The following is a 72,089-nucleotide window of genomic DNA, read 5'->3' on the forward strand; positions in this document are numbered from 1 at the left end:
AAAGTGAAACTCCAGATTTCCAACTTCTCCTGAAAAATCAGAAGCTATGGCTACTCAGGTCCTGCAGTCTGTTGTCAGCTGGCTCTACGAATGGCTGTTCCTGGTAGCCGTCTGGTCTTCAGTCTTCCACAGCCTCTCCCATCCCACTGAACCCATGCAACTTGCCTGCCTTGTGGCTGTGAGCATCAGCAGATGTGAGCCTTGGTTCACACAAGGGCCTACTCTGGGCACTGTCATCTGATGGGAGATGTGGGCTATGTTCCTGAAATCCACCTCATAAAGAAATTCTGTGAGGAGCCGGCTAATTTCTGGGAACTGCTCTCCTAGAATTTCAGCAAAGCATGTCAGACACACTCATGGCCTTCCTAATCCAAAGAAAGATATTCCTTAGCTATAAATTGTGTGTACTTCTGATTACCACCCAGGTAATGTCTAGGCAAGGCAAGGATCATTTGTGTATAATTGCATTTGAGACTGTACTTATGTGCCAAGGCATTTGGCTGACTGACATGTGGTTGGCTCTAGTGTGGTCCCCAGTGAATTTAGGAACATGATTTAATGACTCATTTTCAAACTCACTGGCAATGAATGAGAATTGGTGGGGGTCGGAGGGGGGGAGCCAAAGCCAGTCAAGACCATCAAGACTTTTAGGCCAAAGCCATGGGATACCCTTTTCCATGGGAAGGTGAGGGAGAGAGCAAGAAGCAGTGGGAAACCTCAAGGAGAAAAGCAGAGAAGCAGTCAGGGGAGGGAACTTTGGGGGAGTCTTTTTGCAGCAATATTTCTTTATAGCAAAAGCTGCACACTGGTTATCCCCGAACTAAACTTGGCCTACACATGTGCTTTAGCTGGCCTGTACAGTGTTTGTTTTACATTTGAGCTATCAAGATTATTGTGTAGGGGTACTTTGGTGGCTCAGTCAGTTAAGCATCCAACTCTTGGATTTGACTCAGGTCATGATCTCATGTTTTGTGAGTTAGAGCCCCATGTTGGGCTCTGCGTTGACAGCATGGAAGCTGCTTGGGATTCTATCTCTGTCTCTTCCTCTCTCCCTCCCCCCCCTCAAAATAAATAAACTTGAAAAAATAAAACCACTATTCATTGAAAAAATATATTGTGTAATTTTTAAAATACAGACTTTTAGGTATTTTTGTGGAAAAAAATAGTCCCAGGCAAGATGTTGCAGGTAGGCATTCCAGCAGGACAAAAGGCCACTGTACTAAGTGAAGGCTAAGCCCTTGTAGAAAGTATGCTCTCTGACTCACTCAGCCCCCATGCACACAGTGACCCTGCTCATGCCTGGCTCCCTTCAGTCATCCTCGTGTCCTACCTACTCCAGGCAAGCATGTAGGTTGAGACTCTGCTTTCTAACAGTGAAATTTGAAAAAAAAACAAAACAAAAACCAGACGTCACCCTGAATCTAATCCTGGCTGAGCCACCTAGTCTGCTGTAATGGTGGCCAAGTCACCTCAACAAACCTGAGCCTCTGTTTGGTCATCTACGCAATGGGGAGGTCCTACAGAAAAACCCAGGTCCTTCCCAGCTCCAACAGTTATGATCTGCATACCTGTAAACAACCAGGAAGGGGGGAATTATTTAAAACCCAAACTGATTGAGGTTGAATTTGCCTTTGAAGGTGAGGGAAGGGTGTACCAGAGGGTAGTGAAGGTTGGTGATCCTGTACCCCTCCTTGCAGAGACTGGGGTGGGGGGGATGGGAGCAAGAAAGGGTTTTGCCCACTGGGTTTGTAAAGGGGATGCCTGGAATCCAGCTCAGGGGTGCAGGCCAGAGAGAGCCAAGTTTTTCTCAAAAAGAAGCTGGGAGAAACTGAGTTTGCAGAAATGGTTGAGGTCTAGAACAGCATGTGCCCAATACTCACTTCTCAGCTGTTTAGTGTGTTCGGAGTACCTTCCCTTCAGCTCCTACATTCAGGAAAGGCTTTATGTGAGTGGGGCGTTTTGTGGGAAATCAAGAAAGGAGCTGAGATCCTCTGGCTCCCTGGGTTCTCATAGTGCAATGTAGTAGGGGCTGTCACAGGTCGAGGGCAGTGGCAATCCATAATCGGAACGGTTTCAGGGGAGCAGGTACAATGGGCAAGGTGGCAAGGAAAATAGGAGCCCCACCTCTCCCCACCTTCTCCTCTGCCCAGGAGGGCTTGGGGAGGACACAGGGCTCCCTTTACAGTGGTGTGGAGTGGGACTGGAGCCTACTCATTTGAATCTCAAGGATAGGGTTCCTTCCCTGCAATCTGGGATACCACGTATGTGCATGGCATTCTGCATGTGTCCTTCCATGGACTCACATTTCTGACAAAGGGCTGACAAGGCACACCTCAAAGTCACTTCTCTTCTCACGTGCAGAAATGGAAAGGAGTCAGACTCACTGCTTCCTTTGCTTGGGGGTATCTTGAAGGAAAGACTCCCAGAGGCCAGAGCTGTGGGCTCCCTGGAAACCATCCTTCCCAGGTGTGCCTCTGAGCTGACATGAGGCTGGAAACGTCCGCAGGTCCTGCCTGGGAGCCTGCACAGAGCTGCCGAGGGGCACACTGCAGGGCATTTGTCCAACGGCCATCATGCGGGAGTCCTATCCGCATCTTTCTCTGCCTTTTCAGAACCCACAGAAGCCCTGTCTGTCAGTCCTTTGTAAGCATTTCTTTTTGGAAAGACTGTTCGAAGGGAAGAGACCCGTTATGGAGTGCGTGCGCCCTATTTTCACACTATCTCCTGCCACTCTCAAGGCCTAGTTCCCAGGGGCAAGAATTGTGTCATTTCCAGATAAAATGTGAATGTGCCCCAGGGGACATGAGGATGGGGTGTGTCAGGCTCTGCTGCTGCTGAGGCATTTGCTCCCACAGGACTTATCAGTGCCTCTCACTGGGGTTGAAGGCCTCACATGGCATGGCCTTGTTCCTCTCCCACTTAGGGCTATATCCAGGATCTGTGGGCTAGGCCATGTCATAGAGCATTTTAGGACAACTGTCTATTTCTAGGCCACCTAAAGGAAGCCAGAGGAGTCATAATCAGACTCATTCATTCAAACAACATACCACTTGAGCAACCTTTACCTGCTAGCTTCCAGGGAAAAACAGTTAACATGAGGGAGGCAGTTCTTTCCCATATTGAGCTTATACTCCTGCAGGCCTTAAATGACTAATTAGGCAATTTACCATTTATAGCAGTCATTATTAGTGGTATAAGGAGGTACCAGAATATGAGAGAGCATATAAAAGGATGACCTAATTTTGGGGTTGTCAGTGAAGGCAACTCTTCGGAACTACAGTATTTCATTGAATCGAAAGTGTCACCAGTTGTAACACACACCATTATTCTGTGTACACTAAGAAAGAAAAAGATGTTTCCAATTAAATATGACAGAAGACTTTCTTATAACTTATAATATTTATTTTATTTTTAATTTGACATAAAACTTTGTTACCTATCATTTTGTGCATAGCTAAGAGAGGAAATGTAAGCAAAATAGGTCCTTAATGAATTCTTAAAATGTCTTTATACTGAGTCCATTTCTTCCTAATCACCTTCAACTCAGAGTTGATGTCTCCTGGTTTCCACACATTCTCATCCTCTATGCCATTAAGAGCACTGGTGATGCGATATTTCTTCTTTTAAAGTTTTTTAAATGTTTATTTATTTGAGAGAGAGAGACAGAGAGAGACACACACACACAGAGAGAGAGAGAGAGAGAGAACATGAGTGGGGGAGGGGCAGAGAGAGAGGGAGACACAGAATCTGAAGCAGCCTCCAGGCTCTGAGCTGTCAGCACAGAGCTGGAAACGGGGCTCCAACTCACAAATGGTGAGATCATGACTTGAGCCAAAGTTGGATGCTTAACTTACTGAGCCACCCAGGCACCCCCTGTGATGTGATATTTCTTAAAAGAATCTATAAAAGAACTAACAGCTATTGTTTCTGTGCTTTTAAGTCAAATTTGCAACAATGTAGAGCTGACATATTTTGAGTCCTGCTTGGGAAATGTTGCTAAGCATGTCCAATCCACCATTTCTTCCCTCCCATGACATAGCCACTTGATTCCACGCATAGCCAATGCACCCCAATTTTGGAGACATTAAAATGTGAAGGAATATGTGCTTTCAAACCAATGAAACATGGTAGTTTCTAGGATGAGATCTTATGGATGAGCAAGAACTAGCTATGCAAAAAAGGGATGGACAAGAGAGTATTCTGAAGGGAGGGAGACCACATGTAAAGGCTTGGAGATGAGAAAAGTGTGGTGCATGTGACTGACCCACAGAGTAGGGAGGAGATGACAAGGAATAAAGTTAAGTGATAGGTAGGGCTTGTCCTTACCTGTGCAAGTCCTTGCAAGCCATGCCAGGGACATGGAATTTCATCCTAAGAGCAATAGGAAGCCTTTGAAATGTTTGGGGCAAGAAGTGGGCACAGAAGGGTGAAAGACAGATGCATTAGAGAGAATCTGTACAAGATATTTCCATCTGAAGTCTGGAGACTGTATGTGAAATGTCAAGCATAAGCCCTAGCAGTAGCCCCATGAGAGAGCATGGTGGCTTTGTAATTGGAATTTGTGGCTGGATCCTGATTGACTGGATAGGAGGTGGTGAAGGGGAGGGAGGGAGAAATCCAAGATGACTCCCAGATACCTCTTGTGAGTCAACAAACACTGCATCCGGGCCAAGTCTGGGGATGGAAATAACTGATTTTGGCCAAGTTGTATCTGCAGAAGCTCCAAGACAGCCAATGAGAGACAGTCCATAGACAGTAAGATATATGGGTCTAGAGCTCATAGGCTGGGCATTTAGGCAGGAGAGGTGAGTTTGAAAATCATCAGAACATGCCTGGCAGCTGCAGTGATGTGCATGGATGTGATTAGGGAGAGGGTGCAAAGTGAGACTTGGAAATGGCCAAGAGCTGAGTCTTGAGGAACTTCAAACTTTGGACTTGGGTGGTGGAGGGTAAGCTGTCAAAGGAGGCCAAGGAGGAAGAAGAGAAACCAGGACAGTGTATCGCAGTGGCCAAGAGATGAGCACTGTCTGGGATATTGCCTCTAGTGGTTCTTTAGAACTTGGGCATCTGCATACCTTCCTGCAGAGTATGGCTTCTTCCATATTGCCTCTGTCTTCAACATTTGCCTCCTTTATAAAGTATTTTACTTTGAACAAGCTCGACTTAATTTGCCTTCACATAAAATATACACCTATTCATCATAACCTCTCCTGGCGGCCCTCAAGTGCACCCAACTTGCCCAACTTAAGCCCAACTCTCCAGCAAGCTCATCAGAGTCCTGTTGATGAAGTTGTTGAGTGCTTCTGAGAAGAGAGAAAGGAGAGAGAGGGCAAAGGGAAGAAGCAAAGGAGAAGAAGAAAGCCAATGTTTATTGAGCACCAACTCCATACTGTCATTATGCTTGTCTAATACCAGCAAAATGGTGCAAATGAGTATCACTATCAGCAACTTAAAGACTCAGAGAGGTTAAATAATTTGAGTTAAGTCACATGGGTAATATACTGTGTATATAGAGCCAAATCTCCAACTTACATCTATCTTCTTGAAAAATATTTTTTTGAGGGGCAGTCTTTTGTAGGAAGCTGATGTGTGTTTGTGAAATGCAAGCACATCAACTCTGAGGCAAAACCACCATAGTAAAGGGGAAGATTCCAGTGTGAAAAAGAAGTGGTAATAGTTGACAACAGAAGTCTAAACATAACCCTGATGAATGACCTCCATGAATAATTTTGTTCTTTTTTCTTTTTTTAGTGATATTGGTGGGTTAGAGTTTAGTAGAAATATCTGTACTGTGATGGATATATTGGTGGCAATTACCAGTGAGAAGTCTCCTTCATGGGGTCTATTTTAATGGGAACACCATTTGGGGGAGTTAGTGGTGACAAACCTATTTATTTCTCTGCTTCACTTGTTAGCTCCTTTTAGCACAGTAGGAAACTACAATCTAATGTGGCCCAGATTCCCTTCAGAATAGCCAGGGTCTTTGTAATTCTCATTAAGTTGTCTCTGGGTAGAGTCTGAGGAAGGAAGAAGGCATGTATGAGAGCACCAATGAGCTGTAACCATCTCTTTTACCTGGAGGAGGCGCTGCTCTGTGCTAAATACTCAAGAAATTAACAAACAGGGGCGCCTGGGTGGCTCAGTCTGTTGACTGTCCGACTCCAGCTCAGGTGATGATCCCCCAGTTTGTGGGTTCAAGCCCCGCAGCAGGCTCTGTGGTGACAGCTCAGAGCCTGGAGCCTGCTTCAGATTCTATGTCGCTCTCTCTCTCTGCCCATCCCCCCTCATTCTCTCTCTTTCTCTCTCTCTCTCAAAAATAAATAAACATTTAAAAAAAATTTAAAGAAATTAACAAATAACTAATGTTCCTAAAATTAACCTAAGGGGGAGTGGGGGAAACCCAGGTAGACAAGAAGAGCTGCAGTGCAGACATGGTGGCCTGTGGAGCCTCCCCTAACCATCCAGCAGGTCCTGAAATGTAGTGAACCCCGGCTTGTCTGCTACCAGGATGGACTGCAGCGGCCTCCTGCCCTTCCAGCTCTGGTGCCCCTGGCCCTTTGGCACCTACTCCCAGAACCAGCCACTCCCACCTGCCGCAGCCCTCAAGCCATCAGCCTGCCCAGAGCCGGCCAGCAGGGCTGAGCCAGACCACAGGCCTGCCCACTCAGAGAACACCCCACCCACCTTGGCCACTGATGCCCCTGCCTCCCAGCCTGCCCCCCTCCTCTCTGCAGCAGCTGCTGGCGATGATGGGCGAGTCCTGCTGGACACGTGGTACATTATCAAGCCTGGGAATACAAAGGAGAAGGTGGCCTTTCTTGTGGCCCACCAGTGTGGTGGGGACAGCCCGGCCAGCTCCATGAAGGTCAAGGGGCACTGGGGAAGTGACAGCTCCAAGGCCAAGCGGAGGAGGCGCTGTCTTCAGCCTACTAAGGCTCCACCGGACCCAGGGGGCCTAGAGGGCCCCCTGCCACTGAAGGGGCCCAGACTCAGCTGGTGAGGATGTAGACCTGCTCTCTGTGGCCGAGATGGTGGCCCTGGTGGAACAGCGGGCCGCCCTGGCCCTACAGAACTATCCAAGCCCCGGCACCCCAGCGCCTATGGTCTCCGTGTCGGTTGAGCAGGGTGGGCCTGCCAAAGGTCTGGGGTCCAAACGGAGGTCTGGTGGCGGGGACTGCAGCCGCATAGCTGAGGCAGTGGCCCACTTTGAGGCCCAGCGGGACAGCCCTCCAGCCAAAGGCCTCCGCAAAGAGGAGCAGCCTGGGCCCGGCCCAGGGGAGGTGCGCATCGCCTTTCCTATCTCCAACGGCCGAGAGCCTCAGGCTCCCGATGACAGCTTGCCCAACGGGAACAGCGGCTGGCCGGTTGTGCCTACCCTGGCAGCCCAGGCCCCGGGGCCGAGCCAAGGACGAGATCACCAGTGACCTGTACCAGCTCATCAGCCCCTCTCGGGATGTCCTGCCCAGCAATGTGGAGTTCCTTCTGGCTCGGGCGGATGAAGCCAGTGAGGGGGAGACCACGGTCCCTGCCAGGCCTGAGGACACTCCCCCGGCGCCCCCTCCAGCCCCTGCCCAGGACTGCGGCGCGTCAGGCTTCCACGTGGACGTGGTAGTGACGGGTGTGGTGGACGAGTGCATCTTCTTTGGCAAGGATGGCACCAAGAATGTGAAAGAGGAGACGGTGTGCCTGACGGTCAGCCCCGAGGAGCCGCCCCCACCCGACTCTTCTTCCTCCAGCTCTTCTTCCTCCTGTCCCGGCGTCGGGACGGGCCCCCCGAGCTGCCCCCAGCCGACTCCCCCGCCACCGCTGGACGACGCTGAGGGGACAGCGGACACCTCCCTGTGCCGCCTGTATCGGCACGTGTCACACGACTTACTGGAGATCCGCTTCAAGATCCAGCGGTTGCTGGAGCTGCCGCAGTACATGCTGCTGCTGCCCGAGCAGGTGCTGGTGAAGGTCTTCAGCTTCCTGCCCACGCGGGCCCTGGTGGCCCTCAAGTGCACCTGCCACCACCTCAAGGGCATCATTGAGGCGTTCGGTGTGCGGGCCACAGACTCGCGCTGGAGCCGCGACCCCCTGTATCGCGATGACTCTTGGAAGCAGTGCCGCAAGAGATACGAGAAGGGTGACCTGTCGCTGTGCAGCTAGCACCCGAAGCCCTACCACCACGACCTGCCTTACGGACGTTCCTACTGGATGTGCTGCCGCTGAGCGGACCGCGAGACGCCTGGCTGCCGCCTGGGTCTGCAGGATAACAACTGGGTGCTGCCCTGCAACGGGCCGGGAGGAAGGGAGGTGAAGCCGGGGAAGGTGTTGGGGGGGGAGCCCACTGTGTCCACCCTTCCCCCCCCCCCACCGCCCCTGGGAGCCCAGGGCCAAGACTGGGTCACCCTCCAGGCGGTATTGATCCCCTTCCAGAACTGAGATGGGGTTCAGGGGGATGATTGAGAAGGCACTCTGATAGATCAACCCCTATTGGTTTTCTAGTCTTCAGACACAGGGCCTGTGGACCCCTCAAGTAGGGTGGTTTTTATCAGCATTTCAATTTCTTCTCCATTCATCCCCAACACCCTCCTTGCCACTCTACACCCCAGGGACCCACCAGCAGGGAGCAGATGGGAGCTAATTTTGGTACTACTTAAAGGTTCCCCCATTCTGGCCCCCTTCTGCTGCACCCCCCCCTGCCCCCCCTCCCACACACACAACCCATGCCAGCCAGTTCTTTGTCTCTGGAGCTGTGTTCTCCCAAGAGGATGTAGCATGCAAAGTCAGTATCTCTCCTGAATTGCCACACCAGGGCTTACCTCCTCTTTAGGAATTGGGGGCCATCAGATCACAGATCAGATGTGGCACTTTTCACGGCAACCTGCCATTTCTAGACCTTTTCCCCATTAAAACAATAAAAAAAGAAAAATTCTTATTTTCTCCTTAACCTAAAGCTACCAGTCTCTTCACTTCCCCTAAAGAAGAGAAAATAAAGCTGAAATATAAAAATTCCCTATCTCCCATTATTTAAACTATTTCCATTGCTTCTCTATGCCCCACCTCACCCCCCAAAAAAAGCTGTGAAGCCCTTTGCCTAGCTCTTGACAGTGTGGGGGCCGGTGGGCAGGGACTGTGGGTTTGAATTTCTGGATTGTTTTTCCTTCCATTCTGGGTATTTGTTCAGGCATTGGGGTCTCTCCAGCCCCAGCCACATGAGTTTCTTTAGAATCTTTTGGACACCTGAGACCTTGATTTTTCAGGCAGTTTGCTCTGGGGTATTTTCGTTCAGGGTTTTCTTTGTTTTGTTTTGTTTTTGGTTTTGGGTTTTGGTTTTGGTTTTTTATCCTTGTGGTTCTGGAAGCTTCTGGTGTGTGTCATCTGACCAGTTTTGAATTGGTCCTTTCTATAAAATCAATATTTATAAGGCAAAAAAAAAATTTAACCTAAGGGGACCAACCCTGGTCTCTCTAGCCCAGAAAACATGGCAAAGTGTGAGAGCAGATACTGGTTGTGATCCATGAGGCTGTTTCCACAGCAGGGCAGGTAGCTGCTTTGGCCACATGTGCAGGGCAGAGGGAAGTAGCAAGGTGGTGGTTGCTTCACCCTGTTTCTTGGACATACAGATAATCATTACTGGCAGTTTCATCTTGATTCTCAAAGATAGCATCTGTGACAAGGAAACTTAGTTCTGTACAATCATGGTGGGCAAGGTTGCTGTCAGTATCAGAAATGCACATTTGTTTGTGGTACCTCAGCACCACATAATTAAGGAGGCTGAAACTATAGAGATTCTTGTGTCCATGTTCAATAGAGGCTCTTTTGGATGGGAAACTTCTTAGGTGAGCGTGAGGGTATGGAATAAAACAGAAGCAGGAATCTCCTGAAAAGTATCCTATGTCTGCCTGGGGAAGACACACTTCAGGTGATTCCTCTCCTTTCCCTTCCTCACCCCTGTCTCTCCAACAAATCCAGATGTGAACACCAAGAAAGTAGATGAATAGGAGAAGCTGGTGACCCACTAGAACGACAGCCAGTGTCAACTGGACTTCCTTTTTGCCAAATAACTTGAAAATCTGATGAGAGTACTAAAGTACAGCACTAAATGGTTACTAAGCTGGTTTTTTCTTCCTGGGTTCACAATTATACCACATTTCCCAGACACTTTAAAGTTGGAGGGAGCCATGTGACATACTCTTGCCAATGGAAACTGAGCAGAAGGGATGTGCCCTGGCAGGCAGTGAAGAGGTGATGTGCCTTCTCAATCTTTCTCTGCATTGGCCTTTGTTGACTGGTGAGTGGATATGAAGGTTTCCTCAAGGCCACATATTAAAGATGGCTGTGCCTCAGCACAGAAGAAAATTGGCTCCCTGAATGGCTATGTGGAGCAGAGCTCACTGACCACATCAAACTATGACAAAAACAAGCAATAAACTTTTATTATACCAAATCACTGAGATTTTGAGGATCGTCTGTTACAGCAGTCACCATTAACTGATACAGCTGCACAGCCCAGGATTATGGATCTTTGCAGTAAGCCTCCTTCTTCCTTACCTCCTGAAGTCTTTAACGGCTTTGCAAAAACCAGGGTTGTGTTTTTGTCCTTTGCTTTTTAGTTCTTAATGCATTTGTTCAGGGACAAAGCATTTTGTGAAACCATTATTAATGGAAACTCAATAAAAAGACCTCAAACCAATGTAGCAACTTGGTAATTAATCATTCAAAATGAAGCATTGGAGTTCAAGGCCTGATGTGCTATTCAAATAAAATTATGAAGATTTGTTCCAAAAATCCAGCTAACATTTTAGGGGGGGAAAGCATGCCTTGTTTTCTGTTCTGAGCCTGTTTTTAGCTCTTGATCTGTCCAACACTCTGTACCAGCTCTTCGGAATGTGTGCCTCATGTGTCCTTTTCTGATGAAATGTCATGAGCTGGCCTTTGACATTCAGCATTTCCCAAACTTGGCACCAAGAAGTTTTGCCTTTGTTCACTGCAACACAATTGTTGTCTTTTCCCCAAAGTGGGATTTCTGATTCTCTTCTCTGAATCCTGAAAATGGATTTTCCTCACTGCTCTTACCTTGATTTTGAGTTGTGGTCCTGAAGGTAGTATCATGGGAACCATCAAAGCAGTTAGAAATCAGAAAAGATGAAAGTACAGAGACCTCTATCTGGTGAGTTCCTGCCACAGTGGCTTGACTCAGCTTTCCTCCAGTCTTGAAAACTTCTTCTTCATTCTTCTCCCTGTCTCTCTAAATCCTGCTAATGCTTCAAGGTCTGGCTCAGTGTAAGGTTTATAAGACTTCCCACATGGACCCTCACTAGGTTAAACTTTTCAAGAGCACAAAGAACACATTTGATTTTGTTCATAATTTCCCCAGCATATACTGCTCTGACTGCCATTTGCCACATGTTTTTAAAATATATGCTGAATGCATTGATGACTTGGAATAAATGGATGAATTTTAGGTCCTCTGCCCATCTCAAGTAACTGAATTACCAGGAAGAATGGAAAGGAAGAGACACTCATTCTTCTCCAAACACACATTATCTACATGACATCATTTAGCAAGTAAGTGCATTTAATGCTCATTTTGACAGTACACAGAACCAGCAGCATTTGCTTTATGCACTTTGACTACATTTCTAACTTATCTGGGGGGGGGCGGGAAATAATAATCACAAATGACAGTGTCCATGACAACCTCCAACCCAAACCATAAAATAGATCATTGTGTTCTTGCATTAAAAAACATTGAGATATGATAAACTTTTCATTTTATTTCTCATGTTTTATTTTTTTAATAGAAATATCCATTGACCTACATGGCATCCTTTGAAGAATATACAATGCTGGGTGTGATAAAATATTGCTCCTCTCCCCCAAAAATGTCTATGTCTTAATCTTCAGAACCTGTGAATTTGTTATGTTCCATGATAAGGAAGAATGCAGGTTGCTGATGGAATTAAGGATGTTAATCAGCTGACTGTAAAATATAGATTATCCTGTATTATTCAGGTGGCCCAATGTAATCACAAGGGTCTTTTAAATGTAGAAGAGGGAAGCATAAAAGTTATTGTCCTAGTGATGCAGGGTGGGAAAAAATTGACTGCCATTACTGGCTTTGAAGACAGAGGGGACTGTGGAATGTGAGCAGCTTCTATAAGTCAGTAAAAGCAAGAAAATAGATTCCCTCCTAGAGTTTCCAGAAGGAATGGATTTTAGTGCACTGGGACCCATTTTGGAACTCTGATCTCCAGAACTATGAGACAGTACAGGCATACCTTCGAGATATTGGTTCAGTTCCACACCACTGCAAAAAAGCAAATATTGCAATAAAGCAAGTAAAATGAATTTTTTGGCTTCCCAGTGTATATAAAAGTTATGTTTACCCTATACTGTAGTACATTAAGTGTGCAATAGCATTGTCTAAAAAGAAATATACATACCTGAATTTAAAAATACTTCATTGCTAACAAATTGCTAACCATCATTTGAGCTTTCAGCGAGTCCTAACTGCTGATCACAGATCACCATAACAAATATAATAATATGAAAAAGTTTGTAATTTTGTGCGAATTACCAAAATGTGACAAAGAGATAGAAATTGAGCAAATGCTATTGGAAAAAAATGGCACTGATAGGCCTACTTGGTGGAGGGTTGCCACAAACCTTCAGTTTGTAAAAAAATAAAATGCTGTATCTGTGAAGCACTGGAAAACAAAGCACAATAAAATAAGCCACTGAGTTTGTGGTACTTTGTTATAGCAGCAATAGGAGACTAATATACTGAGGTTCTAAACAAAACAGAGGAGAAGGGATACAGATGCATTTTACAACTTAGCAAAAAAAGATACAACAGAAGCATTTATTTTTCTCATTTTGTCCATTTGAGCTTATTTTTTCTCTCCAAACATTCACCACTGGCAGAGACTAAGACATATGCTCTTTCAGTATTCAACACAGGGCAATACAACACCAATAGAAGGTGGCCAGAAACAACTATTGGTTAAAAATATACAGTGGATGGCAAACACATTCTGTTATTCAGTAAAGTAGAACTAATTTGGTGTTTTTCCAGGAACTTTTTGGTGATAAAGGGAAAGCTCACAACTCGAAATAAAATTATAACATACGGATGCTCTCCTATTGTCGGGAGGTTTGAAGACACTAGATCTTGGAAGAAACAGGCAGATCTCCATGGCAGGAAGGACAGGGCTTGGGTGGAAAATGCCCTTGACAGAGCATCCCATTAATTTCCAGCTCTTCAACCACCTGGTCTTTAGCAGAGATGATAACAGGTAACTGTGTCTGACAGATGTGAGTTTCTGCTCATCCTCTCTCCCATTTGCAAGGGACATGTCTAGGAACAGAGAAATATCAGAAGGCGGGCAGGGAAGGGAGAGGGAAAAGAGGTGATGAGCCTGGACTATTTTAAACTTTAGTAATTGGTGCCAGAATGGTTAAGAGTAGGCATGCATTTTATATAATACCCACACCTAAAAGAGATTATTTTCCAAAGGGAGAAAGAATTATTAGCAAACCCAGGGTTTCATGAAAACATGAAAAAGTTTCACTGGTCTTTCCAAGCATTAGTTCATAAACCCAGGCCGTTTTTCTGAAATGAAAGCTATAGACAAGTCAAACACACTTCTGGGCATTTATCTGTTAATAACGTGAATGTTAGCTACCACCTGGGTTTGCTGGAAGGATTAACTGAATTCATATTTTTTAACTGTTTAAACAGTGCCAGGCACATGGTAAGAAATGTGGAGGTGTTGCTGACCATTATTGTTAAATCAAAGTAAACCACCTTATTTAGAATAATGAATCAAAAATAGAATGTGACCCTTTCAATCTATGCAATCACATACCAGAATTTAAGTCGTGATTTGGTGGTGGATTCACCACCAGATTTGTGTAGTTTCCCAGTCCAAGAGAAATAAAAGGAGCTAAGTAAGCTAAGTTCCTTATACAGGTAAGACCACACCACGGGGAGAGGGAGCATGTGACCATTGAGCCAGAGAATCTCACTGAGCTCCAGCACTAGTGATGTCAAAACAGGAAGCCGCATGGCTTCAGTGTGACTCTCCATGCATCTGTATGTACATTCTGCACAGCCTACAAGGAGTCCAGCTCCAGTCCTGATAAATATCTGTTGATTGAGTGAATGAGCTGGACAGGCCACACACACACACACACACACACACACACCGAGCCTCCATAGCCCATTCTATAAAATAAAAAGAATGCATTTCGATAATTTTTAAAGACCACCCCATTGCCTTCTTAATAAAATTTTTAAAAGAATCAATAATCTTAAAAAAGAAAGATATTGAAAAATAATAAGGGAATCTGTGCTTATAAAACAAAAGCAAATTTAAACAAGTATACCAGTACCTGTTCCTTTCTCAATTGCCTTTTCCTTTAGCTCTCAGACTTTGGGGGAGATCACATGACAATAGTGATGTATTAAAAAAAAAAAAACGATTATAACTGCAGTTATAACTGGCTGGCTCAGTCGGTAGAGCATGTGACTCTTGATCTCTGAGTCGTGAATGAATTCAAGCCCCACATACTTACTTGATCAATCAATAAATCAATTAATTAAAATTTTAAAAAATGTTATAACTATTTTAGGTTGGGTTCTCTGGAAACAGATATGAGGTAGAGATTGGCATGTAGGGAGTATTTTGTGGAATGGTCTCAGGGTCAACTTGAGGGTTGACCTTAGTGTCAATCCCAAGGGGATAAAGAAAGCAGGGTGACAGTGGCACCTAGGTGTCTCAGTTGGTTGAGCATCTGACTTCAGCTCAGGCCATGATCTCAAGGTTTGTGATTTTGAGCCCTACATCGAGCTCTGTGCTGATAGTTCAGAGCCTGGAGACTGTTTCAGATTCTGTGTCTCCACTCTCTGCCTCTCCTCTGCTTGTGCTCGCTCACTCTCTCTCTCTCTCAAAAATATATAAATATTTTTTAAAAATTAAAAAAAAAGAAAGCAGGGTTAGAGAGAGAGGGATGGGGGTTGAATGCCTTGCAGTCACAACAGAGGCTTCAGTCAGTCCCATGATGTGTTCTGACATAGTCCTTCAGAGCTGTCCCAGCTCGAAGCAAGCAGGCTATGCCCTCACATTTCCCTGCCTTCCTGCCCCTTTGGCCAATCATTGACCAGTCTTTGGAGCTGACTGCCCATGAGGAGAAAGGGAAGCAGCCATGGGGGAGGTGGCTACCTTTGGTTGAGGGTACTTCCTGGGAGGGACACAGCACCCACACCACAGGAACTGGGAGAATGAGAGCCTCAGTCTTTGTGTTAGTTATCTGTTGCACAGAAACAAATCACCACTTAGAGTTTTAAAATAGCACATATTTATTATCTCATCATTTCCATGGAGTAGGAGTCTGGACATGGCTTAACTGGGTCCTCTGGTCAGGGTCTTACAGGCTGTAGTCAACGTGTTGATTGGGTTGTGTTTTCATCTGAAGCTCCACTGAGGAAGACTCCATTTCCAAGATTATTCAAATTATTGGCAGAACTCATTTCCTTGCGGCTGTATGAATGCAGGCCTGGCTTTTTGCTGGCTATTGCCTGCCGGCCACCTTCACACCCTAGAAGTTATCCATATTCTTTGCCACATGGGCTTTTCTAACATAGCCAATTACTTCATGAAGCCTTCAGGAAGAGTCTTTCACTTGCAGACACTGTCAGTGTCTATTTCAAGTGCATTCGACTGATTAACTCAGGCTCACTCTTTTGATTGACTCAGAATCAACTGACTTGGGACCTTAATTATATCTCACAATCCCTTTACTACTGCTATATTCTATGGACTAGAAGCACACTACAGGTCCCATCCAGGAGAGCTGGGGAGGGGAGGAGAGATTACATAAGGCATGAGTATCAGGGGGTAGGAATCGTGGAGGCCATCTTGGGATCTGTCTGCCATCGTCCTGAAGGGGAAATCTGAGTTGTATGCTATAGATCCACTATAATAAACATAAAATCTGGTAAACAAGATTCTTCAAGTGCCAAGTGATTTTTAGGCTGACCCATTTTGGAGGCAGCTTTAAATTTGGGGGGATTTAACAGCCAACAGAGATAGTGTCAAGGTCTTCACGGTGGCAGGGGACAATACCACCTAAAACCTAAATATGTAGCTCTCAATGGGCAAGTTTCAAAGGGGTGGGTGTTAGCACAGCCCTTTGCACATAGTGAGATTTCATAAATGCCTGTTGAATGAAATTCAGTGGGATAGAGAGCAGCGTTTTATGCTGCAAGGGAGTTTGAGTCTCCTCGGTCTGAATCTTCTGCTGAATGTCTAACCATTCATAAGTGGCCAGACTGTCAGGGAAAATAATGGCTAAGTTTGACTGCCTGTAAAAGTCCATATAAAAGTGCTTCTTTTGTCAAGTAAAAATACCAAGGGGAAAAAAAAAGTCTTTCCTAAACTATATAAGTTCACCTTTATTTAAAATAATTTTTTGTATGTAGGTTGTATTTATAAACTTTTATTTATTTTTTATTAAAAAAAATTTTTTTTTCACGTTTGTTTATTTTTGAGACAGAGAGAGACAGAGCGTGAACAGGGGAGGGTCAGAGAGAGGGAGACACAGAATCTGAAACAGGCTCCAGGCTCTGAGCTGTCAGCACAGAGCCCGATGCAGGGCTCGAACTCACGAACTGTGAGATTGTGACCTGAGCCGAAGTCGGCCACTTAACCAACTGAGCCACCCAGGCGCCCCTAAACTTTTATTTTTAAAATAGAAGCAGAGTAGAGGAAATAATAAAAAATGATCTGAAGATCCAAGACAGGTCCTGCAGGAACCCAAACTACCAACAAGAGTTATGGGCCCTAGCATTTTGGTGTGGGGACAATTCCAGCCACTGAAACTATGTGGCTGATTGACAGATGAAAATGGAGAAAACTGTTTCAAGTAGGAAGGGAACTAACTGCCTAATTCTTTACATATGTGATTGTCAGTTAATACTTTAAGGTCAGTGCAACACCCACTCATCTTCATTTTATAGAAAAGGAAGCAGTCTTTGCCCTCACGTGGCGTAGAGTCTACTTTGGGGGCCAGACAAGGAGAGGTCATGTGACACTGGGGGTGTGTGCTCTGGGAGAGAACATGGAGGGGCTGCCAGGCAGGGGGGAACACTTCACCCTGTGAAAAGGAGGCTTCCCAGCAGGAGGAGATTCTGAGTGGACACTGTGTCTTTCCTTCATGGGTCATTGGGAGAAAAGAATGCCATGTAGGATGGGAAGGGCAGCCAAAGAGGAAGCCTGAGCCTTCTACTTTGCAGTTTGCCTGGAGTCACCTACGTCACTGTGTCTTATGTGGAAGGGGATGGCTTTGGGCTAGTTTAACTCACATATAGATAGATGGGAAGAGGCCAGATAGACAGACTTAGCTTATACAGCTCATAAGAAGTCCTACTTAAGGGGCACCTGGATGACTCAGTCAATTAAGTGTCCAACTCTTGGTTTTGGCTCAGATCATGATCTCATGGTGGTGATCTTATGGTTGTGAGATAAAGCTCTGCGGTGGGTTCCGTGCTGGGCATGGAACCTGCTTGAGATTTTCTCTCCCTCTCTCTTTGTCCCTCCCCCCTCAAAGCCCTGCTTAGGAATATAGTACCTTCCTTCCTTTTGTTGAAGGTAATTTACCCTCAAAATGGTTTCTAACAATGTAGATTTCTTCTTTGATGAGTTTTGGAAAATCAAGCCCAAGCCACCCAAAGATAAGGCTTAATAGGTCCTCTTTCCCTAGCATATTATTCCTCACAATTAACTGTCTTCATTCTCTCATCTGGAAACATGGACCCTCTTAGAGTTAAGAAACCACACAATTAGAATTGGGGTGATCATATAATTTATCACCTAAAGTGGACACTTCAGAGAGTGAAAGGGAGCATGAATAATAATTATTCGTCCAGGGATGACAAAACTTGGGCCATCCAGGCAGACCATCAGGCTACCATCAGCCCAATTTTTTTAAGTTTATTTATTTATTTAATTGGAGAGAGACAGAGACAGTGCAAGTGGGGGAAGGGCAGAGAGAGAGGGAGGCAGAGAATCCCAAGCAGGCTCCACATGGTCAGCTCGGAGCCCAATGTAGGGCTCAACTCATGAAACCCTGAGATCATGACCAGAGCCAAAATCAAGAGTTTGATGCTCAACCCACCAAGCCAGCCAGGCAAACTCAGCCCAATTCAACGCTAATTAGCTACAGAATGGAAACACAACTTTCCCAGGACTCCCAGAAGCTCCCGTATCTGGGTGATAAGGAGGAAGGCAGCCATGTTCTTCCTGCCTGAGTTACACAGAATGTGCCAGACTTTGTCTAAGAAGAATATTGTTACCTAACAGGACTTTAGGAGCCCTGTGTTTAAGAAAAGTCTGTTCTCTGAAAATGAGAAGAGCAGATAATAAACAGTAGGCTCTTTAAATGCCCAGATTTTTAAAAATTCAGCAATATCTATTTTTAGAAAGCTCATTTTTACTCACTCTAAATATTCTCCTGCTCCACCCACGAGCAAAAGTGATTTTGTAGCAATTGACTCTGAGGCTGCTGACGTCATTAGGTAGGGAATTAGACTGGAGAACTCCCAGGTTTGCAGTGAAACTAGTGAACACTGACATGTAATGGAGGAGAGCCACCCATCTGGAGGAGATACAACCTAGTCTATGATTATAAAATGTGTATTGAGGAGGCCTGGGAAGCACTTATACCTAACTGAAGGACCAAGGGATAGCTTTAGTGTTGCAATGGAACTGATGAAGAGGAAGGCTGTAGCCTAATCAATTCAGTTAATGTATCTGAAGACAGTGTTAGCCAAACAAGATGGTCTGTACCACCTAAAAGAGAACTGAACAACCATGCATGTGACAGTGCTCCTCCATCAAGGCCAAATCTTTCAGATTGGAAAAGGTGGTTTTCTTTGTTAAGAGTCAAGGAAAGCCCCTCTGATTTTGGCAAGGCTTGAGTGAAACCCCATACCCCCCACCAAATCCTCCTCAACAACCCACTTTCCATTGTTCTGATTCTCAATTTATCCAAACAACTTTGAGTGACACCACATATACACAGAAATTCTCTGAGTCTCTAAATCTACTGATAGTTCAGCAACAGGGTCTAGTTGATGGAATTCCTCACCAAGAGTCATAACCAGAATCTGAAATTCTCCTAAAATATTAAGAGGATGAAAGATGATAGTTTTATTTAAGTTTTAAAAATTTTTTTAAACGTTTATTTATTTCAGAGAGAGAGAGAGAGAGAGAGAGACAGCGTGGGAACAGGGGAGGGGAAGAGAGAGAGGGAGACACAGAATCCGAAGCAGGCTCCAGGCTCTGAGAAGTCAGCACAGCTTTCTCACTGGAGAGAATTTTCATATCTTTTGTTTACTAGTAAGCCTCTTCTAGATTCACTTCATTTCTCAATGCCTGTTGGAAAATGTGATTCTCAGAGCTAAACATGATGTTCAGGTGTGGTCTGACCATTAAAGAAAACAAGACAACCACTCTTCTCTTGATTGGTCCAATTAAGTACCTCAAGTCTGTATGAGTCAGGACTGTCAGCAAGTCAGCTAAGCAAGAACTCTGTTGTGTGTGTGTGTTATTGTAATTCAATTTTTAAGTTTTAAGATAATTATAGATTTCCATATAGTTGTAAGAAATAATACAGAGAGCTGTGCAACCTTTACCTAGTTTCCTCTAGGAGCAACACCTTACAATACTGTAATGTAATATTATAACCAGGGTATTGATTGACACACATATGCAGTCAAGATATAGAACATTTCCATCACTATAAGGAACCCTCATTTGCCCTTTTATAGTCACATCTATTTCTTCCTTCCCCTACTCTCTCTTAATCCCTGGTAACCACTAATCTGTTTTCCATTTCTACAATTTTGTTATTTTAAGAATAAGTGGAGGGGCACCTGGGTGGCTCAGTCAGTTAAGCCTCCAACTTTGGCTCAGGTCATGATCTCACAGTTGGTGAGTTCAAGTCCCATGTCGGGCTCTGTACTGACAGCCTGGAGCCTGCTTCAGACTCCCTGTCTCCCTCTCTTTCTGCTTCTCCCCCACTCATGCACTCTCTTTCTCTCTCAAAAAAATAAATTAAAAAATTTTTTTTAATTAAAAAAAAGAGTAAGTGGAATTGTAGGGTAGGTAACCTTTGGGATTAGAATTTTTACTCACCATAATTCTCTGGAGATTCATCCAGGTTGCTGTGTGCATCAACAGTTGTTTCTTTCCATTGCTGAGTGGTATTCCATGACATACGACATTCCATGGATGTACCAAAGTTGGTTTAGCCATTCATTTATTGAAGGACACCTGGGGTGCTTCCAGTTTTTGGCTATTAGTAAGAAAACTGCTGTAAACACTAGAGGTTCCTGTGTGAACGTAAGTCTACATTTTTCTAGGATAAATGCCCAAGAGCGCAATTGCTGAGTTTTATGACAGTTGTATGTTTAATATTCAAAGAAACTTCTGAACTGTTTTCCAGAATGATTTATACCTATTTTTGATCCAGATCTGTAGTTAAGCTGGTGTACCCCAATTCAAAGCCGTAAAGCGTTTTGTGTTTTGGTGTGCTTGTGCATTTTTGTTCTTGGACCTGAATGCAATGTGCATTTATTTTCCTTAAATGTTATTTTGGTAATTTCATGCCAATATTCCAAGTCTTAAGATATTTCATATCTGCTTTCTCTCATCCAACATATTAACTGTTCTTCTTGACTCCATTTTTTCTGTACCTTTTGTAACCATGTTTATTAAAGCTTTCTTCACCCAGAGCTTGAAGGGGGAAAAATGGAATAGGACGAAACCCTAAAGCATGACACTGGAGACAAACTCTCCAGGTGAATCTTATCAGCTGATCTACACTTTCTTCCCTGTCTATAAGGATAATACCAGGAAAATTTCCAAAGGATTTGCAAAAGTCTGATTCCTCTGTATATAGCATTTCCATTCCTATCAATCCAAACACTTCATTTATAAAAGAGAGAAACATTTAAGTTCCTAAGTCACACTATTTCACTGTGAATACACTTTAATTCTTACTGAGAGACATTTTCTTTTCTCAGTTAACAGAGACGGAAGACATTAATAAAATTACTTTCAACATGGTGGCTTTGCTCTTTTTTTTTCTTTTTGAGAGAGAGAGAGAGCACAAGCAGGGGAGGGGCAGAGAGAAAGAGAGAGAGAGAGAGAGAGAGAGAGACTCTTAAATAGGCTCCACACCCAGTGAGGAGCCCAATGCAGGGCTTGATCTCATAATAGCGAGATCATGACCTGAGCCAAAATCAAGAGTCGCATATTTAACTGACTGAGGGTGGCTTGATTTTTCAATTTAGGCTGCAATGCCCGTTTAGGGCATCAAGATTTTGGAAACAGGATGCTGACAATGATGAAGATGATGGTGGTGGTGATGGTGATGATCACAGCTAACACAGGTAGCATGCTTACTAGATGCCAAACATTTCTGAGAACTATGAGGTTCTGTGTCATTTTTATACCTGTATCTGGTTTGTGAATAATTGTATCATTCATAGGGATTGGAAAAATGAGTGTTCTTTTTAGATGCACAGCATGGCTGCCAGACACTTTAATCATAAGCTTTACTTGGGATTGTGTCTGAATTCTTGGTAGAAAGGAAAATTGGTAATATAAAATCAAAGCCAAAGAAAGCTTGTGCTTTATTATCTGATTATCGTAGGCATAACAAGGCTTGAGAAGCCTAATTACCTTAATTTTAGTCACTGTGTACTATATCCTGAGAGCATTTTATATCTCTGCACTTTTCACATTTGAAACGTGATAATTCAAATAATTAAAACTAAAATCCAGAGTTCAATAAACACAGTATTTTAATTTTATTTCTTTATGTATTTATATATTCTTATTATTGCTTATTTATTTTATTTAGCTCTCTTCTGATTCTCAAGAAAACCATTGAGTTAGTGATACCTGATAGGATAAAGGAATATGCAATTTAAAGAAATAATTATACAATAACACGGATATAATTTGATTTATACTTGTAAGTGGTACAGGGAGAAACAGAGCTATATCATACTTTGAAGAGTGATAGTAATAATTATTCAGATTTAATCATTTTATTAATACAAAATTAAAAAAAAAAGATTTTTAAAACGTTGAAAATCAGTTTGGCTTAAGAATCTTTTGGTGGCAATTTAAGCAGCCATGGAAGGTGGAAATCTGTACTATATTAGAAGAGAGAAACAATAAAATGCAAGACATCCCACTCACATGGGAGCATACAACCTTAGTTATAAGCAAGAATCATTCTGCCTCACACTATAATGACATTCCAGAATCAGATTGAGGAGTCAGTCCCAAAATGGGATTAAAAAAAAATCAGATCTTGAAGGAAGTCTTGGTTGACATGTTCATTTACTTTGTTAAATCCAAAGCGTCTTAAGTGGCAGCTATACAGACTAATCCAATTGTTACACAGGAGGCACTGCACTATTTCTTAATATGTAACTTCAAAGAACTTGAAACCATTAAATTGGTTTGAACATGATACAGAAAGTACTGGGAGGGAAGGTGATATTAGTGGTCAAGAGCATAAATGCTGTTAAGATGAAAAGGCTCTGCTAGTTGATTTATTATCACACCAAAGAGCAGATAATAGTCACGTGACCTCATATGAGTTTCATTTAGCATCTCTTAGACTCCTTTCCTGTAAAAAATGGCAATTAAAATTGCCTTGGAGTATATATGGAAAAAATCCCTATTCCTGTATCTTGTATAGTATGCAGGGGCAAATTATAGTTTCTTTTGGTCACTTACTGCATTATAATAATGACTATTGCTTATTACTTATTGAGCTATGTGCCAAGGCTAACGAACATTTTTATATCCTATCAAATCCTTACAATTCTATTGGAAAATGCCAATTTTTATCATTTTTTGCTGATGGGAAAACTGAGGCACAGAAGTTAAGGGAATTAGCCAAGATTCCCAGGTAAAAGGGGGGCCAAGCCCATACATAAAGTCTATCAGTGAGATGGCAGAAATCAAGGATGTGATCACCACACTACACACACACACACACACACACACACACACACACACACACACTATGTATTTATTTATAGTATAAATTAGCTTTCAATGGACTAGAAATAAGAAACTAGGCTAAGTTGACTGGGGCACCCACCAACTTCCCTGATTTCAGGCTAAATGGTCTTTGAGTTTCTCTAAACCCATTTTCTTTTTCTTTTTCTCAGTAAACAAATATTTATTAATACCTTATTACTTTTTATGAACCTACAAATGGTGTTTTAGGAAAAATAACATTTTTAAAATGTGATGCAGTCTCCATTCTACACGACAGTCATTATGCACACAGTGCACTACCCTCTGCCTGGTAGCAGTCTGAGCACTGAGGTACCTCAGACAGACAAACACCTCAGCCCTCATGGAGCTTCCATTTTATTCTAACAGCTTTGTTGAGATATTATTTGCATACAATAATATTATCCTATTTAAAGTGTATGACTCAATGACTTTTAGTGTATTTAGAGTTGTGCAAACATCCCAGAGTTGAAGTTTAGAACATCTTCATCACTCCAAAAACAAAATGTTGACTTTATTAACACTCACTCCCCCTCCCCCACCTCCGGCCACAGGCAACCACTAACGTGCTCTCTGCCTCTATAGGATTACTACTGTGAACATTTCTGTACCTGAACGAAGTGGTTTTTTGTGATTGGCCTCTTTCACTCAGCACAATGTTTGCAAGTCTCATCCATATTATGGTATTTATCAATACTTTATTTTTTAAAGATTTTTTTTTATTTTTAAGTAATCTCTACACCTAATGTGGGGCTTAAGCCCACAACCTTGAGATCAAGAGTCACATGCTCCACCAATTGAACCAGCCAGCTAATTCTCAATACTTCATTTTATGTTTATTTTTTAAAAATGTTTATTTACTTATTTTGAGAGAGAGAGAGAGAGAGCATGAGCAGGGGAGGGTCAGCGAGAGAGGGAGAGAATCTCAAGTAGGCACCATGCTCAACATGGAGCCCCATGCAGGGCTCAATCCCATGAACCATGAGATCATGACCTGGGCTGAAATCAAGAGTTGGATATTCAACCTACAGAGCCACCCAGGCACCCCAAGATATTTTTCAAGTAATCTCTGCACCTAACATGGTGCTCAAACCCACAATCCTGAGATCAAGAGTCACACACTTCACAGACTGAGACACCCAGGCGCCCCAATACTTCATTTTAAAGCCTGAATAGTATTGCGTTGTATGGGTAGACCACATCTTATCCTTTCATCAGCTGATGGACATTTAGGTTATTTCCATTTTGTAGCTATTATGTATGATGCTGTTATGCATTTTGTATACATTTGTTTATAAGTTTTTGTGTGGACATGTGTTTTTGTTTCCTTGGAATGAAATTCCTAGCAGCAGAATTGCCGGGTGATGTGATTGCTCAATGTTTAATGCTTTGAGGAACTTCTAAATTGTTCTCTAAAGTGGTCACACCATTTTACATTCCTAGCAGCCTGTATGAGGGTTCCAGATTCTCTACATCCTCACCAATGTTCATTATCCAACACTTGTTGTTGTACGTCTTTTTGCTTCTATGGTGTGAAGTGGTATTCCATGGTATTTTTAAAAAAAATTTTAACGTTTATTTATCATTTCTGAGAGACAGAAAGAGAGCACAAGCAGGGGAGGGGCAGAGAGACAGCCCCAAAAAGGAAAGGATACATGCTATATGAGGAACCCTGGAAACATCATGCTAAGTGAAAGAAGCTAGTCACAGAAGACCACATATTATATAATCCCATTCATAGGAAGTGTTCAAAATAGGGAGATCTATAGAGACCTATTAGTGACTTAGGGCTGTGGGGGAGAGGAAATGGGGGTGATAACTAAAGGGCGTGGGGTTTAATTTACAGTTGTGAAAAGTTTCTAAAATGAGCTGTGGTGATATTTGCATGTTATCTGTAAATATAGCAAAATCCATTGAATCATATTCTTTAAAGAGGAGGTTGTATAGTATGTGGATTATAAGCTGGTAAAGCTGACATTCTTTAAATAACTTTTTAAACATGTATTTATTATTTTTGAGAGACAGAGACAGAGAAAGCGTGAGTGGGGGAAGGCAGAAAGAGAGGGAGACACAGAATCTGAAGCAGGCTCCAGGTTCCAAGCTATCAGCACAGAGCCCGATGCGGGGCTCAAACCCATGAACTGTGAGATCATGACCTGAGCTGAAGTTGGACTCTTAACCAATGGAGTCCCCTAGCCACCCCTCCATTGTGGTTTTGATGCCATGTCCCGAACAACCAATGATGTTTGGCTTTTTTTCATGTGCTGTTGGCCATTTGTATATCTCCTTTGGGGAAATGTCTATTCAAATCCTTTGTCCCTCTTTAAATTGGGTTATTTATCCAGGAGCCTGGGTGGCTCAGTCTGTTAAGCGTCCAACTCTTGATTTCAGATCAGGTCATGGTTCATGAGTTTGAGCCCCACACGGGGCTCTATGCTGACAGCATGGAGCCTGCTTGGGATTCTGTCTCCCTGTCTCTTTGCCCCTCCCCCTTTTGCTCTCTATCTTGCTCTCAAAATAAATAAATAAAAATAAATAAATAAATAAATAAATAGGGTTATTTATCTTTACTGATCTGCAATTGTTCTATGTGTACCCTAGGTGTAAGTCTTTTGTCAAATATATGATTTGCAAATATTTTTCTCCCATTCTAGAATTTGTCTTTTAACTTTCTTGTGGTATTGTTTGAAGCACCAAAGTTTCAACTTGTTTCTTTTTATTTATTTATTTTTATGGTAAAATATGCGTGACCTAAAATCTATCAATGACATTAAGCACCTTCACAATGTTGTGCAACCATCACTACCATCGACCTCCAGAAGTTTTTTCCACCTTCCAAAACTGAAATTACATGCCTCTTAAGACTAACTTCTCATTCTCCCCTTCCCCTCAGGTCCTGACAACCACCATTATACTTTCTGCCTTTATGAATTTAACTACTCTAGGGATCTCATATGAGTGGAATCATATAGTATCTGTCCTTTAGTAACTGACTTATTTCATTTACCATAATGTCTTTAAGGTTCATGCATGCTATAACATGTGTCAGAATTTCCTTCCTTTTTAAGGCCGAATAATACCCCATTTGTATATATCACATTTTGTGTATCCACTCATCCATTGATGGAAAACATTTTTAATTTTGATGAAGACCAATTTGCTTATTTTTTTATTGCTTGTGCTTTTGGTGTCACATCTAAGGTATCATTGCCTAAGCCCCAATCATGAAGATTTACTCCTGATTTTCTTCCCAGAGTTTTATCTCTCACATTTTGGTCTATGATCTATTTCAAGTTAATTTTTGTACAGAGTGTGGATATCCAGTTGTCCTTGTACCATTTGCTGAAAAAAAAAAAAAAACTATTCTTTCCCCCACTGAATTGTCTTGGCACGTTTGCTGAAAATCAATTAACCAGGGACACCTGGCTGGCTCAGTCAGTAGAACATGTGACTCTTGACCTCAGGGTTGTGAGTTCAAGCCCCACGTTGCGTGTGGAGCCTACCTGAAACAAAACAAACAGAAGGAGAAAAGGAAAATCAATCAACTTAAACATAAGATTTCATTTGGGGATTCTCAATGCTATTCTCATTTCCTTATCTTTAAGCGAGCAATCTGATCTAGATTACAGTTACTTTAAATTTGCCTGATCAGAATCACCTCTCATGTTTGTAAAAATAGACATTCCCAGGTATTTTCCCTGGTGATTCTGATTCAGTAGACTTGGGGGTAAGGCGGGAATTTGCTGTTCCTCCAGTCGTCCTTAACTCAGCTACCAGCAGCACATTTCCCCTGGTTCCTCAGACCAAAAACTAGAATGTAGCAGTGCTAGTTATTAAGCTACTGTCTGTTATTCCTAAACTCACCCGTCTCTACTCTGCTCAGAAGTTGGGCTGGAGCTCTGGAAACCACATACTCCATGGCAACTGCTCTAAAATGTGTTCTGCCAATAAGAAATGTGAGGGGGAGACTGAAAACTCAGGGGGAGGGAGGGAGAAGGACTTGCCCCTCCCAGTTTGTTCTTGATTATGTGTCGTTCTGTGGGCATCACGCCAGGGTGGCATCTTAACTCCAGTAGCAGCAATTCCTTCCCATTACCAGCAATTAAATCTATTTTGTAGGATTTTAAAAAATATTTGCAGAAACAACTTTATTTAAATCCCAGTTAAGACAGTAGCACCCACCAACCAGTCAGCACCCTCTTGACAGACGTCTGGGTTCAATGCACAAAGGGCACTACTCTGAGTTCAGACACCAACACCAACACCAAATACGCAGCACCTCCTCAGATGTCTAAGTTTTACCTCCCCAAGGTTACTACTCTAAGTTTCTAAGTTTTAATATTCTTAATATCTTCCCTTTGTTCCATTGACCCTACGTTTTGGGAGCTACTTCCTGGAATTGCTTCCCCCATACTACTTTAGACTTTGTGTTGCATCTTTTCAGTTACCTATATAACAACTAGTTAATTTTAATCTTTTTAAAATTTTTTTAATGTTCATTTATTTTTGAGAGAGAGAGAGACAGAGCATGAATGGGGGAGGGGCAGAGAGTGAGGGAGACACAGAATCTGAAGCAGGCTCCAGGCTCTGAGATGTCAGCACAGAGACCGACACGGGGCTTCAAACTCACAAGCTATGAGATCATGACCTGAGCCGAAGTCGTACACTCAACTAACTGAGCCACCCAGGTGCCCCACAACTAATTTTATATATGAAATTCTCTCTTTTTTGACTTCCACTGCATGAAGAAGTACCTTGTTTGGAAGTTGCTTATTAGGCAACAAGCAGCCCCAGGACTACGGTCCCTTAGAGAAGAGAAAGAAACAGGGGTTCTCTATCATTGTCCTATCTTCATACTTAGAGGTAATGTCCACTACGTGGTTCAGAGAAGAGGAATCCAAGCAGAGTCTATTGTTCTCACTGAATTGAGGAGACAGAGAAAGACGTTTGGAGATCCTGAAGCAATGGGATTTTGCAGAGCAGACTACCAGGGAGAAGGGAGTTACACAGAGAAAGAACTCACAGATCTTCACTACAGTTCTGTTTAGTCTTTGGCTATGACTACTCTGGGCATGCATAGGGGTAAACTCCATGAAGCCAGGCAAAGAACAACTATCAGAGAGCTACAAAAGAAACAGATCTTAGGGCTAGGAGATATTTGAGATATTTGAGTTCCAAGTAGCCTAAGTGGAGTCAGGTAGATGAACACTTGGGCCATTCCATAGAGAACCCAGAGGGGTCACACTTTAATAATAGGGTTTAATTATCCCTAGAGTAAAAGCTACTCTGGATATACCTTAATAAAATTTGAGAACAAGCCTTGAAATAACCACGCTGACCTGAAAGTAACTTCACTGCTTAAGTGCTAAAACAAACTGTAGCACCCTTTAAAGGAAGACAGCATACAGGAGAAAAATTAGGCAATAGAAATCATGTTGTCTAAGAAGCTGGCATCAAAACAAGATGAAGCGTGCAAGGATTTTATTAGGGGAAGTATCTGTATGTGGAAAAATGTGAAAAGAGCCTAATAAGGGTGGGAGAAGTGTCAAAACATAATAAAATCTGACCCTGAGGGAAGAAAAGAGAAAGAAACTGAAAAAAAGTGAACAAAACCTCTGTGACCAATAAGATAACATCAAGTGATATAAAACATGTATAACTGGAGCCCAGAAGGTGAGGAGATAGAGGAGGGGCCAGAACATATACCTGAAGGAATAACAGCTGATTTTTTTTTTTGCAAATTTGATGAAAACTACGAACCCCCAGGCCCAAAAAGCACAATAAATAGGAAAGCATAAAGAAACCCACATCAAAACAGATCAGAATCAAATTTCTGAAAAACAATGAAAAAGAGACAATTTTAAAAGCAGCCAAAGGAAAGAAGACAAGTTTTATAGAGAGAGTAACACAGATAGGGATTAAAATAGACTTTTTGTCAGATCCCATGCAAATCAGAAGACAATGCAATGGCATGTTTAAAGTTCTAAGAGAAAAATCTGCCAAACTGGAATTCTATTCCTTGTGAAAATATTTTTCAAAAATGAAGACAGAGTGAAGATTGTTCAGACAAACAATGAGACACTGTCACCAGTAGATCTTACTACAAAAAAATAGTAAAGGAAGTTTTGCTGTTTCATGGCAAGAAAAAGAAGTTTCTCGGGGTGAAGAAACATGATTCAAGATGGAAACTTGAATCTACACAGAAGAAAGTAGAGTGCCAAAAAGGAAAATGTGGGTAAATACAAAAGGCTTTTGTTGTTGTTGCTGTTGTTGCTGTTGTTGTTGTTGTTGTTGTTGTTAAGTCTGTTAGCCTCTTTCTGTTCAAATAATGGGTGTGGTCTCTGTTTCCTGGCTGAACTCCACGTGATATAAGAGCCTATTTTTCTTCTCAAATCTGTCCCATCAGCCCAGAGGGCTCTGTGAACCACATTCTGTTGGCTTCCCATTATTCCTCTCTCATGGCTTCCCATTATTCTTAAAAACAAAAAGAATACACTACAAAACAAAAAGAAATCACTTTCTATTGACTGCCTACCACAACCCACGCACTGCTTTTCTCCCAGCATTCTCCTTAAAATCCGATCTCTTCACCATCTCTGATCTGGCTCCTGCAAATTTCTCCAACTGCAGCTACTATCCCTGCCCACTTGCTGTTCTCTAAATCACACCAGCCTTTGGGTTCCTCAAAAACATCAGGTGTGTTTCCATCTCAGAATACTTTTATACTTGCTGGTCCTTCCACTGAATGCTCTTCGCTCAGATACTTTCATGGCTCTCTCCTTCTTCTTAATGGGATCACTGTTTGAATACCACAGTCTCAGAGAGATTGACTCACCCTATTAAGTGTAGCAAGCCCCTGGTTTCTCTCCAACTACCTTCTCTACCATTCACTTTCCTGGGTTTTATTTGTTGCTTTTTATTTGAGTATAGTTGACATGCAATGTTACATTAGTTTCAGATGTACAACATAGTTTATATAAACAACAAGTTTATGTGTTATGCTGTGCTCACCACAAGTGTAGCTACCATCTGTCACTGTACGATGGTATTACAGTATTATTTACTATATTCCCTATGCTGTGCCTTTGATTCCCATGACTTATTCATTCCATAATGGGAAGCCTGTATCTCCTACTGCCATTCACCCATTTTGCCCATCCCTCCCCCTCTCTCCCATCTGACAACCACCAGTTTGTTCTCTGTATTTATAGGTCTGATTCTGCTTTTTATTTGTTTGCTCACTTATTTGTTATTTGTTTTTTTAGATTCTACATAGGAGTGAAATCATGTGGTATTTGTCTTTTTCAGTATGACTTATTTCACTTTGCACAATACCCTCTGGGTCCATCCATGTTGTTGCAAATGGCATGATCTCATCCTTTTTCATGGCTACATACTATTCCATTGAATATACATGCCACATCTTTCCTGTCTATTTGTCTATCAATGGACTGTTGGGATGCTTCCATATCTTGGCTATTGTAAATAATGCTTCAGTAAATATAGTGGGGCATATATATTTTTGAATTAGTGTTTTTGGAGTTTTTTTTTTGGGAGGGGGGGAGGTAAATACCCAACAGTAGAATTATTAGATCATATGGTATTTCTATTTTTAATTTTTTGAGGAATGTAATACTGTTTTCCCCAGTGGCTGCACCACCTTACGTTCCTACCAACAGTGCATGAGGATTCTTTTTTCTCCACATCCTCACCAAAACTTGTTATTTCTTGTCTTTTTTAATTTTAGTTATTCCAATGGGTGTGAGGTAACATCTCATTGTAGTTTTGATTTGCATTAGTGATGTTGAGCATCTTTTCATGTGTCTGTTGGCTACCTGTATGCTACCATTCACTTTCTATTCTGTTACCCTGCTCAACTGACTTCAAAGCATTGCAGGTGGAAGTTAAGTGACTTACCTATCTTCCATTAGATTTTTGGGGCCCCTGGTAGATTGCATATTGACTCCCCCAAAATGTCTACATCCTAATCTCTATAATCTGTGAATATTTTACCTTATATGGCAAAAGAACTTTGTAGATGTGATTAAATTAAGGATCTTGAGAGGATGAGATTTTGCTAGGTTATTTAGATGGACCCAATGTAGTCACTAGGGTCTTTAAAAGAGGAGGGAAGGAGGAGGGAGGGAAGGAGGGAAGAAGGTTCTTATTTTAGAACAATATAATTGCCATGAAAAGAATCACATGATCTTTCTTTATCTTGTATCTTATATCATCAAATTAATCATAGCAGGTGTCCTTTTGGAATAGAATCCAAATCCAACAACTTCACAAGACCTCTGACACTAAGATCACAGTCCAAGATACTGCTTTCTTTCACTGGGAGTACTGAACGACCTCCCAATTGGTCTCCCTGCTACTACTCCCATCCAAGTACTAATCGGGCCTGACCCTGTTTAGCTTCTGAGATCAGATGAGTTTGAGAGCGTTCAGGGTAGTTTGGCCATAGACTCCCTGCTTCTACTCTTAATTTCTACAGTCTATGGTCCACAGAGCATCCAGAGGAATCTTTAAACATGAGCCATATCACAGATCCCTGCTGAAACCTTCAGTGGCTTTTCTTGTCATCCCCAGGAAATTCCTCAGTCCTTACTGGGGCCTCAAAGCTGCACATCATCTGGTCCTAAGATGCCTCTCTGACCTCATCCCCAGTCATTATACCTCTTGCTCCCCTAATAAAGCATTTAAGTGGTACAAACAGAATTTGAACCCAGAACTGTGCTCCAACATGATGTCAGCTTGATTAGGCATTCCAACCATATGCCAGTGAAAGCCTCTCTGTCTCAGGGTTCTACCTCACTGGGTCACGTGGGACTCAGCTGCTATGCTGGTTAAAATACAAATAGCTGGGCCACTCTCCCAAAGATGTCAATTCAGTGGATCTGACATGAAGCCCAGGAATCTGCTTTGAAGATTTAGGTGCACATGATAGTTTGAGAATCCCTGTACTGCTCAATGAATAGAGTGTAATTCACCTATACAGGTAAAAACAGCACCTTGTTGATAGGCATGAATGAACTTGATTTAGAAAGCCTAAGACCAGAAAGATCAATTTATGTTTCCATTATCAGCCTCAGCTGAGCAGCTGTGCAGAAGCCAGCTTAATTAACTACATTATTATGGGGAGAGCCAAATAATTAAGGAAAAATTATCACTATATCCTTTAACTACTATGTTTATTCTGAGGCACTGAAATAAATGTTGGTTTTTCCCAGCCTCCTCAAAGCAGAGGCTGGGGTAGGGATAACAGCAAATGACTTTATCAGTGATGTCAGGATAAGCATAGAGATGATGTCAATTTGGTGTTAAAAAATTTACTTGGATGGTCTGGACCAACCAGCCAGGATTTGGAGATCAAGAGCATAGCCTGAGGAGCCTGACCCACCTGAATTCAATTCTGTCTTCTTGACCAACCAGCTGTATAACATTAAGCAAATGATTGACACTCTCAGTCTTTGTTTTTCTATTTGTAGGATGAGGCCACTAGCAGAACCTATTTTGTGAGGTGGTTATGAGGATTACATTTGAGAATATCTTCAAAGCATTTATTTCTGGCATGCAGGAAGCATTCAACAAGTGGTTAATTTGATTATCACAGCTACCATATTAATTCTCTTCCTTGCCTTAAACACCGGCTAACTTTGCTTGTGTAAAAACATCTTAGGGATTCTTCCCCATTGACGTTTCCTGGAACACACTCTGCATTCCATTCAGAACTATTCATGAGAAATGATCCTTGACCCTGGGACCTGATCCAACAGCTGATAACTGCACGAAGCAGGTGGCTTGACTGTTTATACCTCTGCTACTATACAAAGAGCTCATGACCTGGTAGCATCAAAGACCTCGCTCATCACTGTTTTTACCCTCTACTTAAATATCTTGTGTACAGAGCAGAGTATCTGCTCAAGAAACACTTGTTGAATGAATACACAGGTAGAACCCTGTATCTCAAGAATGACATAATGCCGTGTGCCAGCTAGGATTCAATAGAGGTCTTGCAATTCTCCTAATGAAAGCTATATGAGCAAGTCAGTTTCTTCATGACTTCATTGTCATCACTGAATAGATAGATAGTAATGTTTTGTGTAGAGTAGGAGTCAGTCTTTTTACAGTGCAATGCCTGAACAAAATTGGGTTTGGGGTAAAATTTTTCCATAAGTATTAAAGATGTTCTCCCTAACATTGGGGGTCTTATTTAAGTGTCCATAGGAGAAATTAGTGAGTAGACCTCTACTCACTGGTCTTGGCTATTAGCCTCATGCTATATTTTGCCTGGAGCTTGAGATTCTTGACAGTGAATTATTACCTTCCGGGTGTCTCATAAAAATAATAATAAAAGAAAAGATTATATGAAGAAACCCAAGACCTTGTCAGCTTTTGTGAGCAGACACCCATATCCTTTTAGCCACTGCCAACCTTCTAAAAGAAGACTGTATGAAATGTAGTCCTGTGAGTGGCCCCAGTGTGACACAAGGTTAAGAGTTTGGGCCCTGAAATCCAGCTCTACTTTTTGTTACCTGTAAAATTTGATGAGTGAATGTAACATGCGTGGAACATGCCCTGGCACAATCACATTTGTCATTATTACCTGGAGGAGTGATCCTTGTCTGTGTCAGTTATGGTCCAGTTCCAGGACTAGGAATTTACTGCAGCTATATTTTAGGGAGTGTAATACATTGGAAGGGCTGGAGGAATGGCTGCCAGCGCGTCCCCAAGAGACAGCCTTGGGAACTGGGTTCAAGAGCACACAGCTACTGAGCTGAGATGCAAAGACCAAGAGGCTATGCTGCCACCACCAGGAACCTGGGGACTGGACATGGCTGATTTGGGTTACAACAGCCACCAGAATGTCTTTCAACATCCATGAAGATTAAGCTGGACATGCTGCCCCAAATCCCTCCCTATTACCCTACTTGTGAGCAAAAGCAGCCATGGAAGCAAGAAAATGGCTCCCACCTCATTCCTGCCTCTTAGCCTGCGTCTATGGTAGCCTGCCTCCAGGATGACCCCCAATGATCCCTGCCTCCTGGGGTTCACCTCCTGGTGGAGTCCCTCCACCATTGTACCAGCAGTGGTTTGTGTGGTTAATAGAACCCAGCAGGAGTGATGGTGCATCACTTCCAAGACTGGGTTGTAGATGACACTCTGATGTCTGTCATATGACTTCTATCCCTTGTTCTCTTCCTTTCTCAGATCCCTTACTCTGGGGGAAACCAGAGTTGCCTTGTCTTTAGGACATTCTTGCAGTCTTGTAGCAAAGCCCATAGGGTGAGAAACTGAGGCCTCTTACCAACAACCATGTGAGTGAGCAAGGAAGCAGCCCCTCCAGCTTCTGAGACAACAGTCCCAGTAGACTTCTAGGCTTTATAAGAGACCCAGAGCCAGAACCACCCAGTTAAGCTGCTCCCAGACTCCTGACCCTCAGAACTAGGAAAGAGAATAAATGTTCACTGTATTAAGCAGCTAGGTTTTGGACCAATCTGTTACTTAGCAATAGAGAACTAAACAGCATCTAAGTGGGAGGACTCAATTCACCTCCCAAACCCTAGCTGCAAGGAATATGCAATGTAGTTTCAGCCTTATGGCTGTGCAGAGCGGAGAAACACAGGAGGAAGGGGCTGGTTGCTGACTGATCCGATCCACACACAACACCACACCATTTCATGCCAAGGATGCCAGTGCGATCGTGTTTGTAAGCAACTAGGGATCAGACAACCAATACATTTCAGACAACTCTGTCTTACAGAATCTTGTCCATCTTTATTCACAAACCAAATCCTTCTTTTGCTATGATCATTGTCAGCCACCAAGAGCAATTCGCTCCTCTTTGCCTCCATTAAACACAGAGAAGCGAATCCTTTCTGCATCACATAATACAAAAAATATCTCAAGATTCTCCACTCAATGGAGAATTATAATAAGTAGGGCTTATAATAAAATGCAGATACCACAGTGACAAAATAAACCCATGCAAGTCACCAGACTAAGACATGAAGCTCTATTGTGGACCCACTTTTGCTACTGTTGATCAGCTGATGAGCAAACTATTTGACCTACTCTCTGCTGCCACGCCTGCCTCCTGCTTGGAGAGAATGAGCAGCTCGGGGAGGTCCATACTGCAGTATTTGCAGCAGAAACTTTTTTCCTTAGTGGTTCTCAAAAATGCCTCAAGGGAAAATGTCTGATGCTTTATAAAAATGAATGCATCATCTTTGAGGGGCCCCACACCAGGAGGAAGTGACTGAGATAGGAGCTAACGGCATCAACAGAGATGTTTGTGTCTTTGTTTTCCAGAAGTCACAAGGACCGTTTAGCAGAGAAATGGTATGATATGGTGGGGACCTCTGCTTGGGAGACAGAGGAAGTCTGTACTTCCTCTGTACAGAGGAAGTAAGGCAGGCAGTTCTTCTAGGGTGGCATCAAGGGTGCAAACCATTAACACCTCTTTTTGGAGAAATTATAACAAGGCTTAAACAGAAGAGGCAAGAAGAAACTGTGCAAATGTCCCAGAGTAGATGCTGTGAATGAGGGACAGACCTGCACAACAAAGGATTTATGAACTGGTAGCCTTGAAAAGATTTACAGAGGGTGGCAGGCAGGAAAGAACATTTAATTTGTACTTTGCGCTTGTATGTTTTTTAACATAGAGCACTCTGAGAGGAATTTACTTTTTTTAATATATATTTTAAGGTTTTTTATTTATTTTGAAAGAGAGAGAGAGCATGAGCAGGGGAAGGGGAGGGAGAGAGAGAATCCCAAGCAGGCTCCATGTTGTCTGTCAGTGAAGAGCCCAACGTAGGACTAGATCCCACAAACTGCAAGATCATGACCTGAGCTGAAACCAAGAGTTGGACACTTAATTGACTAAGCCACCAGGCACCCCAAGAGGCATTTACTTTTTTACAAAGAAGGGTTTTTAAAAATTAAATATAATTTATTGTCAAATTTGTTTCCATACAACACCCAGTGCTCATCCCAACAGGTAAGAAGGGTTTTTGTTTTTTGGTATTTTTTGAAAACCAAAGGTATATATATTATATATAAATAAATATATCAATTTCCTGGCTCTCTTAGATTTTTTTTAAGACCTAAAAAAGTCTAACCCAAAACACGCTGAATACAAGTATCAGTTATTAAGAGGCCATTGCTCTCTGTCCCTAACTGGTATGCAATCTAATTTCATACAATCCACACAGACATCAACACCCTAAATAGCCTGTAGGACTCAGAGTTTTTTAATTTCTGCATGTCAGCTGGTGAACAAACACTCTGAGATGATGTGTCCTGTGGTACCACCTACCCGTTCAACTTTTGACGTGTTGGCATCTCTAGGTAGTGGTGAACTTTGCGGGGCAGTTTTATTGTACTTGGACTCTCTTCTGTTCTAAACCTGGCAGACTATGGAAAAATCATAATTTCTGGCTTCCTAAATTTAACAGATTTAACGTAAAGATACAAATCGTTGCAAGATACAAAAGTACTGAATCCTAATCTTCAGTCAGAAACCAATTATACTTAATCTGATTGATTCTTTGTTCAATTATGAAGGAAAAAAACAATATTGGAGACTATTATGAAAAGATTACATATAAAAAGCAAATGTAGTTGGAGACCTTATGATTTTTCAATCTCTAGGAAAGGAACAATGTAAGAAAAGAGTTGTTACACTCTCAGAGAACAACAGGAACACATTATATGCAAATAGGGAGCATCATGCAAACAGACTCTCTAGGAGCAGTTTGTTCACTGCCATGCCATAAATTAGGCTCCCTTGATCCTTTCAGAGGTAGAAAACTTGTCGAAATTTATCATTGTAATTTAGAGGGCTCAGGATGGTCATTGAGATCCCAAGAACCAACAGACCCGGGCATCTCTGTATTCTTCCTTCCTTCCTTGTTTCTTTGCTTCCTTCCTTCTTTATTCTCTCTCTCTCTTGGGGCTCCTGACTGGCTCTGTCAGTTGAGCGTCCAATTCTTGGTTTCAACTCAGGTCATAATCTCACAATTTGTGAGTTCAAGCCCTATATCAGGCTCTGTGCTAACATTGCAGAGCCTGCTCGGAACTCTCTCCTCTCTCTCTGCCCCTCCTCTGCTCACTCTCTCTCTCTCTCTGAAAATAAGTAAATAAGTATTTATTCTCTCTCTCTCTCTTTCTCTCTCCCTTTTCAATTTATTTATTTTTTAATTTTGCCAATTTTATCATTTTTACTCTAAAATCCATTATTTCTATTTCTTTCTTTCTTTCTTTCTTTCTTTCTTTCTTTCAAGAGCAAGCAGGGGAGGAGCAGAGAGACAATAGGAGAGTGAATTCCATTCAAGCTCTTCACTGTCAGCAGGGAGCCTGATGCAGAGCTTGATCCTACAAATCATGATATCATGACCTGAGCTGAAATCAAGAATCCAATGCTTAACCAACTGAGACACTCAACCACCCCTCTCTCTCCCTTTTTACAAATGTGAAATATCCACTTCTTTAATTACATACACATTCACAGACATAGACCTAGGTATAGGAGTATATGAATATCTACAGATGCATATACATGTAAATACAGTAAAGTCTTCTGCCCAATTCTGTTCCATTCCAACCAGGGAAGTTATTTAACTGGTAAAGTTGAGAAGCTATTTGATGATAGGAGAATACACTTGTGGACTGAGATAGGGAAATCATCGTGCAACATGGTCCAGAACAATGTTGTGTCTGAGATGGGGTTCCTTTTTTTTCTTGGCTCAGCAGGAGATTGAATGACAATACTTGAGACCTGCAAGCTTCTGGAAGAGAACTGAAGAGAACAGATCTGTAAGAAATTTGAGAGGCTTTAGAGATGGACACATCCAATTTTCCCAATGTCTCACAATAACTCTTGTTTTATTGATAAAAGAAAATCAGTGTTTTTGCCTTTTGATGAAGACTTTCTTGATGTGGTAAACTTGATGAAGGGAAGGATGCTACACACACACACACACACACACACATGCATGCACTCAGTTCCATGCACAAAAATGTTTACCATAGCCTCATTTATAATGGTCAATAATAATGACAAAAAGCAGGCAACTGAGGAACGCTAAGAGAGTTATAGGTAAGAAAATAATGATGTCTATGAATCATTCATGCTATCTTAGGCTCTCTGGGCTCTAAGATAAGCTCAAGCCAGTAGTGACAGAGGAGCTATCCAAAAATGTCCTTGGGACAACAGGTATGATATGATAAGCACATACCAGGAGCTGGGATTTGGCCAGGCCCCAGGAGAACAGGAATTGGTTCCAAGTTTCTGGGGCTTTAAGAGGATGAGGTCAAGGATCTTCACTGTATGGTTGTGTCACTTATGAGTTCTTGCTACTCTCCCCTCCTTTGTTTCATTCCCAAGTTCCTCAACAAGAGCAACTTCCTCGTCTGTCACCTGGAATCTCTTCTCCCCAGCTCACAGCTTCTGCTATGTGTCCTAGTTCCTGTTTATTTATGTTATTCATGCTTTTTTTATTCCTTTTATGACTTTAACTTGCCTTGGCCCATGATGACACTATTGCATCTTTCATTTATACTTTAGCTGTCATTGGTAAATGACGGAATCTCTGTTTCCATCTAGCACTTCTAAAAGAAAGAAGTTGACCAGTTGAGCAAATAGCCATCACCCTATTAGGCATGAGCCTCTAAGCCCCAGGCCTTCTGGTAGGCTGCTGATAAGCCTGTGGATTGCCTGCTGTGAGTGAGCAGTCGCCAGGGAGGGTGGGTTATTACATTATAGAAACACAGTTATGCAGGTTGTATCTCCAAAACAGACTATGGGTGAGCAGTCTCCCTTATAAGGGACTCCAGGCATGGGCAGGCACCACAATCTGCATCTCTAGGACCAACCTGATGAGTGCATTACAATTGCCCACAGAGTGTCTGCATGCACTTCTAACAGGGAGTCAATGAATCCAGCTTGTTGAGAAGGTAATTTGGCAATATATATCAAATAACTTAATGTTCATAGACTTTGCCTGATCATTTTACTCCCAAGATTTTTATACCAAGGGAATGATTAAAGATGAACACAAAGATCTACATGTAAAAATCTTCTTCAGGAGATTATTTATATTAGAAAAAATATTCAAAAAGGAGATTTGTTAAGTTATGCTTTATATAGGTGCAGTAGAATACGATGCAGGTATTGAAAAGATGGTGGAGACAAATATACAATAGGTAGTAGGGATGTTCAAGATGAACAGAAAAACAGATTTAAAAGTATGGTGTAATAAGAAATATATTTGGTCTTTGTCCCCAATTCCTGGCACCGAGCTTCTAAAATCCCTTGGAATTTCCCCAATGATAGGACTGTCTTTTGTTATTCATTAGGAGCCCCTTTGGTTACACCTGAGTTTATTGGAAGGGGGGGGTGGGGCTGCAAACTGATCTCTATAAAAACTCATGAACAATGAGATGTGATGAGCTTCTGAATTGGAAAACACATCCATGTGCTGGGACGGTGGTACACCCCATCTTTACTGGGACAGAAGCTCCTGAACTCAGCATCCTTCAAACATTGTCCTATGCACCTCCTCATCTGGCTGTTCATTTGTATCCTTTAGAATAAACTGGTTTAAGTAAAGTGTCTTCCTGTGTTCTGTGACCCATTCTAGCAAATTATCCAACCTGGAGAGGGGGTTGTGAGGACACTTGTTTTATGGACATTTGGTTAGAAGTATGGGTGGCCATTTGGCCTCTGGGCTGGGGGTGGTCCTGTGGGCTGAACTCCTGTGGAATCTGATGCTGACCCTGGAGACAGAGGGGATCAGAATTGTGTTGAATTGTAGGACACCCGATTGATGTCTGAAGAATTGGATATTGGTGTTAGACATCCTCCAAATAGGAAAATGTAGAAAAAAATTCCCCAATATTATTTCTAACCACACAAACACACAAAAAAAGGAGTTATGTAACAAAAACTTAATTATGATTCTTTTTTATTTTTATGTGAGCAATTATCTGATGTATAAAAAGATGCAACTAAATTCAAAATGATACAAAATATCAATTTCAGAGTGCCTGGGTGGCTCATTTGGTTGACTCTTGATTTTAGTTCAGGTCATGATCCCAGGGTTGTAGGATAGAGCCCCACATCAGGCTCAGTGTTGTGCATGGAGTCTGCTTAAGATTCTCTTTTCCTCCCTCTGCACCTCCCCTGCTCCTGCACTCTCTCTCTAAAACAAACAAAAAAAAAAAACCACACCACAAGATATCGATTTAAAAACAACAAAAAGTTGAGTATATTTAATCATACTCAGCTTATAAGAGAGCACATGGGTAAATAGAATAATTCATTCTATAGCATAGTGCTATATGAACTGGGGACAGAAAAAGTTGGTAAAGGAAGGCAGAGGAACTCTTAAGAATCGGAACTGAGCTTGGGGGGGCGGCAAGGGGCACGTCTGGGTGGCTCAGTTGGTTAAGTGTCCAACTTCGGCTTAGATCGTGATCTCACAGTTCATGAGTTTGAGCCCCACAATGGGCTCTGTGCTGACAGCTCTGAGCCTGGAGCCTGCTTCAGATTCTGTGTCTCCCTCTCTCTCTGCCCCTCCACTGCTCACACACACTCTCTCTCTCAAAAATAAATAAACACTAAAAAAAAATTTTAAAAAAGAATTGGAACTGAGGGGCTCCATAATCATCTGGCATCCACTCAGTGTTGTACCTATGGTTAGAAATGTACGTGATGCGGGGCACCTGGATGGCTCAGTGGGTTAAGCGTCTGACTTCAGCTCAGATCATGATCTTACAGTTCAGGAGTTTGATCCCCCCATGGGACTCCATGCTGGCAGTGCAGAGCCTGCTTGGGACTCTCTCTCTGCTCTCTTTCTGCCCCTCCCCCACCCGTGCACACACTATCTCAAAATAAATTTTAAAACTTTAAAAAAATAAAAAAGAAATGTACATAATGGGAACTCCAGGGATCTTCCATATCCTTCCTTTAAGCTCCCTCCACCAATCAACTGTGGCCACAATGTAACGGTTGTGCTGAGTTACTCTCTATATTAAGTAGTTATCTTCATGGGTTCCTTTGTGCATGGTAATCATTCAAACCTAGGCTTCTCAGGAATCCTTAGAGCCACTGGATACTCTTGACCCAAATTCTCAACTTCAGCCATTAAACAGTCAGTTATACATTTGGCATACAGGCAGTCCATCTTTGACTGTACTAAGTCAAGTTTGCCTTTAATAGACAAGTTGATAAAGTTGGTATCAACCAGAATGTCATAAGATGGGCCCAGCTATGTCATATTAAAAGAATACGCAGGATGGTGTTGGGCAACTTCTCTTTCCTTGAGTGCACTGGAACCTTTCTTTTCTTTCTCTTTAGGTTTTAATCTATCTTTCTGTTGAAGCCTCTGATATCTGAGACTAAGCATTTACTTCACGGTCATGTACTTTCTTGCCTTCCTTTGCTTCCCCATGTTCATGCTGCACTCTTATTTCTTTCTAATTACTGTTATTTCTAAAGGGAGAGATGTGGGTGCTTTTTCTAAAAATTGTTATTATGAATAGTTATTATGCTTACAACTGGAAACAATAATTTAGAAATTAATGTTTACAAAGAGTTTGTGATAACACTCATATATAATGTTAAATGAAAACAAGAATACAAAATTGAACATTGTGCAGTTACAACTCTGTTAAAAATATGGAGCAAAAAGGCGGGAAACACATTGCAGGATGGAAATGTCTATTTCTGAGTGGTGGACCTACAAGTGACTACTTTTTTACTTGAGTGTATTTTGCTTGCTTTTCTAAAATGGGCATATGTTGGTTTTCACCTTTTTTTTTTTTAACTTAAGGAAACTTGAAGGTTATGGAGATTAAGAGATCTATTCAAGGTCACAGTTGTTCAGCAGAGAAAATGGGATAGGGGGCCAGATAATATGACATACATGGAGTGGACACTGTGATGTCCTGCTCAGATCCCCTTCAGAAACAACATTTCTTCCCCCAGCTACCAGAAGTGTTAACACAAAACAGTGTGCAAAGGCCAAAGTGTTAATGCTGGAAAAAGCCACTTCCCCAAGGTAAGCCACTCTTTCGTGGCAGCTCACACCCAATGACGGAGGGTCACAAAAGACTCCATTTGGGGCAACTCTAAAGGGTCATTCTGCTTCATAGTCCTCAAGGAGTCACCAAAGATCTTAGCACTGTATCACAGCTTGACACCTCCCTCTGCCCAGTCCTGCTTCCATCCTCTCCCTTCCATGAATGTGGTTTCTCCCTAATAAACATCCTGCACAATAAGCTTTATCTCAGAGTCAGCTTCCCAGTGAACCCAGCCTGTGACAGTTGGTAGGTATCAGGAGTGGTTCAAGAAAGCAGACACTATAATGAGATATTGGAACAAGATCATCTGCCACCCAGCTGAGGATGAAAACTCTCTATCACTCGTGGAGGTGGAGTCCAGAGCCCACGGCATAAAACAGAAGGACAATTGCTAGAACTTTCACCAGGGGTGAAATGGGACAGCATATCTGTGGTAGGGGAGGCATCAGGCATTTGAGAAATATGAGGGAAATCATTGCTATAAGAACAGAATTGTGTAGCTACTGCTGAATTTGCTAGACTTCTGGAAAAAGAGAAAGAAAAGCTGGAACAACTAATCAGCAATGAAATCTAGGCTGAAAAGCCAGAGGGCCTTCTTGGAAGCATAGAGGGAAGCTCTTGTCTCTCTGCTGGGAGACTGAAGACAAGGCAAGGAACTGAATCCACAGGGCAGCAGAGTTTGAGAGAGACCACTCTTTCAAACACGTCACACCTGTTGCTCCAAGGCCAGGCCCTGGAAAAAAAAAATGGGATCCCCAATACCCAAGGTGAGGACATGTTGAAAGGCCCAAATCTGCTGGTGCCCTGGAGCTTGCAGAGAGCTCCCTTAACCCAGCCCCTTGTTTGAAGCCTGGCTATAGGTAGGTGCACAGGCCTCTCCTCCATAAAATACATGCTCCTCTTGGGGTCCCACCCACCTCCACTTCTGGCATAAGCCTACACTAGAGCTAATAGGGCTAAGGCACAACACAGCCCAGCTAGGGTCATTCTGGGTCTGGGAAGGAGGAAAGGAACAATATCTCACAGGAGCAGCAGGACCCAGCCAGCTGAAGCAGCAGCCTAGGCACGTGTGTGGGGGCCAGACTGTGTGTCGGAGCAAGGGGGGAAGAACACAAGGTATGATAGTGGAAATGCTATAGGTTTGGAAGCACTCCCCCAAGATTCCAGATGGAACACCCAGGGGACAGCCCCAGGAGACAGTGCGGACATGCTTGTAATGGAAAAGTAACCGCTGCACGAAGTAAGGTAGAATTGCCAGCAATTTGGTGGCATATGGTGAAGACTATTCAGAGAAATGTAATGTGCACACTCAAGTGGATATACTGTATCAGGTTGGAAAATACAGCAGAGGAATATGCTCCAAAGGAGGGTCCAGGGGATGTCCAGGGGATGCCTTTGTTCCCAGGGCACTAAGGAAGACAAATGTGAGACAGGCTCCAGCTTCCCTCAGGGACTCAGTGATGGCTCTGTAGGAGATGCTGCCACAGAATTGAGCTTGCCAACAACAGGATAGTGTGGTGAAAAGACTCTGGAACAAGAAAGACCACGTCATAGCATGTCACCACCAGGAGCCAGGTGAAGGCAATTATCATAGTGTCCAGGTCAGAGGGGCAGCCACAGAGCTTGACCCCCAGGGAGGAAACAAATAGTCACTAGAACTCAGGGCCCTTAGGGGCGCCTGGGTGGCTCAGTTGGTTAAGCATCCAACTCCTGATTTTGGCTCAGGTCATGATCTCTCAGTTCATGAGTTCAAGCCCCACATCAGGCTCTGTGCTGGCGGTGCAGAGCCTGCTTGAGATTCTCTGTCTCCCTCTCTCTCTGCCCCTCTCCTGCTTGCATGCTCACTTGCTCTCTCTCTCTCTCTCTCCCTCTCTCAAAAATAAATAAACTTTATTTTAAAAAATTTAAAAACCTCAGGGCCCCTAGGGGTAAAATAGATGGGCAGCCAGTAAGGATGGCAGTCTATCTGTGCAATCCAAGAAATCAAGAATGGATGAGCTGGGCAGTGCCCCAGTTTTGCTCAGTTCCCAAACCTGATCCAGAACCTACAGACTGAAGGAGAGTCTCCATCCTCAGAAAAAAGGAAGAGAAGGGAAGGAGGAAGGGAGGGAGGGAGGGAGAAGACAGGCAGGTAGGCCTTGCAATCATGGAAAGTATACATGGTAATGATTTCTCATGTCTTCCCTAATGGAACATAAAGTCATTTACTTGGATTACTGTACACTGGAGAAAGCAAATACCCAAATATTCTGAGGACATTGTTGACATCGTAAAGCCATAAAGCAATGTCATGTCTGCCTACCTTAACTGAGGAAGGTAAGGGGGCTGGGTAACAAATGGAGCCCTGGCCTAGCCCCAGCTCACAATGGGCCCACTGGGTCCATAAACTCTGTCCCAATGGTCATTTCCCTGGTCCCTGAATGTCTAATTGGGAGTGACATACTTGGAAGTTGGCACAGCATCCACATTGGGTCCTCAGCCAGTGAGGAAAGAGCTATCACAGGGGAAAAAGTCAAGTGGTGCTGGGAGCTGGCAAACTTTTTCTATAAAGGTCTAGGTAGTAAATATTTTAGGCTTTTCAGACCAAGAAGCAATCAATACCCTCAACTCCTTGAACAACTCTTCCCACCCCCAAAATGTAAATGTAGTCTTTTTTTACATTTTACACTTAAAAATGTATAAAACCATTCTTTGTCCTCAGGTTGTACAAAAACAGAAGTATGATTTCCATCATGTTCGCTATATTTAGAACAAATATAAATGGACTGAGAGATCTCCCAGGATGCACAATGAAATACAATTTCCCTTGGGGTCAGATAGTCCCTAGGATTGTTGGATCTTGGACATATCAAAAACTTATTTACTTTTTTCAAAACTAAGAAAACTCATCCCCAGAAGAATAAATTTAGATAAAAAATATTTAGCCTGGGAGTCTAGTTCCTCCATTAAATTACATGCAAAGTTTTGTGTGCATGTGTGTTTGTCCGTATGTTCAAAGATAGTAAGAACCTTGATATGGTGGTGCCATGCCTCATTGCAGCCCAGACCCCTGTCTCCATGAAATTGAAGGTGAATGTTTGCCTGGCTTCCCCTGTGAGGACTCACCATCAACAAAAGTCTCCTGGGCTGCCCCCAGGTCCCAAGGGCTTCGGGCATCTGAGGGACTCAAGGGGAAAAGCTATCCCAATCGATAGACTGAATGGTTCAATAGCTCATTTTGCTGCCAGGGCAGTAAAATAAATAAATAAGAACCTGGCTGGAAGTAGAAATTGTCCATGTTCAGTGCTTCTCGGAGGCCAAGTTGATGGGCTTTAATAGCTTCAGTCGGCACAGGACACAGGCAGACTGTCCCAGCAGTGTGCCCTCTGTTTCCTAGGTAACAGAATTTGAAATAAGATGATGACTGGAACTGGGTACCGAATCAATTTGTTGGAGGTACAAATGTGGGAAAGGCAAACTTCACATAAAACCTCAGACTGCAGCATCCGCATTTATTATCATTTCAGCTTGTGTGTCTCTACCACTCAATTACCTGCCACCCAGCTTAGCCAGCCCTTCCCTCCCAACTGAAGAGCCCCACCCCCTGAAAAAAAGAAAATCACAGTTCCTTGTGCTGTCATGATCAATAGGATGCTTCTCTCCATCAGATGAAAAGAGCTAGAGGCAGATATGCATGGGGAAAGCTCTTTTGTGTTACAAGCCTTAGTGGCGGGGTTCTGGCTAAAGTAAGGATCTAGAAATTGCTATGTGATCCGCCATCCATCCGATCTGGTAGTGAAGAGGTTGCTCCAGAGTTTCTCCAGAGGGAAGGAAATTCCTAAGTACTGTAGCTAGTGGGTCACCAATTCTTAGCCTTTGCCCGGCTTCAGTTTCAGGGAGTTTCAGCAGTTACCACTTTGGCTGGGTCAAGGGTAGGAATAGGGATAGGAATAAGGAAGAACCTTCCCTGGGCAACTTGTGCCCCTCCCATCCTAACACTTAACCATGGTGTATTTATTGTAATTGCCTCAAGATTTCTTAGTGTCATCTATTTTGTTCTGGACTCAATCAATGGCATCAGCTTATAACATGTGTAATGAATGAATCAATGAATGAATTTTAGTGGAGATAGTGGTGAGAAATCCCTTGGTCCATGCCGAGTCCTTGAGTTTTGTTTTTTTTTTTCTCTTGTCACAGCCTCCTTCCCAGCGTCAGTCTTTATTTCCCAAATTTACAAAGAAGGGAAGCACATTCCCCCACCCCTGAACATAGAAGGCCCCAAGGAGAAAGTATTCTCCCCAAACCTGACACATAACGGTACTCGATACATACTTGCCAATTAAGTTGCTCTGATTATCATGCAAAATAATTTGACATGATTTTAGAATCAATTTTGGGCTTCCAACTTTTATAGTGTCGATTGGATTGTTTAAAAGCTTTTACTGAGTATTTCAATCAGGATAGGCAGGTATCAGCTAGCCTTGTCTTTACAGGGCCAAATAGTAAATATTTTCTGCTTTCCAGGCCATGCTGTCTGTGTTACACCTATTCATCACTGTTGCTGCATCATGAAAGCAGCTGTATGTATACCCATAATGAGTGTTTATGAATGGGTGTAGCTATGTTCTAATAAAACTTATTTATAAACAGGTGGGGGGGCCAGATTTGGCCCGTAGGCAGTAGTTTGCCAACCCATAAACTAGGCTAGGTTATACTAACAAAACCACCAAAATCTCAGAGGCTGCACACACTGAAAGGTTATTTCCCCTTCACGCTACGTGTCCAAGATGGATGCTGGTGGCAAGGAGGTTTTTCTCCAAAAATTTACTATACACCATTTTAGGACACCTGCACCTCTATGTGAGGCTTCACTATTCCCCACAAGAGAGGGGGCGGGCAATAAGGTAAACTCTGGCAACTAAATGTCTTAGCCCAGAAGGGACACACCTCACTTCTCTTCTCATGTCTGTCTGGAGCTCATCACTTTGTCATCCCTAAATTCAAAAGTGTGGAAAATTGTAATCCAAAATTAGCAGAGAACTGAATATTGGTAAATCAGAGAACTATGCACCACATTGAACATTAGAATGTGCAGAGCCCTATTTGGGACTAACAGGAAGCCTCTGTCTCATAGTGGATGAGACAGATGTGCCTCAACAAAAAGTGGATGCAAAGTCACTGTGATAAGTGAGTAGTGGGTAGTGTGGCATCTACAGTCCCTTTAGCTGCAAACTCTGTGATTGGATCTAAGTGTGATAAATACACAACACATGGAAGGGATAGCAGGATCACTGCTCTATTTACACACTCAATGGACAGTGCAATTCTGACACAGGATTCTCCCCACCCCCTCAGTGCCTCCAGCCTATTTCTAGATTGAGGAATATGGGTCTGCAGGGGATGAGGTGAGAAGGGCAAAAGAGAAGAAAGCAAACACAGCTTCCAGCAGGCAAAAGTCATCATGTACATTTCAAAAATGATAAAAGACTTACCTGGAACACAGTAGAAAGTCGCCAAGGACAGACATTTAACCCAAGCAAATTTTACACTATGTCAGCAACAGATACCAGTAGGCTCTCCTTTTGAACATCCAAATATAACTGGTCAGATTCATGTTCTAAGTGGGAAAAACACCAGAATTGAAAAGCCTGGTGTGAGACTGTCAGTGAAAGTAAAAGTTAAGACACACACACACACACACACACACACACACACACATACACATGGCACATTGGTGCCCTCTTCCATAAGGCCCCCAGGCACTGGGGTGGCAGGATGCCCCTGGGCCAGCCCCATGCAAGGGGGACTCCTGAGGTGGAAAAGCTCAGGCCTCAGGGAAATGCTTCACCTGCTTAATGAAAAGTCCGTTTTGTCAGTTCCCAAGAATACTTACCTTCTCCCCAGAGACTTCCAAGAATTAATTAATACTAAATGCTTGTCCGGCCCTTTGCCAATGTAAAGGATTTGTTTAGTCTGAAAGGCCAGAGGAAGCACAAACAAGAGAGTTGGGCTTTATTTTATAAAGACTCCACCTGCATTCATGCACAGAATGACCTTGCCATGTGGAAAACACAAGGGAAAGAGGCCCTTCCTATTTTAGGAAGTGTCATTTCCACACCATACAAAATGCAGGTCACACATTGCCAGATTCTCTCTCTCTCTCTCTCTCTCTATATATATATATATATATATATATATGGCATGTATATTCCACATTATGATGATATATGGACTGTTAGGGATACTACTAAAGATAAGAACTTTGTTATTTCCTCTAAGACCCATTTCTGAAATCTGCAATAAACAACAACAGCATGTGGCCATTTCTTGGGATTCCAGTGGAACAATAGAAATAGAGAACAATTCAAAGTTGTTTGTTGTCTAGAGGAGGCACAGAGGCAGAGGGGGGCCTTACCTGGAGCCAGTCAAGCTGTAGAGTCTGAAGGAACAGTTCCCAAGGCTACCCTTGATTCTGACATCATCTGTAAATTCAGGGACTTTCCAAAACTACCTCCAGTTTCAACAGTTCACTGAAAGGGCTCACAGAACTCACTGAAGGCTGTTATACTCATGGCTACAGTTTATTACAGGGAAAGGATTAGAACCAACCAAAGGAAGACACACAGAGGACAGAGTCCAGGGGTTTCCAAACACAAGACTTCCATTGTCCTCAGGAGGTGACACCCTCTCAGCATGAGTGTGTGAGGATACACAAGGAGTATTGCCAACCAGGGAAACCCACCCATGCTTTGGTGTCCAGAGATGTTATTGGGGCTTCATTACATAGGCACGACTGATTGATTGATTGCCCATTGGTCTGAACTCAATTCCATCTCCCTCTCTAAGGAATTTGGACTGCTATCACATAGCCTGAGGGGCCCATCCTGAGCCACCCATTAGCATAAGCTATCTGTGGTCCAAGGGGCTCACTTGGATAGCAAAGACTGTCCTATCACTCAGGGAGTTCCAAGGGTTTAATGGTTACTTTCCAGGAGCCAGGGATAAAAGTGAGATCTCTCTGGGTGAAACCAAATTCCTTACTACACCTGTCCCAAAGGAGACACTCCCAGTAGCTTTGCCTGGGAAGTTTGCTGAGGACAGAGAGGTCTAAGCAGTAGCATCCAAGTTTCAAGGGAAAATGATATGTCCCCATGGGAGCAGTCAGTGGATTATCTGTTTATCATTCCTCTTCATGCCTAAGTCTTTTCTGGGCTGCATAGCTTCCCAGAACATGATTCCAGACCACAATCTCTTCTCTTCTCTTTTGTCCATTCACGAATCTCATTTACCCATAGCTCAAGGTCCTTCTCAAGCTTCATGTTCTTTGTGAAATGTGACAGTTTTGAAAACTGGCTGAAAGTAACAGGAACTCTCACTCATTGCTAGTGAGAATGCAAAATGGTGAGCCACTCTGAAAGCCAGTTGGGCGGTTTCTCACAAGACTAAACATACTCTTACCATACAATCCGGCAATTGATCTCCTTGATATTTACTCAAAGGAGTTGAAATTTTATGTTCACACAAAAACCTGCACAAGAATGTTTATAACCACATTATTCATAACTGCCAAAACTTGGAGGCAACCAAGATGTCCTTAAGTAGGTGAATGGATAGATAAATTTTGTTACATCCAGACAGCATAATATTATTCAGCACTATGAGCTACCAAGTCATGAAAACACATGGAGGAAACTTCAATGCACATTACTAAGTGAAAGAAGCCAATCTGAAAAGTCTACATACTGTATGATTCTAACTCTACGACATCTTTTCCAGGCAGAATTTTGGGGACAATAAGAAGATCAGAGGTTGGGAAAGGTTAAGAGGAAAAGAGGGATGAATAGATGTAGCACATCTGGGAGGCAGTGAAATCTTTCTGCATGATACTATTGATGAGGGAGCATGGGTCAAGCTGAGGGCAAAGTGCAGGCTAACAGTACCCCTCCCCACCCCCACCAACCCCAACAAGTCTGATATTCCTTGGACACTCCAGGCTACCCAAAAACAGGGAAGGACAAAAAAAAAATGGTTAAACTAATAAGAGTCTCCACCAGTTTACCAGAAAGGACAATCCCATCATAGCCTAAAGTCCAGGAACTGTCTTAATGGTAATGCTTTGTTAGGGGGAAAAACAACCTTAGTTTGACAATAGCTAGGCCTCCAGTAAGTCTTTAGCATGTGAAAGTCTCTTTGGAAACTCCCTCTCCGCTCTCTGACTCCATAACACCCTCCCCCACACACACTTACAATGCAGCTCTTCCTGCCCATGGGTCCTGTCCCCATGCTTTAATAAAATCGCCTTTTTGCACCAAAGACATCTTCAAGAATTCTTTCTTGGCTGTTGGCTCCAGACCCCATGAATCCCCATCACCCCAAAACTTCATCATTATGACAGTGAACGCATGTCACTTATATTTGCCAAGGCTGTAGGGATCACACCAAGAGTCAACCCTAAAGTAAACTATGGACTGGGTGATAATGATGTGTCAGTGTGGGTTCATTCACTGTAACAAATGTACCAGTCAGGTGTGGGATGAGCAGTGCCAGATGAATAACTCTGGAGTTATTTAAGTGTGTCTTCTTTCTCCAGCTGGGTTGCTGCTCTCTCTGGGGCAGGGACCAGCATGCATTTGGTGTCCAAACAGCACGGGCAGGCACAGAGCTTTGTACAGAATAGGTGTTCTACAAGAATCTGTTAAAAAAGAAAAACCATGCAGGTCACCTTGATGGTTCAGTCAGTTAAGCATCCAACTTTGGCTCAGGTCATGATCTTGCAGTCTGGGCGTTTGAGCCCTGCGTCGAGCTCTGTGCTGACAGCTGAGAGCCTGGAACCTGCTTTGAATTCTGTGTCTCCCTCTCTCTATGGCCCTCCCCCACTTGTTCTCTCTCTCTCTCTCTCTCTCACTCTCTCTCTCTCTCTCTCAAATAAATAAATAAACATTAAAAAAAGAAGAAGAAAAACTATGCAGACAAGCATGTGCATGACATCATGGTCTCAGTGTTGCCTGACAATAGCAGGGTCAGGTGGCACTGCTACATCCTCATGTGGTCAGCCCAAGACAGTCCCTCTCCCTGCCAATGCTCCTCCTCTTTTACCACCTCACTTATTCTCTAGAGTCCCAGCCTTTGGAAAATTTTGGTCCAATGAGTTCCATTCACCCCTGTGTCAAAGTACTTAAACCCCTCATTGTATTTCCTGAGAAGCTGTTGATTGGATTGGGAAGACACACACACATGGAGATTCCTGGTACCACCCAGAGTTGACATGGGTGTGGACAAATGGTCACTGACTTGGACCGCTGCTGGTATGAGAGTTCTTTGATGTAGACATTTTGGAAAGTAAATTGGCACCACGCATTGAAAGCTGTAAAACAAAAATGTATACCTAATTCTGAGAATTTGTTCTAAAGAAATAGTGTATGAGCAAAAGCACTTAGTTTTATGGATCTCTGCATTATCTATAAGAGGAGAGGAAATTGCTACAACGAGATGCCCAACAATAGAGACTGCTTAAACATACCACGATCTACCCACAGGTGACATGCTTTTTCTTCATTCTGTACCAGGCATGGTTCCATAGGAGAGAAATGTATGAACGACACAGACAGAAAGTCTGGCCTTGTGGAGCCCGCATGCTGGGTTGGGGAGGGTGGGTAAAGGCAACAAATGTAACACATTTTTCACAAAAGTACAATACTTGGTATGTTGGAGAGTGATGTTGACTGTGGAGAAAAATCCAACAGGGCAGGAAGATGGAGAGTGTATGGAGGAAGGGTTTGGGTAGGAGTTAGAAAATATTAAATAGGCTAGTTGGGGAAGGTCTCATTGAGAAGATGATATCTAAGTAAAGTTGGAAGAGGCAAGGGAACAAGTTGTGCAGATATGGGGGTAGAGAATGTTCTAGAGTATTCTAGAAAGGAAGAACAGAAAATGCATGGCCCTAAGGCTGGAGCATATTCAAGAAACAGCAAGGAAGTCACTGTGGCTGAAGTGGAGTGAGCAGGAGGGAAAGAAGTAAATAAGGTGAGGCATACGGTATAGGGCCTTACTGATCACAGTAAGAACTTTGAATTTTAGTCCGTAGAAGGAGGAGCCTATAGAGGGCTTGGGCAGAGGAGCAACGTGATCCGACTCAGGTTTTTAAGTAATCACTCTGGCTGCTGTGTTTAAGACAAGCATAAGGGAACAAGTCAAAAGGGGAGGGTCTATTAGGAAGATGTTGCAATATTCCAAGGGTGCCTTGCACCAGGGGTAACGCCGTAGCAAAATTCTGGATCTGTTGTGAAGGCAGAGCCAACAGAATTTGCTACCATATTTGGACACAGGGTATGGCCAAAAGGCAGAAGCCAAGAAGAACGGTCATTCTGAATCCTATGCAGAAGGAAATCCAATAACAGAAAATATTCTGAATATATTTCTAATTGAATCAGGTTATAAAACAATGTTGTTAAAAATTACTCTATTATTGGAAAAGAAAATACAGATATATGCGAGTACAAAAAGACTTGAAGGATATCAACTGAACTGTGAGAAGTGGTTACCTTAGGAGCAGGATTGCTGGTAGTTTTTATTTTCTTCTTTTGCCTGTTTTTAATGTCTACTTTCCCAGCATGAAAACACATTGTTTTTTAACCACAAAAAATAGAATAAGTCATTTTAACCTGACCCTCCTCTCCATCCTCCTAAAACTGGGTCAGTCAATACAGGACCCTCTTCCAGATAACTTCAGGGTTTCCTCTGTTTTCCTGATGTGAATTATAGCTACTTAAGACATTATGTAGTTTCAAAGAGAGACAACAGCAAATATTTAGAAATCCTTGTATTCTTTCCCAGAAGCAATCTCAGGTAGAAGGGCGGGACTGTCTGTGCCTTGTGATGTGAGTAGACAGATTCTTGGGAAAGTTTGTGGCAAAATACAGTACAGTAATGTGTGGGTTTTTGATTCATACCAAATTATTCAACACAAAAAGATGCCCATAATGGTATCAAGAATGACTGGGGACACCTATTGGAAGTGTGACCACCTTGCTGTGGAGGCTCTGTCTCTTGCTTTCTGAGGACAGCAAGACATGCATGTGTGGGAAAATGGGGGAAAACATGGTGCAGCTCAGACCATCAGCCTTATAGATGGGTGGAAAGAAGATGAAGCAGTGTGCTGGAGCATACAGGGACTTCTTCCTGGAGGTTGTGGAAGCTGACCCCAGTCCCAGAGAAAGAGAAGGGGAGGATGAGGTTAGGCACAGGGAACAAAGGAGGAGAGCCCAGATTAAGTAAAGGGCTTGTTACTCAGTCAGTGACATCTTCCCCAGAGAAAGCCCTGTAGCAATGCTTAAATAACCTCTTCACATGAGGGCCTATTACTTCTGGCACTTGTCCACACAGTCACTTTGTCCATGGAAAGTTTTCCATCTCCCTGAAAGGAACCTCTATTTGAGTTAGGATTATTTAACTAATCTTTTTCTTCTTTTAAATGAACAGTTAAGATGGAAAGTTTTAAATTATGTGCTTGATGATATTTATGTGTTTAAGAAATGAATTATTTTAGCACAATAATTTGAACATTGTGCCAGTATCACAGTTAATGACTAAGTAAATGACTCCCACTTTTGGTTTGGGTAAATATTTCTCTCTCCATTATCATTTATTCCCTTATGGGAGCCATAGACTGCATCATAAACTCAGCACAGAAGATTGTTCTAAGTTTGTTTTATTCAATATTTAGTAGAAGCTACCTATAACATCCATTAGGGGAGATAATGGATTTCTTTCCTTTTCTAGAAAGTCTGTACTCCTATGACAGTCATAAAATGAGCATTTTATACGCTCTGGGTCTGGATTGACCCAAGTTCTCAAATTGTGCAGGTTTGGAAGCAGGCATGAAAGCAATTCTCTGCTATTCTGAAAATATTCAGTCTTTTCCACTGCCTTCACTGTGGAAAGAAAATGCTGGTGCAAGACTGGAAGATCTGGAGGAGGTGAGTCTGTGTAGGTGCGTGTGTCTGAGACGGTTGGGGGAAGTCATGGAGAAGAGTGACCACCAGCAGACCTGTAAGCTGGACCCAGTCAATGGGAGGGTCATCAACCCTTTCCCTGTCCTTGAAATATGGGTTATTCTTGCTCCTCCTCCTCCCAGAAGATGCTCCAAGGACAAAGCCTTGAGATAATGATGTGGTGTTGAGAGCACCTGCATGACATGTGTGACTGAAACCAGTTAAGGCTTTAAGATGTGGTGGGCAGGTGTGGGGATCCATTCATCTTGCTGCTGAGCAAAACAAACCTTGTATGTAAATTCCCTTTGCTCAATAAAACAGCCACCTACCAACATAGAGCGGCCTGAGTCTTTCTTCAGTCTCTCCCTGCCCTCTGAGTATGGTGGCCAGTTTCAGATTTCACCCAGGGAAACTCCAAAAGGGGTCATGAATCAATGAGGAGCCAGCTGGTAAACTGAGTCAGTGATCAGTGACCATACATGTGTGACCCAGGCTCACATGGCATTGAGTTCAGATGTTTTTCCTTCAATACAAAAGCATCATCAACAACCACAACAGATGCAACCCCTGGAGTGTCAAGTTGTGCCTGCTGTGTACTGAAGAAGAGCACTCAGCTGTGTGCTCCTTGACGGCAGACACCAATGTCAAGAACCCCATCGTGGGAAGGTTGCAATATCCCTCCTGCCCCCTGCCCTCACACATCTCTCTACCCTCTTCCCTCCTCTGGTACTTTCCCAAAGCACCTGTCACAACCTAACTTACTAAATATTATTTATTGAATCTTGCTCAATGTCTGTCTCCCTCCCCTACAATGCAATCTCCATGACTGTTACATACAGTGTGGTTCCCAATTACTAGTACAGTGTGGGTACTCAATAAATATTTAGTGAAGAATGAATGAATTATCCCCCAGTGCCTAGGAAAGCACCTAGAACACAGTAGGGACTCAATACGTAGTTTCAGAATGCATGAAGGGATCCACTGATTAACACGTTATGTCATTTAATCCTACATGATAGTTATTATTATTTTCATTTGACAGACAAGAAAACAGAGACATAAACAGGTTCAGCAGTTTGTTCAGGGACGTGGAAATGGTTAACAGCAGAGAGAGGATGCAAACAATTTTGTCTAGTGTCAAAGCCCATATAATTATGCTAGACTGAATAAGACTGTTTAATGTGGAATTTGGAAACAGATCCATTGAGAACGCATAGATTTACAGATATATATGTGTACATTTCATTACAGCTTATAAACACTAGTGGCTTAGAGACAAGAATCTAAGATCTGGCCCAGGTTCTCTCTCTTTTAAATTGAGGTATAATTGACATGTAACATGATATTAGTTTCAGGCATACACCATAATGATTTGATACTTGTATATATTGCAAAATGATCACAATTAGTCTGGTTAACATCCATCACGAAAGATAGTTACAAAATGGTTTTTACTTGAGATGAGAACTTTCAAGACCTACTAAGTGAACAACTTGTATGTATGCAATACAGAATTACTAACTATAGTCCCCTTGCTGTACATTATAATCCTCAGGACTTGTCTGATTTATAACTGGAAGTCTATGACTTTTGACCCCTTTTCACCCATTTTGCCATGCCCTCCCAATCCTAACCTCTGGCAGCTACCATTCTGTTCTCTGTGTCTATGGGCTTGGTAAGTGGTGTTTCTTTTTTTTTCCCATAGATGCCACATCTGAGTGAGATCACATGGTATTTGTCTTCCTCTGACTGACTTATCTCAGCACGATGCCCTCAAGGTCTCTCTGTATTGTTGCAAATGGCAAGATTTCCTTGGTTGAATAATATTCCATTGTGTATATCTACCACAATTTCTTTATCCTTTTATCCATCAGTGGACACTTAAGTTGTTTTCATGTCTTGACTATTGTAAATAATGCTGCAATGAACATGGGGCTCCAGATAAATGTTCTAGTATTTTAATTTTCTTTGCATAAATATTAAGCAGTGGAATTGCTGAATCTTATGGTAGTTTGATTTTTAATTTTTTGAGGAATCTCCATACTGTTTTCCACTGTGGCTGCACCAATGTATATTTCCCCCAACAGTGCACAGGGTTCCCTTTCTCCACATCCTTAACAACACTTGTTACCTCTTGTCTTTTTGATAGTAGCCATTCTAAGAGGTGCAAAGTGACATCTCATTGTGGTTCTGGTTTGCATTTCACTGATGATTAATGATGTAGACTATCTTTTCATGTAACTGTTGGTTGCCTGTTTCTCTTCTTTGGGAAAATGTATATTGTGATCTTCTGCACTTTTTTAAATCAGATTGTTTGGGGGTTTTTTGTTATTAGTTTGTATGAGTTCTTTATATATTTTGTATATTAATGTCTTATCAGATATGCTTTGCAAAACTTTTTCCCCATTTGGTAGGTTTTCTTTTCATTTTGTGAGACTACATCATATTAAAACCTTCTTTACATCAGAAGAAACCACCAACACCCATTGAAAAACAGTTAAAAGAGAACTACCATATGATCCAGGAATGTCACTTCTGGATATTTATCCAGATAATTAGGGAGGGTGTTTGTTTGTTTGTTTGTTTGTTTCACAGCCAGCATGGAGTCTAAGCACGACCCTGAGATCAAGACCTAAGCTGAGATCAAGAGTCAGATACTTACGCAACTGAGCCATCCAGGTACCCCCTGGATATTTATCCAAAGAAAACAAAAATACTAAGTCAAAAAGATATCTGCACCCCCATATTCATTGCAGCATTATTTACAATAGCTAAGACATGGAAGCGATCTATTAATGGACGGATGGACAAAGAAATTATGGTATATGGAGAGAGTGGAACATCAGTTGGTCATAAAAAAAAAAAACAACAGTGAAATCTTGCCATTTGTGACAACATGGATGAACTCTGAGGGCATTATGCTAAGTGAAATAAGTTTGACAGAGAAAGACAAATCGTATGATCTCTCTTATATGTGGAGTTTAAAAAAGGAAGAAAAAGGCTCATAGAAACAGACAACAGATTGGTGTTTACCAAAGGTGGAAGGAAAGGGTTAGGAGTAAATTGGTGAAAATGCTATAAGTCTATTTTTAAAATATTTTAAAATATGAATATGCCCAGGCTTTCAGCCAAAAAATGGAAACGGAGTTCTAAGCAAGAGGAAAAGGTGAGCAAAGGCAAGAAAGCTGCAGCAATGAGCCAGAGAAATGAGGCAGGACTGGGAGGGCAGAGTTTCCCCAACATCCAGAACTACCTTGGTCACTGCTTTACAGCTGAGGAAACTGAGAGTTAGCCACTCAAGGCCAGGCAATAGCTGCAGGGCCTTTGACGTTCCAGGTTCCTGCCACTCTTGCCTCAGTGGGTCCAGGCTATGAGGGTGGCTAAATACAAGCCTTGTCCAGCAGGAAACATGTCTCTCTTCTGCTTGTATTTCTGGAGAAGTACAAAAGGATAACAGATATTCATGTGTCTACCACTCAAAATGAAAAATGTTAACATTTTGTCACATTTGCATGGGGTCCTATTGCCCATGATTATTCCCAACAGGCAACCCCAGTGGTGAATCTGGTGAGGATCTAGGTTTTTATAATTCTACACCACACCACACACATGTATCTATAAACAAAATACACCATGTGTGTTTTAAACATGCACAGGCAGGACTCAAACAACACATACCATCATACCATTCTCCTGCCTGCTGTTTTCATTCAATATTGTATCTTCGAAGTTTATACAGGTGGAATCATACACTTACTTATATAAACCATTTCATAGTATTCCTTTAACTTATTTACCTGTTTTCCTCCTGACAGACACTTTAGTGGTTTTCATTTTTGCTATTATGTCTCATTGTGCACACATGACAATTTGTCTAGAATTGGGATTGCTTGATAGTAGGTTATGCACATGTTTTGGCTCTAGTAGATGTTTCCAAAGTAGGAAGAAGAAGAAGAAGAAGAAGAAGAAGAAGAAGAAGAAGAAGAAAGAGGAGGGGGAGGAGGAGAGGGAGGAGAAGGAGGAGGGGGAGGGGGGGGGGGGGGAGGAGGGGGAGGAGGAGGGGGGGGGAGGGGGAGTGGGAGAAGGGGGAGGAGGAGGAGGAAGAGAAGGAGAAGGAGAAGGAGGAGAAAACTTGGGCCAACCCATCCCTTTTCTTCTAGAAATTTCTCCTCTCAATCCATCTCTAGCAAATAGGAACATTCTGCTTTGCCAAACATCCCAGAGAAGACCGGTGCAGAATTCTCTACTAGGGAATTGCAGTGCTGTACCATTTTGACACAAATGTTCTGCCTTAACACTTTCCCACTATAGTTAAATCCTCATCCTTCTTGTCCTAATCTATGGAAACAGTAAGAGGTTGCCATCATTTAATGATATCCTTTTACATACCTCATGATAGTTAATAGTTTTTACATTGGATGGAGCCCATGTTTAATTGGAATTAAAGGGTGCTGAGAATGTACAAAGCCATTCTTGTTTGCAGTGAGTTATTCATTGCATTTGTGCTTGCCTTCTTGAGTAGACATCTGGAACTGTGCTACCATAATTATTTCTTATTGTAATGAGTTGAACTATACCCCCACCTACCCAAATAGGTTGAAGTCTTAACCTCCAATACATTAGAATGTGTCTTTACTTGACAATAGGGTCATTGCAGATGTAATTAAGTAAGATGATGTCACGGTGGAGTAGAGTGGGCCCTGGTCCCACACCAGGGCTGGTGTCCCTATAAGACAGCCATGTGGAGACTCACACAGCAGAAGTCCACGGGGCGACAAAGGCAGAGACTGAAATTATTCAGTCGCACCCCACAGAAGGCCAAAGGTTGCCAACAAAGCACCAGAAGCTAGAGGAAGCAAGCAAGGATTCGCCTAAAGTTTTCAGGAAGAGCATGGACTCACTGACACCTTGAATTTGGACTTTTGGCATCAAGAACTATGAGATAATACAGTTCTCTTATTTCAAAGACACCTGGTTTGTGGTGCTTGTTATGGCAGCCTGAGGAAACAATATAATTTTATAAATGGTTTCTCTTTGATCAAGTATCTAACCTGTATTTATCTGGATGAAAGTGTGTCTCCACATTTCACTCATCTCCTCCTGCTTTGAGAGACTTTGGAAGCTTCTGAATGAGGAGGCTATTTTCAGAAATAGTAATGAAAGTTTCAATTTTGGATGTCTTTAATTATAATGTAAAAATGAGTAACACTCCTTCCAAAAAGAGCTACCCTAAATCCATCTGGGATTCAAGGAGATACTGAATTCAAACAACGCACTACTGCCATAGTCCTTAATGGATGCCCAATTCTCTCTAAGAATAGCAGAGCATTATTCTAAAATTAAAATAATCACTAAAGCTGGGTGACAGAATGCCTTTATGTGGGCCTCTACAGGCCTGGCTATGCCAGATTTAATTAAGGAGTTTTATTTGCATCAATAAATTATTATCCAAGGTAAAATTAAAGTTATTCGATTTGTTCACACTCAATTTCGTTTAGGTGTACAATTAGTGGTATAAGTCTATTGCAAAATAATTCAGCCAAGAAATCAATTTTAGCACCTACAAAAAGCCCAACCAAGCTATAATTACAATCTTCCAAATGCTAATTGTGTACAGTTTGGGATAGGAAATATACATATATATCATCTCACTGTTTACAACCAAAAAATTATACTTGCATAAAACATGAGAAAATTATCTTCATTATTTATGACCCTCTAAAGGCTAAGATGTTCCTTTTAGGGCCCTTTTGGATGGATCCACATTAGAAATTATTGTCTTCCCTGGCTGCATATGTACCATTTCTTCTTCTTGTGGAGTCAGAAGCTAATGTGTGCTGATGCAGAGAGCCCCGTAGTAGGAGGCAGCGGGGACCAGAGATCAATGCAGGAGCTGGGACCTCAGGGAAGAGCCTGGGTTTGGGGGAAATGTCTGTCACCTATAGTATCAACGTGTTCTCATCTATGAGAGAAAGGTCACAAGTTGGGGGATGAGCAACTAATGGAATAATTGATAAAAATGATGTTCATTTCCAAATAGGAAATTAGATGTACGCTCCAGGCAGGCCATAAGGTAACCATACTTGATGAAAACCAGTGAGAACTAAGACAACATTCAGCAGATTGTTCTGAGAGTCATAATGGCCTCCAGAGCATTCTCTCTCTAAAAATACTGGACAGAATCATTTGGAGCAATATATGAACGCAAAGGTGGTAGATACCTGAGTTGGATTTTGTTATTTTGACAAATGTTATTTTGCTATCCGCCAAAACCACATGCACTGTGACAATGATGCCATGCATTTGCATAGCAAGTCACAGTGTACAAAGGTCCAACATGTGTATCTCTCCCTGGGAGGTCCATTTGCAAGTGATTATTACCGCCACATCTGTTTTTCAGTTGGAGAGGAAACTGAGTGAATTGAAGAAGAAAAAGGACTGGGTAAGTGGGAGACTCAGCCAAGACTCCACAGCCATGCTGGTAACATATTTTGACATACATCTTTCACATTTGCATTTCACAGAAATTCATTATTTTATTTATTGTGAAGAGTTACTCTGTTATGTGCTACACTGCTTGCCTGGGACTATGGGGAGAAATTCCTTAATATCTTAGCACCATAAAGAACTGTTCTCCTGAGCATTGGGATAGTTACCTATTCCAACACATTCTCCCTCTAGGAAAATGGATGGATGTTCTTCTGGGTCATTTTTATGCATAATGACACTTATGTGTCTCTCCAAGGTGCCCAGGTTCTGAAAGGGAACATGCTTTCTATGATGTGGAGAGCCACCATACAAAGAGGCAGGAGAAATTTTCCGGTGAATGCACAGGACATAGTGAGATCATTGGAAAAGAACACCAGGAAGAAAATTTCCTTTCAATGTAAGAGAAGGTATTTTAACAATTCTAGCAGGCAAACAATGGTCAGGGTGTCCTGTAGAACTTTCCACCCTTGACTGGAAGTATCCAAACAGTGAATGGAGACTTGTCCTAAAGGGTACCATTTGGTTCAAGCAAATGGCTCTGGGGTCAGTTCAATGGTACCAAGTTCAATGGTACCAAGGGTACCATTTGGTTCTAGCTCCAACTGCCGATGACTTTACAAATAAGTTCTACTTGGTTCCCAGGGTTCATTATTTTTTTGGTGTTTGCCAGAGACCTCTCCATAGGGCAGTAAACCTTTCTCCCTTCTATTATCTCATGGTCATTTTAGAATGTCATTTCTTTGGCTGGCTCCTTCCCTGGCTCCTTGGGTCTGAAGAGTGATGCCATACTCTGAAGGAATCAGGAAGTGCTGGTGGAAAATTTCTATTAATTGCCAATATATTTTTTATCTTAGTAGACTTTTGTGTTCTCTCTGTACCTCACAGTTTGTAGGCATTTAATGAAGTTTTAATGGTGAATGAGTGAGTATGAATATTATCTTGGCAGCTAATTTTGAAAACAATATTCCAGGCTTTAAGGAGAAAAGAAAAGGGAAATAATCCAAAAAAATTCTAAACCTTTTAAAACAGCTCTAAGCTAGAAATTGAATTAATTGCTCATGATTTTTAAAAATACTCTTAGCAAACTGGAAATAGAAAATTTCCTAAAATGATTTTTAAAACACTATAAAAATACATAGCCTACATCATGCTAAATGGTGAAATATTAAAAATATTCTCTTTAAAATCAAATCAGATAAGGAGGCTTGCTATTTTCAGCTCCAGTGAACATTTTACTAAAGGTTCTACACTGTGTAATAAGACAAGAAAAAAGGTATAAATAATGCAGTATAAAATACAAAATTGGTAGAGGCACCTGGGTGGCTCAGTCAGTTAAGTGTCCGACTTCAGCTCAGGTCATGATCTTGCATTTTGTGGGTTTGAGCCTTGCATCAGGCTCTCTGCTGTCAGCATGGAGCCTTCTTCAGATCTTCTGTCCCACCGCTACCCTCCCCCACTCCCTCATGCTTTCTCTCTCTCTCAAAAATAAATAAACATTTTTAAAAATAGAGCAAAATTCAGGTCATGATCTCATGGTTCATGAGTTCAAGCCCCATGTCGGGCTCTGTGCTGACAGTGCAGAACCTGCTTGGGATTCTCTGTGTCCCTCTCTTTCTGCCCCTACCCTTGCTCATGATCACATGCTATCTCTTTCTCTCTCTCAAAATAAATAAACATTAAAAAACACAAAGTTTTAAAAAATAGAGCAAAATAAACAAAGGTGTATCACCACAAAAATGGTCTCTTCTTAATTTGGCCTTGTTGAATCTGCTTTCCTGTCTCTGCTGTCAGTGGCTAAGCAGCACATTAACAAAAGTTTGCTACTCACCAAATTCCTGTGAACTCTCCAGGTCCACCTGGTCTGATTGTGTCTTGCTTCTCAGCATGGCCACCCTCTCCTGGGCTCCAGCCTATCTTCAGCAAGCAGCTTTACTTTTTGGAACCATATCTTATCTCCTGTCTTTACAGAGCAACTCTCGTAAAGGGGCACAAAGCAAACCTTGTCTTCCCTGCCTTATATGATTCTCTATAATCCCCCTCTTAAGGATTTAGCCCGGGTTAAATCTTGTTGATTTGCTTAAAAAAAGAATTTAAATCAAATTGAGTTTTTTATACAGCCTACATATTAAATAAGTATGAACAAATATATGTTATGGGGTCAGAACAGGCATATCGATTGATGAGAAAACAGGCATATTGATTGAGCAGTATGGCTGAAAGATCCAGTCATCTAAGATCTCACTGAGCACTTATCAGCATAGGGGTCAACAAGAGAAAGAGGTGGCCCCTGCCCACCATTAGGCAAGCAACACCATCTATCATACAGAACACAAGTAGATAATATATGCAAAAGAGCTAGATGGACTATTCCCATAGACAGATGGGGGAAAATGTGGGCTAGATGACAGGGCATTGGGTGATTCACACATAACTGGTTGAACTAACATACCCAGCAGAGCAGATTAATGAACAAATGTCAGCATATCGTGAGATCTCTATTGGCTCTACCCTCATCCCAGTCTTGTCCAACATTTTTATAAATGATTTGGACAAAAGAGGGGTAGTGTAATCAACCAAATGTATGTTATCATGAAAGTAGGAGTGATAGTAAATATGCTGAATAACAGAATCAGAATCCAAAAACCTGCAGAGTGGCTCCAATTAGCCAGCCCGGTTAGGGGTGATGTGTCCAGATAGAGAGACAAGATGTGTTCACCATGCCCAGTGCTGTACTTACCGCACCTGCATGGTCCTTCGGGGGCAACATATGCAAATGGGAATTTTACAGTAAAACAAACTCTAGGCAAAGTGACCAGGATAATGTGACTGGAAACCAGGGTAACTAGATGTGCAATCTAGCACAGGAGATGTAGCTTATGACTACATGTGATCCATTGCCATACATTTAAGGGAATACATATGAAATGAAATAGGACTTCAGCTTATTCCGTGTCATTCCACAAGGCTGAACTAAGACAAGACAGAGTTTGACTTTACGGGAAAGAAAAGGAATATTGGCTTAGTACCTATCTAGTGCCAAAAATGATGCTTAGTGTTTCATAATAATCCTCCCAACAACCAAATAAATTGTTCTGTTTATCTATGGCTAAATAGCAAACCACTACAAAACTTAGTAGCAGCTTAAAATAGCCATGTATTATTCTTCTAGCTCACCTGTCTGTGGGTCAGAAATTTGGACAGGGCAGAGCAAGGAGAGCTTATCTCTTCTCCGTGATGCCTGGGGCCTCAGCTGGAGTGTCTTGAATGGCTGAAGGCTGTTCAGGTGTCCCTCTTGGTCTCTCTATCCAGCCTCCAAGGGTGGGCTTCCTCACATCATGGTGGCCTTGGGATGGGTGAACCTGTTAGGCAGGGCTCAGGGCTCCAAGAGGTGAGGCAGATGTCACTCCTCCTCTCAGGTCTAGGCTAGCAGCTGGCAGAGCAGTTCCTCTTTACCGCTCTGGTCAGGCTGGTCCCAGGGCCAGTGCGCATTTGGGGAGAGGGTAAAGGAGAGACAGAGAAAGCCTCTGTGGCTGTCTATGACCCAACACACTGGGGAAGAAGCACAGGATCGTAGGGACCAGCAGAGCCAGGACTCAAACCAGAACTGACCAGTGATCATTCCACTCAGTACCTTCAGGCCCTCAGTGACCTCCCAGATGTTCTCTCAATGTGCATGCTTCTTTTTAAAAATTATTTAAGTTTATGTATTTATTTTGACAGAGAGAACACAAGCAAGGGAAGGAGCAGAGAGAGAGAGGGAGAGAGAGAATCCCAAGTAGGCTCCACACTGACAGTGTGCCGAGTCCAATGAAGGATCAAACTCACAAACCCATGAGATCATAGCCTGAGCCAAGATCAAGACTTGGACATTTAACTGACTGAGTCACCCAGGCACCCAGCCCCCACCCCCACTACCTTGCTTATCTCCACATGTGAACCACGCATGTCTGTTTGAATTTTACAGCAGCCCCTCAGACTCAGCAGGCAGATGTGAATCCTAAACTTATCACGGGCCCCCTCTCCATCCCAAACTGAGCACACCCACTGCCCCTAACATCCACCTAGTCTCCCAGGCTCAGCACATCCTGGCGAATATGTTCCCACTCGCTCACTCATTTCTTGGGCCCCATGTCAGTCACAAAGGCCTGTGAGTTCACGTACACCACAACAAACCAGGGATCTGGCCTGCTGGTTGGGATACCCCTCTTCAAGCTCACCTAACTCCAGTCATACTGTCCTGATGCTCCTCTGTCCTCATCCCTGCCTTCTGAGCAGAAGCTCAGACAGCATCTCCCAGATGCCACCGTGGCGGATATAGCACCTTCCCTTAGCCCTTCCAACCCCTAAGCTCACTTTCTTCTTCACGGTGTTTATCCTTACCTGATATGGCAGTATCTATTTATTTGCTTATTTACTGACTGTCCCCATCTCTCCCTGGAACAGTGCCATTCAATAGAAATACAACATGAGGGGTGCCTGGTTGGCTGAGTCAGTTCATCACCTGACTCTGTCTCAGGTGATGATCTCACAGTTTGTGGTTCAAGCTCCACATCATGCTCTGTGCCTGCAGCCTGCTTCAGATTCTCTGTCTCCCTTTTTCTCTCTGCCCCTCCCCATTCGTGCTCACTCTCTCTCTCAAAAATAAAGAAATAAACTTTAAAAGAAAGGAAAGAAATACAACACGAGCCCTGTATGTAATTTCACATCTTATGGTAGCCACACGTTAAAAGCGAGAAAAGAAGCAAGTGACATTAATTTTAATCATATATTTTATTTTGCTCAAAACATCCAGTGTATTATCATTTCAATGTATAGCCAATGCAAAAAAAAAAAAAAAAAAAGATTAATGGAATCCTTTCCACTTTTTGTTCTCTGTTTTGAGTTCGGGTGCACATGTTCTCCCAGCACTTCTCATCGAGACTCGCCTGTTTCAAGGGCTCAGTGGCTCCAAGAGCAGCACAGCTCTAAAATATAATAAGCTCCAGGGCTCAGAGGGCTTGTGCTCCTTGTCCACCTCTCTCTTCTCAGGGCCTGCAACAACACCTGGCACTGAGTCAGTGTTTGTGGATTGCATAAATACCATAAAGTAAATTGCATCCCTTGTCTTGGTTCCTCTCCCTCCCACACCAGCCCCAGTCCCCCTCACCTCTTGTATGGCAGGCACTTCTTACCTGTTGGCACCTGCAGGTGTGGCCAGTAATTTCCTTTTCCTGGAATCTTGTCACCAGTTCCAGAAGCTACTGGAGAAAGGCTCCAGTAAGAAAGAAAAGCTACTGGAGAAAGGGAGCAGCCCGGGTGTTGTGTCTGTACCTGCCACCAGTAGAAGCAACATTCAAGCTAGGGAAGGTTTAGAATCTGCCTGATCTGGTGGCCCCTCCTGCGGGCACCTGCTGAAGGCCTCTTCCCCTTCTTTCTTAGCCAGAGTGTATGGGTCTCTGGTTCTCTCCTCCCCTCTCCCTGCCTTTGCCCTTAATCCTGAGCTCTAGGGTGGAATCCCCTCAGGGATTTCTAAAGGTCTTCAGTGTAACTTAGGTTGGGAACACTGACATCTGATTCTATGCTTTTATAAAAAAATTTTATTTGAGAGAGAGAGAGAGAGCAAGCAGGGGAGAGGGAGAGAGAGAGGATGAGAGAGGAAGACAGAGAGAGAGAAAGTCTTAAGCAAGCTTCATGCTCAGCACAGAGCCCAACTTGGGACTCAATGCTACAACCCTGGGATCATGACTTGAGCCAAAATCAAGAGTCAGATGCTCAACCAACTGGATCCCAGGCACCCCGACCTCATGTTTTTTGACTGAAGAAATTGATGGCAGAGGCCTGTTTGGTCTGAACTGGTGCCTACCATGATGGCTGGCTCTAAGGACCCACTGCCTGCCCATTTGTCTGCTACTTCTGTGACAGCTTGGTGCCAGCCTGCTGCCCGAGCTCTTGGCCTTGGCTGACAGTTCCAAACTTCTTGTCCCTGGATGTTCCATCTAGGTGTGGCCCAGAGTGGTCAGCTGGCTTTGAGTTCCTCCTCTACGGATTCTTTTTTGTTAAAGAATGTCAGCTTTACGGGAGTGACTAGGTGGTTCAGTCAATTAAGCGTCCAACTTTGGCTCAGGTCATGATCTCACAGTACATGGGTTCAAGCCCCACATGAGGCTCTGTGCTGACAGCTCAGAGTCTGAAGCCTGTTTTGGATTCTGTGTCTCCCTCTCTGTCCTCCCCCACTTGCACTCTTTCTGTCTCTATCTCTCAAAAATAATAAATAAACATTTAAAAAGTTATTTAAAGAATGTCAGCTTTACCAACTTATGATCCACATACCATACAACTTCCTTTTTAGAGTATGATTCAATGGATTTTGCTATATTTACAGATAACGTGCAAATATCACCACAGCCCATTTTAGAAACTTTTCACAACCTGTAAAAGAAACCCCACACCCTTTAGTTACCACCCCCGTTTCCCCTCCCCCACAGCCCTAGGTCACTAATAGGTCTCTATAGATCTCCCTATTTTGAACACTTCCTATGAATGGGGTTATATAATATGTGGTCTTCTGTGACTAGCTTCTTTCACTTAGCATGATATTTCCATGGTTCTTCATATAGCATGTATCCCTTCCTTTTTAGGGCTAAGTAATATTCCATTGTACGGACATATCCACTCATCAGCTGATAAGCATTTGGATTCTTTCCACCTTTTGGCTATTATGAATAATGCCGTATGAACACTCATGTACAATCCCCCATTAGTTCTCCCCGTATCTTGCTGCCAGGCTGATCTTTGACAAACATGGGAGAGCAGATCAGTTTATTGTTCTGACACTTCCAGGGGCTTGGCCCTTCACAACTGGAGTGCCCTTCATTTCCCCCCCATGCTATGGAGGGAGCAATGGAGGAAGCAATGGAAGAAGCAATGGCGGGCCATGGTCAGGGCAAAGGCTTTGGACCCAGAGGTCACAGTTATTGTTACCAGTGGGCTAAGCCAGACACAAGACCAGCCCAGTTTTGGGATTTGGGGACAGCAGTGATGATTCTTTCACTTTGATTTACTATCCACTAGGCAACAAGCAGATCAAAGATGCCAGGGGCTGTACTCCACAAGGCTACCTTCTGACTTCCACAGAGATGTCCAGGCTCAGAGGACAGCTGGCCACCCTCCATGTGAGCCCACAGAGCCCAGCATTGCCCCTCATTAGCTAGAGAGGGACCATGACAGCACTTTAGGGTCCTCCACACTAGCACTGTAGCCACACTCATCTGTGTTCTACCTCTGACTGCCTCATCAGGTAACACCGCAGTGCTTATTATCCCCTGTTTATGGGGATAATAATACACCAAACTCACAGGATTCCTGAAAATCCATGCATGCATGCATGAACCAGGCCAGAACAAGGAAAGCACTCTATGCATGTCAGCCACGATCTCTTCCCAAGGCAAACACTGCTCTGTGGAGACTTCTCTCCCGCCTGTGCTCATCCCCTCTTCATACCTTGCATCTAGATTCTCAGGTTAACCAAGTTCTGGCTATTTCTATTAGTTTCCTACTGCTGTTGTAATAAATTGCCACAAACTCAAATGTGATGGCTTAAAACACACACACTTATTATATGTGCCTTCTGGAGTGCAGAAGGCCGAAACTTGTCACAGTGGGCCAAAATCAAGGTGTTAGCAGGGTTCTGTTTCTTCTGGGGACTCTAGGGAAGAATTGTTGCCCTGACCTTTCTAGCTTCTTGATGCTGCCTACAGTCCTTAGCTCACAGCCCCCTCCTCCATCTTGAAAGCCAGCCAACAATGGCTGGTGGAGTCTTTCTCAAATTGGGTCAGTCGGCCTCTCTGAGTCTGTTGTCACATCTCTGCTTCCTCCCTTGAGATTTCCTTGGCCCACCTGGATAATCCAGGATAATCTCCCCCATCTCAACTCAGCTCATTAGCAACATTTATTCCAGCTGCAACCTAATCCCCTCTTGCCACAAAACCTTTTGTCATGGCAGCTCCAGGTATCAGAGTGCAAATATCTCTGGGGAGCATTATTTTGCCTACCACACTATTCTTTAATGTTCAGTTATGGCCTCCCCTTGCCACTTGGGTCTTCTCCAAATGACCCAGTCCTCTGCCTCCTTTCCTAAATGCCCCAAATACTTATCATCTGTAACCTTCATGTTTACATAGCTTTTGTGCCATCGTGTACTCTTCCATAAGTGAAATGTAAAGTCCAGAAAGGCATGGACCACATCTCACCCCCTGAGAGAGGCAGCGTGGCAGAGCAGAAAGGCCCGGAACTGGGAGCCAAGGGGCCTTGCTTCCATTCTAGCCTCTGGCTGGGAAATCCTGAGTGATTTTCTGGACATCTGTGATTCTCATTTCCCTCTCTGTAAAATGGGGTTCATCCAAACTCTAGCCATAGCCACTGTTAAAAATCAAAACAAAGCAACACATCAACAAAAACAAACTACTCAATCAAAAAAAAAAAATGGGCAGAGGTCTTCAATAGACATTTCTCCAAATAAGACATACAAATGACAAAAAAAGCACATGAAGAGATACTCAACATCACTCATTAGGAAAATGAGGTACTACATGTCCACTGGGATGGCTATTATAAAAAGAAAAACAGAAAATTACAAGTGTTGGCAAGGATGTGGAAAAATTGGAACACCTGTGCACTGCCAGTGGGAATGTAAGATGGTGCCACTGTTGGGGAAAACAGTATGATGATTCTTCAAAAAATTAAACAGAGAATTACCGTATCATCCAGCAATTCCACTTCTGGGTATATGCCCAAAGGGAAAACAGGGACTTCAACACCCACGTTCACAGCTGCACTATTCACTACAGCCAAAAGGTAAAGCAACCCAAGGGACCATCAACAGATGAATGGATAAACAAACTGTGGTATACTCATACAATGGAATATTGGGGCCACCAACAGGGATGGTCCCACCGCCCACCAGAGACACAGTCTTAACAAGGAAAGAAATTCTGGAACATGCTACAAAGTGTGTGAACCTTAAGGCTACTATGCCAAGTGAAATGAGCCAGTCACCAAAGATGAATATTTTATGATTGCATATATGAGGGTCCTGAACAGTCAGGCTTATAGAGACATAAAGGAGACAGATGGTTGCCAGGGGCTAAAGGGTCGAGCAGGAGTTAGTGTTTAATGGGGACAGACTTTCAGTCTGGGAAGATGGAAAACTTCCAGGGATGGATGGCGGTGATGGTCGCAGAACAACGTGAAGGTGCTTATGCCACAGAACCTCCCACTTAAAATGGTTAACATGGTACATTTTATATTACATATACCTTCCTGCAACAACAACAAAAAATCAAGCAATGTGAGTAGAAGTGCTCTGGTAGCTATAACATTTGTACAACTTTAAGGTGACGGTTTCCTGATATCCTATTACCTCCTCACCATCTTTCTGCTCATATTCCAGATCCCAATAAATAGTGCAGAGTTGCCCAGGCACATACATCTTCCTGTCCTTTTCTTTCCCAGCCCATCTGCAGACGTGTGTAGCTAACCATCTTACCTGACGATGTCTCATAAACTATAGCAGCCTGAACATTTTTAAAAGTTTTTTTTAATGTTTATTTATTTTTGAGAGAGAGAGACAGAGTACGAGTGGGGGAAGGGCAGAGAGAGAGGGAGACACAGGATCCGAAGAAGGCTCCAGCCTCTCAGCTGTCAGCGCAGAGTCTGACGTGGGGCTCAAACTCATGGGCTGCAAGGTCACGACCTGAGCCAAAGTCGGAAGCCCAACCGACTGAGCCACCCAGACGCCCCTGAACATTTTTAATGTGACAAAACGTGAAAAGGGATGGAGAAAGAAAGGTAGAGATGTGTGTGCATTGTGCATTCATGGATTTGTGTTTATAATCCAACGATGTTATTTTTCAAGTCTGCCTAAAGCTGGTTCCACCTGCTGGTTTCTTTTGGTGACCCAAATACATGTGTGCATTCTCCATATGCTTTGGAGTCCGCACACAATGAGCTGTGTTTGTCCCTCGACTGACTTTATGCAGTGGAAGCAGAGCACACAGCATGTAGACCAGGGAGCCCGAAATCCCGAGCCAAGCTGCACGCAGGGTAGGTAGGAGCTGGGGGAAGCAATAAGACCTAATAACCTCACCCATTCTCCTAATTGCTTTCTTCTCACAAAGAACCACACCAGAGGCTCCGGTGGCCCTCAGGGAAATCTCTGCTTGTTATGAGGCCGGTGGGCAAGCCTTCCCTCACTGTGAAATGCTGGCAGTTTGTGTCAACAAATCCAATTTCAGTCAATCAATAGCCCGCCTCCTAGCTCTGTCCTCCAGGCCCCACAGAGCCGGGAGCTGGCTTCCCCTTCCTCCCAGCCCTGCCCACAGGAGCCCTGGCAGGAAGAGCGGCTGGCTGGGTACAGGGGATGAACAGGCAGTGGGGTCCAGCTGGTTGTGGCAGAGGGCCACCAACAGGGATGATCCCACCGCCCACATGAGACACAGTGCGGCGTGTGGGTTACAAGTGCCAGCTTTGCACAGAGAAGCCCAGGTACAAGGGCTGGCTGTGCTACTTTTGCCTGTATGGCCTTCGGCAAGCTCTTCACCTCTTTGAGCTCCAGGTTCCTCCTTTCTAAGGCAGGATGGTAATGGTGCCCACATCCGGGATTGTTCAGAGAAGGATTACAATGCATGCAAGGCACCCAGCTCGTCTCTGGCCCATATTAAGTATAAAGAGGGAGAGGCACTGGAGGTCTGCCAAACCTTACAAGCCCGATAGGACAGCACATGGGAGCTACTGTGGAGATTACAGTCATCGTTAGCACCATCATCATGACCCCTGTCTTCTGGAGGATTGTGCGGGAAAACAGCTCAGGACTCTACTGGCAGAGAGGGAACCAGCCCATGTAGGTCTACCAACGTGGAGGAGAACCTTTGACCACACACTAGTTCATGAAGGTTCCCTAAGCAGACATGCTTATTAGATGTCATCAGTGTTTGTAAAAAGAAATATCCAAACTGTAGGGGTGCCTGGGTGACTCAGTTGGTTAAGCATCCAAGTCTTGGTTTCAGCTCAAGTCATGATCTCATGAGTTCAAGCCCCACATTGGGCTCTCTACTGACAGTGTGGAGCCTGCTAGGGATTCTCTCTCTCTCCCTCTCTCTCTCTCTGTCCCTCCCCCACTCACCCTATCTCTGTCTCTCTCAAAATAAATAAACTTAAAAAAATATATATATCCAAATTGTAGTGTCCTCATCAGATGCCTGGTACCTGACCTCAGGAGAGTCATTTGCAGGCAGATGTTCCCAAGGAGGTTTGCTCCATCGCCTGGCACAACATGGAATAGGGACAGGGTTTGACCTCAGACATACTGGTTTTCCAGAGAGCAAGGCGAAAGGACTCCACAGCGGTTCCCTGAGATTTCTGCATTTCCCCTGGGAAGCCAGAAAGGAGCCCTCTCACCTGTAGGGGAGGT

At 42.9% G+C, this 72,089-nt stretch overlaps 2 pseudogenes; one reads left to right on the forward strand and one right to left on the reverse strand.

Moving 5' to 3' along the window:
- Nucleotides 1-6,508: 6,508 nt before the first annotated feature.
- LOC125939484 (F-box only protein 46-like) lies at nt 6,509-8,424 on the forward strand (annotated as a pseudogene).
- A 32,259-nt stretch (nt 8,425-40,683) lies between these two features.
- On the reverse strand, nt 40,684-41,554 carry LOC125939456 (rRNA-processing protein FCF1 homolog; annotated as a pseudogene).
- Nucleotides 41,555-72,089: the final 30,535 nt, after the last annotated feature.

This window comes from Panthera uncia (assembly GCF_023721935.1).
Source record: "Panthera uncia isolate 11264 chromosome B2 unlocalized genomic scaffold, Puncia_PCG_1.0 HiC_scaffold_25, whole genome shotgun sequence".
NCBI classification, from domain to species: Eukaryota; Metazoa; Chordata; class Mammalia; order Carnivora; family Felidae; genus Panthera; species Panthera uncia.